This window comes from Varanus komodoensis, unplaced genomic scaffold, assembly GCF_004798865.1.
Source record: "Varanus komodoensis strain SLA01 unplaced genomic scaffold, ASM479886v1 scaffold2, whole genome shotgun sequence".
In the NCBI taxonomy this organism is placed as follows: domain Eukaryota; kingdom Metazoa; phylum Chordata; class Lepidosauria; order Squamata; family Varanidae; genus Varanus; species Varanus komodoensis.
In genome coordinates, this window is record NW_025335568.1 from 49,881,650 (window position 1) to 49,953,738 (window position 72,089).

General features: G+C 42.6%; 1 protein-coding gene across 1 annotated transcript; it reads right to left on the reverse strand.

The window, feature by feature from the left end:
- Positions 1 to 18,853: 18,853 nt before the first annotated feature.
- On the reverse strand, positions 18,854 to 48,200 carry SDHAF3 (succinate dehydrogenase complex assembly factor 3). Its single transcript, XM_044428870.1, has 3 exons — positions 48,095 to 48,200; positions 46,140 to 46,378; positions 18,854 to 19,157 (listed from the first exon to the last, which is right to left on the reverse strand). Exons 2-3 carry the CDS (start codon positions 46,320 to 46,322, stop codon positions 18,954 to 18,956), a joined length of 387 nt encoding a protein of 128 aa, XP_044284805.1. The 5' UTR covers positions 46,323 to 46,378; positions 48,095 to 48,200; the 3' UTR covers positions 18,854 to 18,953.
- Between the last annotated feature and the right edge of the window lie 23,889 nt (positions 48,201 to 72,089).

The following is a 72,089-nucleotide window of genomic DNA, read 5'->3' on the forward strand; positions in this document are numbered from 1 at the left end:
TCTAGTGTCATGCATGTATGGGACCCCCAGGCAAGATTGGTACTATGGTGCATGAGTAAGTGTGCTGCACCTTTCCATCCAGTCTCTTCCTTCTCTAAAATCATCCCTCCTCCTCTCTTTGTAGAGGAGCTAAAGGATGTCTATCCATTTATCTGCACACACTACGGGCATCTCTGAACTGGTTGAACATGATGCAATCAACCTGGATAACTAAAGTTCCAGATGCCCAAGGATACAGGTTTTTTTTTTAAGTATTGTTTCTGAGAACAAGATGAATTGAGTGCTGAGGTGAAAAATTTTCAGGCTGTGATCTTCTGAGCTGCCTGAATAAGGGGAACATTTGGCAATATGAACACTTGTCTTGGGCTCCACCACAAAATGGCTGTCGTGGGAAATGCAGCTAGTCATGAAGGTGGCCACTCCAAAGGACTGACCACAGACTGGAGGTAAAGGCTGAGTCCCAATGCACTGAACAACTCTTTTGAAGTGGCTTTTTCTTAGCAGAAGAGGAGCATTGGTCTGCAGCTTTGCACTGTCTTCATCCTCTAAGGATATGACCGAGCCTCACCATGTAGTCCAGAGGCATTCAAAGGATGGAGGCTAAAATAGGCAGAGGCTTGCCTTTGCTTAGAAGAAATCTCAGTTGTCGATCAGAAAAGATTTTTTCAACTAGTGAAAAACACAGGTGCCAAGAAAGGTGCCTGTGGGGCACCCTGGCCCCACTTTGCTACTCTTGACCTAAATCCTTTTCACATGTACCCCTTGCACATGGGCAGACTGAGCGTCCCATGCTTTGGGGGCAATGGATCTACTGAGCAGTGTACACATGCTTATGGCATGATCTCTTTCCCATGTCCCCAGCATGCCTGCACACGATGGATGATGGTTCACCAGTCCATCCATCTCTCTGTGCAGATGTAAAAATCCCCCTCTGATGGACCTTGCATTCAGGATATATCAGTGCATCCAAGCATCTCTAGACTGTCTTTAGATATGGTTTCACATTCTCTGGCAACAAATTATGACTCAAGTCTAAAGTTAGCAAAAGTAGTGATTAACCAGTAGAACAATCACTCCAACACTGTTTTTAATACACTTTTGTCTTCCATCAAAGAAGAAAATGAAACTTGCTATTATCAGATAATAATAGAGAATACGTTTGTTAAAAAGAGACAAATAATTTCATGTTACTTCTCCCCAAAATGGCAAAATGAACTGCCTCCAAGCATTAACTGACTTTCCTGTGCATGAGAGTACTCTGAATAATCATTACTTATCTTCAGGTAGTACAAGGAGTAATAAAATAATTGCAGCTTTCCATGATAGAATTTGAATAGATTTCACTCCATATAATCTTGAGTTTCTGATGATACCGTTGGAATGAATTCAGCATAACACTTCAGTGTGTTACATAAATGCTAATTTTATCGATCCTGATACATATGGTGAACAACATTGACTGTGCTCAGAAATTAAACTCCAGAATGAGCAGGGGCACCTTTTAAAGTTTTAAGTAATGGTCTAGAAAAACTCATTTTTTAAAAAAGAATACTTGGTTTCCTATTAAAAACAACATTATTCTAGCTTCTCTTTCTTGATTTCCATCTCACAGGACTGCTGAATCGCAGGCATGAAGACTATATCTGGCCAACCATCCACCTTCCAGGGTTACCCCAAATGAGCGACCCACTTGCCCCTGGTCCCATCCCTTCCCCGCAAGTACTGATCAATTGCAGATTTCTTCCCATTGCAAAAGGTTGCAATGCCTCTCCTAAGGCTTAAAGATGGGCAGTAAGCACTTTAAGTTAAACTATTTTGACATGTTTGGTATTTCCAGTATTTTGGGATTGGTTTCCTTTGCCTTTGCCCCCTGTACCACTGGAACACAGCTCTTGTAAACTTCTGTGAAACTGGTGTTGGCCCTGGGACCGAAAGAGGGTCAACACTCTTCCTAAAAAGAATTACAGGGACTTGTAGAAATTCTCAGTCTGATACAGAGGCTTGATACAAAGCATGCCTCCCATGTGCTCTGGGAGGAAACATGGTTCACTGGTTCCCATCTGCAACTGAGCTCCTGCCCTAGGCATACCGCGTGGAAACAGGTGCCCTTGTCACTGGTCTGCTTGCAAGTCATGCTCCTTAATCTCAGAGCTGCTCTCCTTTGTCATCAGCAATTTACTCCATTGCCTGCCACACCCTTGCTGCTATCTAATTTATGATTAGTGGACCTCAGGACACTAGTAAAAATAATGTAAATCCCACTGCCAGACATCTTGGAGCAGAAACTCTGGGCTAGATGGGGAAATAGGCTGACCTGGTATGAGGTGGCCATTTGTCCTACTGCAGACAGTCCTCGATATGAAAGCAGTGCTCCTCTTCAGCTTTCGCCCACAAGGTGCTCTCCAGATGTTTGACAGTAAAACTCCCATCTTTTCTGAGCATGAGCCTTGTTGGCTGGGCCTTAAGGAGTTGTAGTCCAAAGTCTCTACAGGGCATCAGGCTGAGAAATGTGGTTTGGTCCAGCCATGGCTAGTGGCTCCAAGGATAGTGGAGCACTGTATCCACTCTGGGTTTCAGTCTGAGTGATGATGGAATTATCTGAGGTGCTGAATCCCGAGTGTTTCATCCATTTTGGCTCAGCACTGTGGATAGCATCTACCCCATTGCCAGTGGAGGCAGTGGACTTCACTAGTAGACTAAGACCATCTTAAGGATAAAAAGCATGTGAAGGGAAAACGGGTCCTGGCGTTGCCCATCTACAGGTAGCACCCAGACAACCATCTAAGCATGTACACAGTCTTCTCCATTACAGTGAGATTGTTAATATTTCTGTTTTAACTAGAAACATTATTTCCAAATTTGCAATTATGAATGATAGCATGAAAAAAGTCATCATAAAAGCCATCACTATCTGATATATCTCAATTTTTCTCCTGACTGCTCTGATAGAGTAGGTGGTCCTGTTTATATCACAGATGGATGTTTGGTGGTTGCACATCCCATGTTCCAGAGCTGGGGTGCTACTGCAGAGAAGGCCCTTCTCTGAGTAGCCACTCTTCTGATTTCCTTCAAAAGGGTTTGAGTCTGATTTGTGAGACTCATTAGCTTTAGTTGATTAATTGAAGGAGAACAGGTTTGATTAATCATCCTGAAAGTCAAAGGCATTTGTTGAATTGTTAAGGCTATTTCAATTCTGGTATGGTATTGCAACGAGGAATGCAAAAGAAAACATTAAAGATGGCATTTCCTCCAACATACTGCAATATGACCGAACAGCTGCTTGTATTCAGAGTTTTAGGTATTTCCATTCAATCAATTAATTGGTTCAAAACAGAATTAAATTGAGTCAGAATCTCTTTAATCAGTGGATAAACTCATTCATTCATTCATTCATTCATGTCTATAGCCTGCTCCAGTCCTACGAATGAGCCTTAGTCCTGTCCTGGTCTCTCTATGTATATATGCAAAAATACACAAAGCTCGATACAGACTCAAAAGAGAACAAATGAAAGACAAGACTTGTAAACAAAAACCAAGCAGAATCCAATGAAAAGGACTGATGGGTTGATGATGAAGATGAAGATGAATCCTTATTCTTCATATTATTTTCTCCAGAGACCTCAGCATAATGGATTTTCCTTATTGATTGAGGAATGCTCTTTATTATCAATCCAAACTGCTTTTAATTCTGGAGAATTCAAGGGAGATGAAATTTAATTGTGCAACAGAAATGCTGCTGTCAACAGAAATGAATTATATGTAAATCTTACACTAATTTGTAAGTTGTATCCTTTGCAGAGTATATCAAATATGATTGATAGGATTTTACACATAAACAACATCTTGGGAGTTGCAATAAATCAGTACCAACTGAAAATCCTAGACAGTTCTTTTTAAAAAATTAATAATTTTATTTTAACAAAAATAAACCTCATAGTTTACAGAAATATAAACAATAAAATAATATATTCAAACAAATAATAAACATAATCAAACAGTGCAATAATAACAGTGCTACCTCCACCAGAACCAACAGATATATGCTACCTAGTGTAAAGTCATTTATTCATTCAGGTTACTCCACTCCCACTCCCCTTTCAGAACTGAATTGAATCATGTGATGGCTCACACCCCTTTCCCTTAATTAAAACATTTTCGATAAACATTCTCCAAATATTTTCAAAATTATTTTTACTTATCAAACCTTTTTTCCACTTACTATCACAAATTAACTAATCATTAATAGCTATATTCCAAACTTCTTTATACCAATAATTTATTTGATAATCACCTTTTACTTTCCAGTTCCTTGTTATTGTTAATCTTACTGCTGTTTATAAGTTTGTCATCAATTCTTTAATATTTTGTCCCACTTGTTCTCTAAATAAAGACAATAATGCTAGTCCATGGTCTACTTCTATGTTTAGATTCAATATTTTATTAATTTCTTTGAAAACCATTCCAAAAAACTTATTTATGCATTTGCACTCCCACTGCAGATGGAAATATGTACCCGCTTACTGGTTACATCTCCAACATACATTGGAATATTTATTATTCATATAATTCAATTTAACTGGAGTAAAGTACCATTCTCACACTAAATTATAAAAGTTTTCTCTAATTCTTATTGACATGCATTTTAAATTTATTTTATCCCACATATTATTTCATTCTTCATTACTAATACTTCTTTTAAAATCTATTTCCCAAAGCTCTTTAAAAGGATCATACTGGTCTTTGGTCCGTTGGTCTAATTGAAGAGTATTATACCAAATCACTTTACCCTTTCCTGATATTGCCAGTAGAAATTCCCAGACAGTTCTAAAACAAAACAACAAGCAAGTGGAGGCAGGCAAGGAAGGACAGCCATTTTGAATGCAGAGCATTGAGAAGCTAATTAGTTTACATCATTTTATTACAGTGCATCCATTATGAATAATCTCTGGCCCGAGAAAAGATGGCCCATAATGTTTTGACAGAGCTATTGAACAGAGCTCAAATGCTGCCTTGTTTGGTGGAAGGAGGAATGTGATAAAGGCTAAATTGAAAGTAGGCATTTGTAAATACCGCTTTCCTGTAAATCATAAATAAATGCTTCCATCAAATGACTTAAGTACAATCAAAACCACGGTTTTCTTCCTCGGTTAAAGATAATGGGGCGAGGTCTAGATAGAAATCCATCTTCAGAGATATTTGTTCAAACGATTTTGAAATCTGAATCTGCGGTTTGAATCCTAAAGAAATTGACTTAGATGAAACAACCACTTGGTACATTACATTTCAACTCTACCAACCACAGCCAGACTTGGCCAATGGACAAGAATTATGGGATTTGTGCTCCAAGATCACCGCAGACGGGGACTGCAGCCAAGAAATTAAAAGATGCTTGCTCCTTGGGAGGAAAGCTATAGCAAATCTAGACAGCATACTAAAAAGCAGAGACATCACCCTGCTGACAAAAGTGCATATAGTCAAGGCTATGGTTTTCCCAGTTGCAATGCAGTATGACTGGGAAAGCTGGACCATAAGGAAGGCCAAAGGATTGAGGCCTTTGAGTTGTGGTGCTGGAGGAGACTCCTGCGAGTCCCTTGGACCGCAAAGCGATCAAACTGGTCAGTCCTAGAGGAGATCAACCCTGACTGCTTGTTAGAAGGCCAGACACTGAAGATGAAACTCAAATACTTTGGCCACTAAATGAGAAGGAAGGACTCCCTGGAGAAGAGCTTAATGCTGGGAACAGTTGACAGCAAAAGACGAAGGAGACGGCAGAGAATGAGGTGGCTAGATGGAGTCACTGAAGCAGTCAGCGTGAGCTTAGGTGGACTCCCGGGGATGGTGGAGGACAGGAAGGCCTGGAGGAATGTTGTCCATGGGGTCGCGATGGGTCGGACATGACTTCGCAACTAGCAACAACAAGCAACAAAAATCCAAAACATCTAGTGAGCACCAAATTAGGGAAGCTGCTTTGCATGTGGTCTGTAGTATGGCTGGTCTTTGCCAGCAGGAGTGGCCAGGTGCCCTACTTTTCAGAAGACAGTCCTCTATTTACAGGGTTGTCAAGGGAGAATTCCCTGTTTCAAAGAGTCCTCTGCTCATAGTGCCATCCTGCCCAAGACTAGTTTAAAGATAAAGTGCCATAAGAGAGAAGAGCAGCTGGACCTTGAAGCTGCATCACTGATTGAGCATGAACAACTCAGTTACCTGATCACAAAGCTGCTGCTGCTGCTGCTGTTACAGTTCTACTCTCAGGGAGGGACTATTGTAGGATGTTCTGCCTCAGATATCCCAATAACCTGGTGGCCAGGTGACTGTCAGCCTTCATACATTCACTACATTTCTGTACTGCCCAAAAGTGAAAGTTTTCTAGGCTGTTCACAATTTTAAAAAACTTTGAATAATAATAGAAACATAGACTCGGGCATGGAGTCAACTGGGTGATTTTAGTAATGATGTAAAATAATTTCAAAAGTTAAAAACAATTAATAATAAACCTATCAAGACCCAAACTTAATCATGTGCCATTAAATGCCTGGAATTAGACAAAAATATTAACTGAAGGTATTACAGTGCTGGCACTCGGCAGAGTTCCCTGATGAGGGAATTCCATAATTGGGGGCCACCGCTAAAATGCTCTCTCTCTTGTTGCCATCCTTTGAACTGCCAAACATCTCTTTCCATCCTATGCACCTTGAATGGTATGTGTTTGCATGTGCCATTTCTTATTTTCCTTCATGCAGTAAAATGCTTGGGCCAGCTCTGCTGACCCATTGATTTGAGCTTCTGTAGGATTATGTTCCTGTCAGTGTTGGCTACCAGAAGTAGTTTACAAATGAGTGAACCTTAATTAATCATACTATACTCAATTTACCAATAAAAGATGTTATCAGGATTCATCAGATGTCATTTGTATATATACAAAAGGATGGTTTTCAATATTTTCTGGCAATTTAGGACAAGCTGACCTGGGACACAGTGAAATATGCCTTCAGAAATTAAAATAATAATTATTAATAATAATTTAGAATGCACCTAACGTTAGCTAAGTGCTGTACAAAGACCAAAAAACGAGACAGGCCTTGTCTGCAGGCATGTGATTGAACAGACATAATAAGGAAAAAGTGAGAGAAGAGCAAAACAAGTCACCTTGGACCCCATTTCTTAAAGTTGCAGAATTGTTTTTATGATGATGATCCAGTATGGGAACAATTCAGAGAAGGAAGGAGCAGCTGGTATCTTAGTCAAGCTGTCGGAGCAAGTGCCACTGTCCTATCTTTGCTGCAGCAAGGTGAACTGGCTTCTCACGGGTGACATTTTGGGAAAGGAGGGAGCCAAATGTCATTTCCAATGAGCCAATGAAGCGGGCCTTGCTGTCCACCTCAGCTACAGTCGGGTAGAATGGCTGCTGGCAGATGACACATCTGGGAGACGAAGACCCAAAGGGCACTTGAACCTGTCCTCCCAAGTCAGTCGTTCAAACTGCAGCAGCTTTGTGGAAACTACCCCTAATTAGACAGACTGGCTTCGGAGTGGCCTTTGATCAGACAAAGCAGAAATCTGGGATAATAGCCCAGGTCATGCTGACTCATTTTACTAAGGTGCTGCATTTGGCAATACTGCAATGGCACAGTGAAGGAGGACATTATATGTAGCAGAATGCCATAATTGCGTAAATTTATTTTAAAATAATTTGCAGACATTTTGAGATGGATATAGAAACATTTTCACAGCATGGTAATGGTTTTACAGAATATCTTTGTCTTTTCATGATTATTATTTTTTAATCCCATAGGTTTAAGATGAAACAGAGAGAAAGGGAGAGAAGACAAGCTTTTAAGAAAAGGCAATGAAGACAATGTGCGTGATAAAAATTCCTATTACATATTTTACATATTTAAAAACTTCTTGTTACCAGTTCAAAATTTCTCAGAGGAAAACAAAATATCAAGCATTTTTTCACTTGTTCTATAACTATTTGATATGCAGACAATTTTACTTGCATTTGAGCCTACTGTGGTCCCAGAAATTCAGTTCCGAAAATAGATCCAGTTGTTATTTTAGATGAGAGAAAGTTTCGTGATGCCACACCAGGTTTTAATTGTTTTTGTCTGAAGCCTTTAGGTTAGTCTTGGTATTGGTAAATGGGAAAATAATATACTCAGTGTGCATTAGACTGGAGTTAGCAAATGGATTAATTCTGAAAAGATTAACACCAGGGTATGAACCTGCATCCTAAATACATGGGGTTGGGTTCTGCTTGTTCACTGGTGAAGGGGACATGTTTGCACATCCAGAAGTAAAAGTTCCCCAGAGTTTCAGCCAGAATTTCCCCCAGCCTTCTATGGAGATGCTGAGGATGAAGTGTGAGCCCTTCTGTATGCAGGGCACCTGCCCTATCACGGAGCTACAGCAATCAGCCTATCAGGGAAGGTTAAGAACAAGTCTAAAAAATGAATACAAATCAGAGATTTCTGGCTTTTTTTAAAGCACTCATGCAGCAAAGTTAAAGTCATCAGGATCAAAGGCTCACCAACCCACACCTGTTCTTCATTTTCAGCACAGAGAGTGGGAGAGCCTTATCTGTCAATCTTAAGGATGTTTGATGAGAACCTTGATCTGATAGTACTTGATGACAGAATTGTCACTCTTGCTAAGTGCCATAAAAACAATAGAAGTGTTACATTCCCATACCACTAAAAGACATTGTCTGCATTAAGCAAAAAGGTAGAAGTCCTTTGTTTTTGCTTTCAGCAAAGAAAGGTTTGAAGAATGGTTACAAAATCAAAGCCCAATATATTAATAATGGCAAGGATCTGTTGTCTTGATCTAGTGTGGGTATCTGCTGCTGGACACAAGGACTCCTACCAAATGCATTGCTTTTCCTATCATCTCTAACAGTATCTTCTGTAGAATTGTCCCATCCAGAGAAGCATCATGTTATCCAGAGTGCAGAATATTAAGCTCTGAATAGGGCAACCCCACAACAGTTGAGTGACCCTAAAAGGAGGCCCACAGAATGCCTGCAAAAAAATAATAGCACACACTCATTCATTATACTGATACTGTGGAAAGGCCAAGAGAAGCAATGTAATTCCAGCCTCCAATCACGAACTGAGTAGTCCTATGGTCCCTGAGAAGCATCTAATGGTCCACCGGATTCTACTGATTTAATTATATTTAACTTTAGCATTTTTCTATTTATGTTTTCATCATATAAGTGTTTAATGTTGTAACCGACCTTGAGTCCCAGTAGAGGGGATAGGTGGACTATAAATGCTCGTAAATACAATCATAATAATCTGTACTCGCACTCTCCTTCTCCCTCTGCAGCTGGTGAAGGAATAACTGTGCTAGTTCCTTCTCCAAGGTTGGAAGAGCAGCTCCAAAGAATGGGTAAAGAGTGTATTCGGGGGGGGAGGGGGGCCAGCAGAATGCAACATATCCTGGTGATGTTTCTGCTTCCTCTCCTTCCCCTCCAAAGCATCACAGTTAGATGACCAAAATCAGGCACCAAGGGAATTTACAGGGCAGGAGAAGTGGGAGATGATCAACTCTGTGCTACTCCCTCCCACAGGGTACAATAGATTTAGAGGCTTACTGGATCCACATTCGATTGCTCTCTAAATCTACTGTATCGAGCTATTACCTGTCTTTTAGCTGAGATCATAGCCTTATGAAGGCGTCCAGTACCAGCTAGTTCCAAACATATGAAGGGGCTACTGAGAATAAGCAGCTTATCCTCTTCTCCTAGATACCAATGCATATGAGAGCCATGCCTCCTGCTCTGACACAGGACTGGCATCATTGGGAAGGTTAACTATGTGCATAGAGTTATGTCCACATTGATAGGAAGCCTGATTAACCAGAGTTCTTGGCTCCTCCTTCTCATGTACATCTATGCCCACTCAGGCCCCCTGCAGACTGAGGCCAATGACATGTCAGTCAGGGGCTATGGTTGGCATACACATCAACACTGAGGGTGTGTTTCTGTATTTAGAAGTTCAAACTGTGTTTCAAACTTAGGAGGCAGAATGTCTAGGCAAACTGTACGAAATGATTAGTACGAAATGTTGTCCTTTGCCACCATCTAGAAATAGCAAAACAGCATGCAGTGGTGTGTGAAAGTAATTAGTACCAAAATAATCAAGTAAACAGGTAATGAGTTTTGTAATTAGGGAAGAGACAAGATCAATACCAATGTTAGTGTCCATGATAGGAAATTTAAGTATAATTACTATGATTTGAAGGCTCACTATGCTAACATCTCAGCTGCTCAAGAAGATACTGATTAAATATGCTATAGGAAAAGGTTTAGGGTGTAATCCTAAAAAGTCCCACAGCTCCCAGCATTATTCAGCCAGCAATGATTCATTAATGAACAAATGTGTGTTCTCCTTGGGGAACCAGATGGAATAGAATATAGAACAGATTTGGGTTCATAAGGCAATTTCAGTTTTATGGATTGGAAGAATGGATTGACAAGAGTTGCTTCACTAAGAATGTAAATGAAGGGTTGTCACTTGTAGTGCGCAAGGATTCATTTTTAGAGGATGTTCCATCAGAGATCCAGACCCTAAGCCATTTACAGCTTTAGAGATAAAACCAACATCTTGATCTGACACCAGAAAACAACTGCTATCCAATGCAGATTTTTCAATAGATGCAGTGATGATGCTAACCACTAGTTAGCAGCTTAGCTGTCACATTTTGGACCTATAGAAGGTTCCAGATGCTTTTCAATGTACCCCAATATTGAGTGCTTTAGGGTACAATCCTATACACGCTTAGATAGCAATAAGTCCAAAAACACCCACCATCTTCTTAGCCATAGGACCTTTTTCTGTTTATACATGCATAAGATGACACCTAACTACCTAATCTTAACTAATTAGGAATAATTGTGTTACCTCTGGTGTTGCATACCTCCTCCCAGCCCCATTCAAGTCTGGGGATACCTCCTGCAGTGGAGGAGTCTTCCCACACAGTTAGAACACTAATTTCTCAGGAGACTCCAGGAATAGAAAAAAAAAAAGATAACAGGCTGTTACATTTATAACATGGTTTACTTTGAGTGCAACCTTTTAAATTCACAAATTGCTACAGTGCTGGTGATGCTCTGACCTAGATTAGGACTCTAGTATGGGAAATAAAAGGCTTGAACACCTTGCCCTGCACTTTGTTCCCAATTTGGATTAAAGGTCCTGCACCAGCAATTTGTCTTGGAGAAAGAAAGCTCCCATGCACTCCAGTGGCACCCTTTTCCCAAATGTGCAGCAAGATGGACAAAAGTTTGATTTCCCCTCTTCCCCATCCACATGCAATGTTCAAAGAAAACACTTGCACACAAAGGCAAACTATGTGATTCATAAGTAGGGTAGAATCCTGGATAAACTTTCCATGAGAAGAAGAGACCATCTGTGATCGGAACTGCTCTGCTCATAGGAGGTTCCTCCACCCAATTTTGTGGGATTCTCACACACACACCACTGCTCATCCCGTCTGGCAGGGTCTCCATGTGTAGCATTTCTAGTTGGCTGGAAGAGTTGCTGCACAAAGAACAGATTGGTAAGTCCACTTCTGCCAGCACAGTTGATCCATGTAACTCTGGATCCAGCCTATAATTTGACCCAGATTAGGAAGGGGAAAAAAGTGACACAGCTAGGCCAGACTATTCATTTCTGCAAGAAAAGATGTTGCATGCCATCCAATCCCATTTTGAAGACAGTTTCTAGGCAGAGAATGGAAATATTGGAGCCCTGGCATTCTTCGTATTTTTAAAGTAGCAAGCCAGAGATATGGAACATGGTTCCTGTAGGTGTAATGAGTTCTTGGACACCTTTCCTGGTGCCTCCCACACATTTTATTACCAGCAGCTAAACTTGCTGTGAAATAGATTTCCGCCAGTGCATTTGAAGGAGGTGGGTTGCTAGGGCTCAAATCCCACCTTTGACCTGTACTTATTATTTTGGAAAGCTTAGTTATCCTTTGCCACAGCTTCCATGTCAGCCATTTTGTATTTCCCTTCCCTGGTGTGAAGCAATATTTGGCTAGAATACCACTGGTGTTAAGCTGATGAAATTAAACAATATTATTTTGTTCAATTGTGTAGTTTTAGCATTTAGAGTATGTGCAAGAAACAATACCAATGTATTTGTGATATTTTTCACTGGCAATAACTACATCTTCCTCCGTACCTCCACTGGAAATGCCTATAATGGCCAACTAAAAAATGAGTGACAAGATTCACAGCAAAACTGGCCTCCTGCTTAATAATACTTTATGGTTGCCCAGCAACCAGCTGGAGAGATGCTAAGAGTTCAGTATGAGCACAGGTCTCTGGAATGGTATGGAAAGACTTTCTGCCAAAGGTCTCCAGGTTCCTTTTGTGGAGGCGGCAGTACACTTGTTTTTGCTTCACCCTCACCTGATGCGTGCTCAGATTTCCTTGACTTCTCAAAAGTACCTGCTTTGCTTCAAATGCAGAAAATAGCTAGGCCTACCGTTCCCCAATCTTTCCCATGATTTTCTTGATTAGAATTAGTTCCTGTGCACTTGCGCTTGCACTTTAGCACTGTGTTACCGTAAGGGCCTGCCCAATTCTGAGGGACTTCCTTTGAACAGCTTAAGGAGTCTTCTACTCAGCCGTCCCCATTTTAGCTCACTATAGTGATACAACCACAGTTTTGAATCGAGGCATTTCAGAATAGGAACTCCACGGACTAGGGACCTCTGCACTAATTAGGCCTGACCCAAGTCTCAGTAGAATCGAAGAGTGGCTCTGCCCCAACCCAAACCCTGCCTGCAGCTATAGTCACCCCATTCCTCTTTGGACTGAGGTTGCTTCCACATGAGGCTTTTAATCAGTGCTGGTTAAAACGCCCGCAATTGGTCCCTTTCTCAGTGAGTCTGCCTCCTCACTGCTGCGGTGTCCAGATTGCTGCTGCTCCTCCTCCTTGTGGCTATTTGACAGGCAGAGAGCAGGGGGCAAGCAGGCCATGGCATCAACTGCATCCGCTCCCCATCACTCTTGTCTGGACCAGAATGAGAGGCATGTGGACAAACAGGCTGCAATGTGAAGAAGGAGCAGGACCAGGTCACTGCAGTGGGTGGGCTGCTGCTGAGAAGTGGAGCTTTGCCAGAAGTCCAACCCTGTCAGCCCTTCACATCTGACCTTATCACATCCCCGGCACCGTGCCTTATTCACAGAATTCTGCAGAGGATCCAATAATGTCTTTGGCTTGGAACCTTCCTGAGATTTCCCACTGTGTCTTCCACTATTTTTCTTAGCACAGAAATCCTATTAAAGAGGGGGAAAAGATGGAATTGTTTTGTATTCCTCATCAGCAGTGACATTCCAGGGCTGTGGCTCATGGCATTAGTTTAAAAAGAATGAATCTGACAAACAGATGTATGAAAATCCACGTACAAGAAAATCTCTACTGAATCAGACTTTTGTCATGCATCTTCTTTCTCTGTAATGGCCAACCAGATGTTTCTGGGAAGCCCACAAACATAAGCACATAAGGAAAATATTGCCTTGTTTATGCATCACTCACACACACAAACACATACATACCCCTTGCCACCAGATCAGCAACCGGTATTCATTGGCACACTGTTTGTAAACATGGAAGTTCCATGTAGTAATGAGGTGCAGTCTCAGAGATTATCATCACAACTTGTGGAAGCAAAATTCCTAGGTTAATATTGTGTTTTGTGGAGAAGTGATTTGTTCTTCCAGAGTCAATTACCTATCAATATCACGGGGTTATTGTAAAATATTTGTGCATCAGAGATATTTGGTTTGGATTGACCTTGGTTACCTGTTGACTATGCTGTCATTAGTCAAGGAATGTTTGGCACAATTTGTGAAAAGCCCTCATAAAGTATTGACTGGGCCCTAATGAACTCACACAATCAAAATTCCACTGTTTTTGCAAAGGAAAACATGTGCAAAACTATTACACTATTTTTTGTGAGGCTAAAATATAACCCTCTAATTTTCAGCAGATGCTGTAAACAAATTAAATCTTAAGCAATGCTGTACTTCGCTGCACTAGATTTGTTCTCTTCCTTTCTATTCACAGTCCTTGGTTTCATTCCCTTCACACTGCCTTTTAATTCTACAGAATATGTTAACCCTCCATCTGATGCAATGGCATACAAATACTTGTAAACAAAGCACCTGTCAATTGACAAAGCCAACTGAATTAAGGGTACTTGGGGAAAAGCAGTAGCTAGGCAAACGGTAGAGCAGGAATGTTCAGGGTGAGGTATCCTTCTGCCCTGGCAATCTATTTGGTTACATACAATCTGCAAATTTTGAAGCCAATATAAAATTAGAGAGGGACAGGTTGCTCACCTGAAATGCTGGGTCTTTGAGTGGTCACCTGTGGATTCACACATATGGATGATGAACCTGTGCAGAGCAGTCAGTTGAAACATTCTAGCACTGAAAGACATTCTAAATGGACATGCACATGTTCCACTTATCTCTCAGTTTAGAGTCCACTGGAGTAGAGGAATACAAGAAAGTGGTTCATTAAAGTGATTTGGAGGGACAGGTAATCCTTTGATGTCTGATTTCAGCATCTTTGGCAACAGCAAGGAGCTTCAGCTGATTGAAGTGGAGGGTTCTTTCCACCTGGGACCACCATCCTGATTGTGAATGTGCAACAGTGGGCCCCCAGCTGAAAAGAGAGGTGTCCATATTAACCGGCAAGGATGGCTGAGGAATCCAGAAGCTGAACCTCCGCAGGAGGTGCTTTAAGACCATCCAGAGTGCATCAGACCAATTTGGGAAGAGGCCAGCCTGGGGGCTGTTTCTGTATTGAGGACTGGGGGGTCTCATTCAGAGGCATGTTACTTCAGAGCAGAGACCTTGAACCAGAGGAAGCACTGGATGATGTCTCTTCCACATGGCTGGGTGGTTTCCACATAAGGCTTCATAGGCTGCTTGCTGTGTCCAAGCTACTTAGGTGTGGTCTTCAGTATCTTTTACTGTTATTACATGCTGTCAAGTCATCTCTTGCCTTACGCTGATCTTATGAATGAATGTCCTCCAAGATGTCCTTGACAGCCCTGCTCAGCTCTGGTGAAGTCAGGACTGTCACTTTCTTAATACAATCAATCCTTGCCTTTGCATCACCCCAACACGCCACCCTGAAAAGCGACAACCCCATTCAGAGTCACCCCTCTGGGATTAGCCCCACTGCAGGCAGCCCCACTGCCCTCAGGTAATGTTGGCTTTTTATGAGTCTCTTCCCAGAGTTGGTCCAAGCAGAGATGAAGCTCTGCCCTATCCAGCCACAGTGCAGCACAGTCTGTACCTGCAAGCATTCAATAGCAAGTCACTCAAGTCAAACAAATCAGAGCAAGCAAACAAAGCCCAGAAGAGGAAAGCAAACAAAAAGGCAGTCCTGCTGGCAAGTATTTGCAGATAAGGCAGAGAGCAAGATGCTGCAGATGAAGCACAGAGCTAGATGTTGTCCACCTGCCAGTCAGCAGGGGGCATTCTTCTCAGCTGGCCTTTTGCATTGCTCTCATGGGGGCAGAGGGAGACATTTGTTCTGCCTGGACCAGGATGCTTCCACAAAGATGAGAATTTGATGCAGCGTTTTAAAGAGGAAGGAACGGTCCTCCTCCTAAACTCTGTATAGGTTTGCTGTCATCCTAGACATTGAGTAGGTTTTACTTGGAATAGATTGATTACACTGGAATGATCAGAACTGTAACCACTGGAAGTAAGCCTGGTTGTGCCTTTTAAACACCTGTCCATGTCTGGGAAGGACAGGATCTTAATCTCTCATCCTCAGCATTTTGCTATTCTGAGGATTTGTTCTGCATAGAGGATGTTCTGCATGTGGCCATCTGAAAGAAACAGAGGATTTTTATATCCTACACTCTGTTAGGCATTGGAGATGGTTGGGCAAGTTGCATGACTGCTTTATGGTACCTGTGTGGTAGCCAGTGGCTCTAAGAGTTTTGTCAGTGTTATGACCTGAAAAAATCAGCTGAAATATGGGAGCGGAGACCAAATAGTAAACTGGCAAAGCTTAGCACCACTGTAGTTTCCAATAACTGGGCACTGGATGATCTACGTATTGTGTGAAAAGGTGCTGGCCAGTGAGAAATCACCTCAGGTCCTTCTAGGAAGTGAGGGAAAGAAGAATGTTGGTGTGGTCCATGAAAAGAACTCGAGAGGCACGCAGAAGCCAAACTTGGAGCATATGCGGAGGAAGTAGGTGGGGCTCCTGCCTAGAACTCTGTTTACTTTGAGAATGACCTAAATGACTTCTAAACAGGCTCATAAGCCATATGCATGATTCACAGACCACAAATCAGAATATGCAGTGTAGACTTTAAGTGAGCCATTATCCCAATAACTTGCATTCCAAGGGAACAGAGAATTGAGCTTTCTTGTACTGGATGTGTAAATGCAGACAAGGTGTTTGGATCCTATCCACCCACTTGGTAAGCACACTGAAAATCTTCTACAAATAGCATTCTGAAAATGTCTTACTTAGGAAGGAGTGTTGTTTAGTTAACATACAAAGTTAAATTCAAAATGGAACGAATTATCTCAACTGATTCTCAGACACCTTGTACTTTTTGACATCTTAATGGAAATTTATTTTATATCCAACTACTTTTGTCAGCATCACTCATATATTAGTATCTTAATGAAGTTATTTCCATATGAAATCAGGTTTTAACCATGACTTTAGTGTGGAAATATATCTTTTCAACAAGGTCAAGATAATATGTTAAGGGCAGAGTGAGATGTGTTGAGACAAAAATACTTGAGGATAACTGATTTCATTAAAAAAATCTCTGGTGAAAAATAATGTATTTTTCATATACAAATGCTCTTAAAAAAGATTCAAAAGTTGAATGGAAGATGAGTTCAATTAAAACAGGGCATTTGAGTTTTAATTTGTTTTTTCCTGTGGACTGTATAATGTCTCCTGAGAACATGTAGCAGATGAACTGAATACGAAGATAGATTTCAAGGAAACAAACACCAGAAGAAAGGTATTGTTTCAACATGACACAATTCCTCCCACTAAGAAAATCCAACCATATCCTGGAACAGCTTTGACCGAATGGTAGGCTTATAGGAGCAAAAGTAAATGCAAAGTGGGGGCCCAGAAAGCAGAAATAATGATCTGCCGCACCCCATGAGCCATGCACTGGGATGAGCTGCATTTATATGAACTTCTGTATAGCCTGAAATGTCTGCTTCTGCCTAATCATGGAGGCTAAGCACAGTCAGGCCTGGTTGAAATCTGGATGGGTAACTTAAATGTTGTGAACTGCCCAGAGAGCTTTGGTTATGGATGGAATAGAAGTGTAAGTTATCAAAATATAAAACTGTGGCTCCACACATGAAAGTCAAGCTACATGTTATGTTTATTGCATAACACATAGTTCTATCCTTTCAAAATGACTTAATTACAGGCATGAAGGGGTGACGGACTGTTCTTACTTTGAATGTACCATGGGGAAGCTTATCTCATTCCCCAGTCTTGTTTCCATTGAAAATAGCTCATATGGCAGGGATAGGGAACCGTTTTCAGATTAAGAGCTGAACTCAGTTCTGAGGAAATTCTTTCTAGTACCTGATTGGGCCAAAAATCCACAGCAAGCTCAAAAGCAGCAGAGTTTAAGCTACAAGTTCGTAGCGCCAGTAGCTAATCCTTAGGAGTCAATGAGTCAACAGATGTGTACAGGGGTGGGCTAACAGGCACGGGCTGCATTCAGGCATAACACTGCAGGTGCAGTTCTTAACTGGGAGTAGACCCCACTGAACCTAATGGGGTTTATGTCGAAGTGGACATGCATAAGATTGTAAATTACACTTTAGCATTATTATGATGCTTCATGGGCTCTCAGCTTCATGGGCTCTCTTCTTTGCCTCTGATGCAGCTGTAAAGAAACTGGAAAGGTCAGCTTCCATTTTCAACTCACTGCCTTTTTTAAATGCATCTGAAATAAGAACTGTGACTAGTGTTAATTCTGAATTAGGGAAAGTTGCTAGTATCATAAACCATAGTTTCAGGCTGGCTTGATTCCCTAAACCATAGTTAACCTTAACTGCAGTTTGTTCAGGTTCAGCCATGACAAATAACTATGGTGAGCTGAATATAGAAATCAGGCACACTGGACAAGTGAGAAGGAGCAAATAAACCATAGTTTAGTGGTGCATGTCAACCAGGTTATGATGTGTTCAGACTTCTGAAGCACATTTTGCTAAGTCCATCATTCAAAGTCAATGGTTTCTGAGTAGCACATTTATTTTTTTTTTTTAGTAGACAATTCCTCTTATATAAATGGATTTTTAAAAAGTGGATGGTAGAAATATATGGACATCTTTCCAATAAAGAAGCAAGGAAGTTATGCAGCCTCCTAGGAACCCAGACTGGGGACAGTTCTATTGAATGGCCTTCATATATGATGCTGAGTTAGGAGCGGACAATGAGTCAGCCAACTTTGCACCAACACCATGTTATTCAGCACAGTGAACACTCAAACTATCTTCCAAATGGGGAATATGGTTCACAGCATGGCTAATGAAATTCCCTGTAAGTACCAATGCACCCTGAACTTCATATATGTGCTAAGGTGACCTGAACGTGCGAATATCCAGAAAATTTAGTCTTACCATAAAACATTCCATTTGGATCCCTGCCCCCTGTGTGTGTCAAACTGAACACAGTGAAAAATTTCAGAAATACCAAGTATTCAGCTATTCTAAGCAGTAGCGTGGGCCATAATTAATACAAATGGGGCTGTATCTATTTCTAAATATTCATCATTCATGTCCCCAGAGGATGAAATAAAACAGAAAGAATCTACATCAGCTTCGTTTATTCTTCAGAGTGAGTCTGTCTTCAAAAGTAATGCAAAAAGAAACTCCATAAAATTACTTAGAGCATTTTCAAAGTAATATGTTAGTGTTTCTTCTCTGTATCCTCCAAAATATTGAACTGTCTCTTGGGTTTGGTGGCCTCATGCATTAGTTCTTTTAGCTGTCCAACTTGCTCATCTGCAAGAGCATTAAGTTCCTTCTCTGAGAGGTGAGATCCAAAGTGAAGCTGGCCGGTTGAGCTCTGTACATTTCGGCTAGTTTGCTGATGCAGAAGCACTGCATAGTTCTAAGAAAAAAGAAAGAAGCAAAGAAAACTTCAGTGATTAAAATTTATAATTTGGAGCAGTCCACATTTAGTTCCTGGGAGCAGCCTCAAACCTTCCATTGAACTAATATGTCCATGCACTTCCAGAAGAATAATGAACACTTCCATTTTAGTGGCAACCAGTGTTAGGGAAGCTGTGTGCACGACGTACCACAGAGATGCAGCATTCGGCTGAATCCACCACCTGCAGTTTGGTCCTGTGATTCAGATGAAGCTTGTAAATTTGGTACTGGAACTTTTGAGTCCATACAACATTCTAGTTTTTAGCAACATTGTACATGTAAAGGCCCTGCTATATTTGGGACAAACTCCACCAACAGCCTGCTAAGAAAATCCTTTACTGCATTTACTTGGTATGCTAAAACTAGTCAGGAGTCTATTTAACTATATGGACGCCAGGGATAATGGATGATCTTTTGCATTCCTTGTTTATTCTGTACTTTTACCTTAAGACTCCACCCAAAATTAATCTGTTCAGCACAAGGAAATCTGAATTTTGTATATCAATTCTGTCTGTGTTTTGTGGATTGCCAGGCATCTTTTGTTCCATGAGTACACTCAGTGGTGGAACTGCTTGTTTCAATATTTGGTTCCTGTTTGGAAATGTGCACTTGCACATGTGTTTTATTTGCACAAAAGTACAATAGTGCAAGTGCACATTAGGAGCAATGCATATTCCACATCAATGCACATATTCATAATGCATATTCCACAGCTCCCTCAAAAGTAGAATTAGACAGCAGATCACAAGTCCACAGAATCCACGCAACTTGAAAAAGCTGAACTGCTGAAGAAACCACAGGTCAGAGTCATACAAAGCTGAACTCATTTGAATGTGTTGTGGACTTCTCCAGGATACGTACTTAGGTGGGTCCTCTTCTTTGTCAATATCACAAAAATTGCTTATCTTTTGATGATATATACATCCAATGTACATAGACAGTTGTGTATTTTGTTTCAGCAGCTTCTAGGATCAACGTTCATTAAGGAGAGTATAAAATAGTGACACTGAATGTCCATGATATGGTTGTAATGCCAACTATAGCTTGATCTCGTTTAGCATTTATCCTGTTTGTTGCTATGATAGCTAAGAAGTAAGTTAAGATCATGATTGACTTACTGTGATTAAGAATGAAGGATCTGCTAGTTGTTTTTACAGCTAATTTGTCCAAAGCTTATAAAGTTTCTATTGAAGATGTTTCACATATTAATAACAAATTGAGATTTCAGTTAATTAAGTATCCTGGCTGATTGGTAAATATCAATATTTGTGGATCCCTGCAGCAATCAGTTTGCCATCTGTTTCAAAATGCACTTTGGTGTATTCAGTTAATCTTTGACATTCTCATATCCAAAACCTTCTAGATCAGTGTTAAATCCCTAATCAGGATCCTATAATTTGTATTTACTGATAACTTCTACTCATGGATAAATCTAATTGGCAAATGCCATTGGCTTCCATGCAACTGTGCACATTTGCACTTTATAGCTTTAAGTGTTCATATGTTTCCATAGCATATAAGCAAGCAAAATTATGTCCTGAACTTTGGCTAGTGAAATGTACTTATATGGGAGTATGGGACTAAAAAAGAAGAGATCCTTTCTAAGAAATAATGGGCTTTTCTAGACAAGACTTGCAACCTGCCACTTTACTGCAGCTTTGACTTCCAGCCAATTTGTGAGATTAAGACTGGATCCACTACACTATTTTTTCTGTATGTAGGGGAGTTGCTTTCCCTGTTTTACTCTGTGTTCTACTATTTAACTTCCAGTGGTATAGTGCAACTACACTAGCATTTCACTCCACCATTCCCCAAGATAGTGGATTTTAACCATTGTACCCCCTTCCCACAGAAAATGTTTAGAAAGCATGGGAGAAGCGATGGAAGATGACAACATACAGCCACAAATGATAAAATCCACACTGAGGAAAGCAGAATAAACAGCTAAATCCAAATACTACAGTCTAAAGACTGCCAAGTCTAAGAATATGTCCATATTCTTAATTTTTAAGGATAGCAGCACTTTAGGATCTTCTTGGAACAGCATACAAGCAATGTAAATAAAAGTAAATCAATAAATCAACAAAGAATATGCCTTCTATAAACTCAGTCAGTGGTTTTCCAAATAGATGTGTGTGTGTTTAAGAAATTGGGGGTGATTTTATGATCATCTTCCTTTCCTGCAGAGTTAATTTTATTTCTTTTAAACTTAATCATATAATCTGTAACAGTGACTTTGAGGCACTTACTTTAAACAAAGTTATTACTCGGTAATCTCGAGAATCCCTTCATTTTCCCATGGTAATCTGAAAAGCTAACTGTAAGGGAATAACCCTATACCCTCCTGACATTATCTGGGGGCCAGGCGACTACCCAAGGTCCACCAACCATAGAGCTGGGACTCTGAATACAGCCAGTGTGAGAAACTGTGGAGGCTGCCTCTCTGAGACTGGCCACTGGCTTTGGAGTGGATGCTGAGGGGGTGGAGTGGAGAGGAGACTGGGGTTAATGGTTTACGCCATCTTCAAATGGCGCCCATGCCTCCTCCCTTCCTCCTCCACAGCACTCCATCTAGGCAACCAAAAATGGCCATCTGGATAAAATGTAGGGTATCAGGTGTGGGGCTGCAGAAATTATCACCCCCGCATTGGATACATGCATTGCATTGAACATAGGTCCACGTTCTAAAAAACAGGAACATGAAAACTCCGCAGTTCACCTGCTATCATAAAGTTTGTTTTTCACTTTGGCAATAGTTACAGCTCACAGCAATCTATATTCTGTAACCAATTTAAAAGAATGTATTAAAAGCCCAAATGAAACACTTTAGTAGATCAAATTATAGAATCAATGAAGAAATGTAATTTGAATGGACAAGATATTTTGCATTTTAATTTGATCTCATGTACCAAGTCTGCGGCGGCAATATTTATTAGGTTATTTCAAACTGCCTTGTTAGGAAAATGATTGTGTGAAACATCGTATCATTGCAGGGGAGGGGAATCCTGTTTTCATAGAGTGTTATGCTTTGCTGTCCATTTATTTACTTTGATTTTCTCTTAACATCAAATAAATGGGAATTGCACTCCAACCATTTATTATTATTTCTAGTGTGGAAATTTGCTGACCATCTTGCCTCATAGCATGGAGAGAGAGTCTATCAAACTGTCACAAGTGTCGTTATTGATCCAGTGGTCCTCGGCACCATCAATCTACACCATGTGGGAACTATGTGGATGGCAGAGATATATCTCATACAGTTGCCCACAAGGATTAACAATGAAGCAGGATGGGAAGGGAGAAATTGCTGCATGCCATTTTGTGCCTCTTTTATGCTGAATAGCAGAAAATGGCATGAAAACAATCAAAGAAGCAGTCTCCCCTTAGCGATTACCCACATCCCTTTGAAAATGCCTAACTCACACTTTGAGAAACACAGACATAGTGACAACCAGTGAAAATGGCAGGAGTTGCCCATAAGATGAGACAACATCTGTCACAGTATCATAAACTGCTGCTTGGTGAAGGAACTAAGAATATCGCACTAATGGGATGATGACATGCAATAACTGAGGGATTGGAGTGCACCTTGCATCCAAACTATGCGCAGCTACTACACATGTACACTTGGGGAAAGCAAAGAAAAACCCTCTCTTCCTCCATTTCCCTTCCTCTGCCCTTCTCCTCCTGCCCTGCCATTCCAGTAGTTCCTGAAACCACCCCCTGTACAGACCTAGCGGCAAAGCTCCTCGGCTGGCCTTGCCAGAGCCGGCTCCAGGCCTGAGGGGCCCTGGACAAGCTGACCTCTGCTGGACCCACTCTCTGGTTGATGGGTCCCCTTCAGCCCTACTTGGCAGTAACAACTGCAGTTCCAGTGTGCTTCTGCTATTCTAATTTCCCACAATCCCCTGAGTGTGCAGTGAAGTGTCACTCTGAAATACCGGGGAAATTAAAGCGGAAGCTCATAGACCCAGCTGCTTCACACACAGGATTAAGGCAGAGGCTAGTATCAATGGCCCCTGCTAGAGCACCGGGGCCCCAACAGCACCATGTCAGCTGCTGCTGCTGGGCCCGGTTCTGCTCTTGGGAGAGTCAGAAACCGATCTATAATTAACAGCCACTGCAAGGCAATCAGTTCTTATGGTTCTATATGTCATTGCAGAAGCCTTTTTCAGAATCCAGTATGGATAGTTTATGCTCCTCTGTCAAAACCCATGAGATATTTACATGCTGGACACCAAGTGCAAGATACATGGAGAGAACAGTGCAGAGATTACTTGTGCAAAATTCATAAACTATTTACTTGGATTCACGGATGACCATTTCAAAATTCATAAACAATAAGCCCAGCTCTACTAAATACCCGAGTCCTTTCATGCCCTTTCATATAAGGTAGTTTCCCCAAGACATATCAACATCATTGTCATCTCACTAATTTAAAATATGAGCATTCATTTTTGCATCCACAAGGTGGTAGGAAAAGGGCCATAACTTCACTTACCGGCACCTAAGTATTCCATTGCTTGTTGGGCCCTTTCAGACCCTTCACCAGACTCTTGCCTGAGTGAAAACAGCAAATATCAGTACATCCTGGGTAGCAGGGAAGTGTTGCCTGAATCCAACTGATCCTCCAAAGAAAGTCAGGTGGAGAAACTGGCGCATATACTCAGAGACTAAAGTGCCAAACCACTTCTCATGCTCCAACAATTCCAGCTCCTTTCAAAATGTGATTGTCCAAAGGTTGCCGGTACCTAAAGTTGTGCATTTAGCTTCTTGCCTTCCATTGTTATGCCACCAAAATGAATGAGAAAAATCTTAAACTTCTTCAAGGAAATGTAGCGCTCGGCTTTCTACAGTTTTAAAGTAAAGAGGGCATGTATGAAACTCCTAGCTTAAGCAACCAGAACAGCATGCATGTTGACTAGTATTTTCAAAGAAGCCAAAGAGGAATCAGGAGCTTCGGGTCCATTGAAAAAACATGAATCTAGCACTAGGCTAATTTGGAAATACTTTTAGGAATTCCATTGATAAAAAGACATGTGTGGTTCAAAGACATCTGGTCCTTTGAAAAGGATCCCCTTCTGCACTCCAAATATTTCAAAGTATTCCTCATTTTACCACAAAAAAACCCACAGTAACAGAGTTGATATTGTGAAGTGTTAAGCAAGTCAGACAGAAAACCCATTCTAAGTGTTCACCTAAACGAACAAGCATATGCTTAAGAACATTCCCAAGTTAGGTTAGAATAATTGCACTGGGGCATAATAGATTAACATTATATGTGAATCAGGCCATTTAGAAGCCACAATATATATTTAACTTTCATTCAAGGTGCTCAAGGAAGCATGGAAGGCTTTCTCCCTGCACACTATATCCTTACAACCAGTGCTTTCTGGCTCTGTGGCCTGAAGCTCCCTGAAGAACAGTCTGCCACTATCTGCTAATCTCTGTAATATTCACTCCCCAAGAGAATCTAACACCTACACTATAAGCCAATGGGCATTTCTGGTTATCAGTGCCCAGTAATAGTGAGATAGCCTCACAAGCTACAAGTGGGCTACCTTTGGCCCACAGAAAGAGGCTTCTGGTCCTTCAAGAGCCAGATGCTGCAGCACATGAATTTCTAGAAGGCCTCTCCTGCCCTGACTGTGAATCCCTAACAGCAGGACAACCACCCACCAAATCTTTGGGGCTAGCAGTGGCCAGCAAAAGTTTATGAACATTATGCAACTTGCACAACCTGAAGCCCTTGCTTGGGCCAAATGCAGCGTGGAAGTGCTTTTCCTGGTGTTGTCGGAAAGATACATAAAAACTATCGCAAGAACAGAGTAACTGACAAAGGTTTCAGGAATATATCTATTTCAATATGTTTTTCGATGGACAAAGAACATGTCTAAGCCAACATCAGAAGCTTCCCAGTTGCAAGATCCAAAAGATAAATATTATTAATTCCAGACAACACTTTCAAGTCATATATTCCATGCATTTGTTTGACATTGTATTCAGGGTCTCTCTTCAGGAACAAATCTTTATTTCCATGGAGGATTCACTTCTGCTTTTACTGTCATAAAGATTCATTGCAGGGAGAGAACAAATACATGAGAAATGGTCACAGCAAAAGGTATCTAATCAACATGCAATACTGACATCTTATTTTTAAAAGATGAAAAAAGAAAACCTGCTTCCTATGGAAACTTGGCATGTGCCATTTATTCTCACCTTATATTAAAAAAAGAAAACAGATTCTAAGCATTTCCCCATTATGCATAAGAGCTTTTTTAAAAAAAATCAGATATACAAATATCTAATATATGCATGCACACACACTAATAGCAGTCTCTGTTCTTCAGTTATGTTGTTGTGTAGCCCAAATTGTACCATCCACACACAAAAAAAGGAGGTATTAGTACAGTAGGCCTGGAGAAATATATATGTGTATAAACTGTGGTTCCTTCCCACATACAAAGATGAAAAGATAATGCCCAGAGAATGCGCAGTGGCCATAGAATGCTGTCTGAATGCTGTAGGAGGGCATGAAATGGAATATCTTGGAAGATAATTGGGTTCTATCCATTCAGCCATGAGAAGAATCAACAGTTTGTCGCAGTTCCTACTTGTTCAACCTACGGGTTGCTACCTGATGTGCAGGGCGGGCTCCTCGAAGAAAGTTCTGATCACTTGGCCTGATTTAGAAACAAACATGTCTGCTTGTTGTGGGCAGGGAGAGTAAAAGGTGTGAAAGCACCAGTGCATAAGGGGTTGGTCCCATGAGCGCAACAGACCCATCAGAGGCAGTGGAGCCTCGTTGGGTACTGCCCACAATTCGCATTTCCTGTCTGACTCCCCAAAACTTTGTACAGAGGTAGTTGGGTGCAGCAGAGCTTTGCTCTGGCAACCTCTGTAAAATGCTTTCATGCAAAGGGGCATGTTAATCCCCTTTCTGCTGCTGCCTGATAAGAGAAATGGGATGTGAGTGAGAACTGACCCGGCTTGGGAGGAGAGAAATAGCAGGGCAGTGAAAGCAAGCCAAATGTGCCCATGCCTCTGAATATGACTGATTTCAAATAAACAGAAAATATAGTTTTACTTCCATAATGATTACCCTTGTGAAGAAGGACAAAAACAATCAAAGGGATAAAATGTTATGTAAATGTTAGTTCATTTGTATGCAGAATGCCATTTGCCTTATATGAACTTATTGCAAAATTGTAAGTTTAAGCCTCCCCCTCTTTTTGTTTTTAAGGAAAACCTTTCAAATCCTCTTTAAATTCTTCATTGAGATCAAACCATATGCTAACACTGCCTTCTTATAAGCCATGTTGCACTGGTAGTCAGAAATAAAGGAGTGCTTAAAATGAATACACCTTCTTAGAAATAAAAATTAAATCTTAACTTCTTTCTTTTCTGCCTTTGCTGCCATAGCAACATTTTTTTCCAGGAAACTAATGTATTCTGTACCTTTGTGGCCCTGAATTAAGAAAAGTTAAGTGCAGCAAGTGGTACTAATGAGTTTCAATTCAGATAGAAGTGTGAACGTTTGTGATTCCCTACAGCTTGTCTCTACCTGCAGATATGTGCAGATGGCTATTGGACAGTTCCAACACAACGTACCAGGTATATCCAAAGTGTCTTTGGACTTGCATCCCTCCAATAGCCCCCATCCTCTTCTGCCCCTCCACAGTGCATGGTAAACTGCTTTCGAAACTGAAAGGAGACTCCAAAGCTATTCATGTTTTGGTACGGAGCTGTGACAGTCAAAGGAACAGTGCAGAGAAGAAAGCTTTTAAAATGCAGAGAAACAGAATATTATTCAGCCCAGTGTGTTGTCAACAGCAAGGCAGCTAGGTAACTTTAATAACCTGGATGCAATAGTCTTATGGGGCAGGCAGGCGAGGACCTTCAGTTGTGAAGCACACCATTACTCTATTTCTCCTCCCTCTCCCCACATTCCCTGCTTTACAACTGCTTCTACATTCCGCTGTTAGAGCAAGCCACAACTATCGAGCGTGTTATCCTGTGCAATTTTGCAATTTAAATTCATTTCAACCATAGCACCATTGTGACAACCATCATAAAATGAAACTTGCTTATGGAGCCCTGAAGCTAAACCTGAGAATAAGCATTGTTTGGATGATATATTTTTAAAGCAGAAATAATAAGATGAGTATCTGCAACTGTGGGCATGATCAAACAGCCACTGCTTGGCTATAAAACACTTCCATAAATAAGGCGAAAGGATGCTGCAGGAGGTCCTTGCCAGCCCAGTGCTGAGGTGCTGTGCTTATTTTTCACTGCCCTCTCCTTTGTCAGTCTCTGGCAGGTACATGGGGAGCACTAGCAAAACAAAGAAACAGGCTGTTTCTTATGTGCTTGAGCATTTTATCCATGCTCCTGATGAAGAGCATTCAAAGCCTGTTGTGCTGAACCAACTGAACTTGTGGCCCAGAGGCTCTCCTCTCTCATTCTTACACTGCTTCCTTCACTCATTTTCTTCTTTTGAAGAAAAATGTCAGAAATATCACTGGGTCTGTACACATTCTTGGGTTAGGGTTTGTTTGTTTGTTCAGCTGAAATCACGGCCTTCTTTTATGATGTCATGCTTAAAATAATTAAGCTGAAGAAAGATTTTTTTAAAATGCCATCACCCAGATTCTTTCCCCTTGGGGGAAGAGCACAGAGTCCCTGATTAAGGCATCAAAAAAGATGCAGCTGTCCTTTATTGGTAGCCTTCCTCTTCCCTTTGAAAATTTCACAGCTATAATCCATGATCCAGAGTTACTGCCACAAAAAGGAGCCTTCCAGATACAGGATACCTTCAAACAAAGGATTGTGTTCTACAAAGACAAGGCACATGCCACCCCTTCTTTTACAGCACGTGAATGTGGTTCCGGCATGGAGGAAGAGAGCAGAGAGAACCATCAAAACGGGGTCTCTCCAGGAAAGTCGAAGCAATTTTCTCTTCTAGTTTCTGAGGGGCTAATAAATGCTTGCATCCACTTGTCCAGAGAGGAAAGAGGACTTAGGGTGGGGCCAAGATTTAGTTTAAAAAAAACAAAACCTTTCTCGTATTTTTTTTAAAAGCTTCTTTTTCAAACTGCTCTAGAATTACTGGAGAATTTCACTCTTCCTGGAGACTATTCTGTGAAAGGACCTCCCCTGTTTTGCCAACTGTGAATAAAAGGTTGGTGGATTAGGGACACACTTGTGGGTCCTGAAAGAAGTGATCTATTTCCTTCAACTCGTCATCTCTTAGTTAATTGCTTTTGTTCACTGGTATGAAATAATAATTAAAGGGAAACAGAAATGACTTTTTAGTTGTAGTGAATCGCAAAAAAACTCACATTTCTACTGCTTCTGAAATGGAGTCCATTGAGATAACAACTTGAAGCATGAAATCCACAATCTACCTGTTGAGGTCTACAATTATTCAAAATGTCAAACCAAACTGATGGCATGTACTACAGAGAGAGAAGATTAAAAAGTGCTGGAAAATGACACATGTAGTCTCACTCCAAACTGCAGCTTGGCTTATATAAGCAGTCCCCGAATGTCCAATGTCCAAGTTACGAACAACTGGTACTTACAAATGAATGGCCATAACACCTAATTCTTTTTAAAAAATTACTGAAAAAAATAGTCATTACCATGGAGAGAGAGGAAGCAAAAGGGGGCAGATGGAGGGATTCCAAAGCATCACCATAGAGAGAGGAGTGACAGGGGAGAGAGGGAGGCCTCCAAAGCATGGCTTCCTGCCCCACCCATCCAAAGAGGGAAATCTCTCTGGCATTTCCATGCGAGGCACTGGTCAGTTTGGGCAGGGAGGGGGTCTAGAGATATTTGTGGCTCTGCCACTTTCATGGGGGTTCTGTGCCTCTAACTCCCACAAATGTGGAGGGCCATCTATAAACAATCTGACTTACAGATTTGACTAAAGGACAAATTTCCATTTTCTCAGGAACAAAATTTGTAACCTGGGGACTGTCAGTGATGTGCATCATTCTGGCTTGCTGAAAAGGTGTGCCTTTTATTAGTCTAGTGAGCAGTTCGGAAGTTATTGAGGATTTTCTGCCCCATGAAACCTATAGCCACAACTCATGGCAAAATTACATTAGACACTCAGCTTCACGTCAAAACTAGAATTTTGTCAGTACTGCAGAGGAATTGTATTGAATTCTACCAGTTGTTGCCTCCAGTGTCACTGAGGTAGTGTATCCATTCTGGGTTTTGCTTCTAAGGAATTGTCCTTGCTGTTGAACCCTACCCTAAAGAGGTTCAGGACCATGGATAGAGCCTTTGCAGCTCAGACTAAAACCAGGAGCAGATACACTGATGTTGGCGCCACCTGTCACAACCCCTATTATCTCCCTCTGACAATCACAAGCATTGAGCGGCTTCTTTTGCATAACTCTCTTTATTGATTCTACCTATAAATCCTCTAGCCAAGTCCCTGAGCATGCACAAAGCAGTTTGCTAACCCCAATCTAGTGATTACTATCCAAAGTTCCCCTTACGAGCCCTTTGTGCGCATCATGAGAAGGCAAAATTCCCTGGAGAAGACTAGGGAAATTGAAGGAAGAGGAAGGAAAGAGGTACCAAATTTGAGCTGGATTGACTCCAGTAGGGAAGCCACAGACTTGAATTTGAAGAGCTGAGAAGGGCTGTCACGGACAAGACATTTTGGATGGCTTTCATTCACAGAGTCACTATAAACCAAAGATGATTTGATGGCACATAACAACAGAAGCAACAACAACAATCTCACAAGTAATCAAATGACCAACTTTGGGGAGTGGATAGAAAACCAAACCCTGTAATGTAAAGTTTTCTTTTAAAAAAAAATAGGAAAAAATGATTTAAAAACTAACTGTAGAGAGTAAAGGTTATCTTGGGAAACAGGAAGCTGAGATTTAACACAATGGTGGTGAACCAATGGCAAGCATGCCAAAGCGAGCAAGCAGAGCCCTCTCTGTCGGCAGGCGAGCCAAGTCGCCCCATCATCACCTCAGCAGGAGAGCGTCAGATAACAGTGCACACAGAGGCCATGCACATGCTCGGAAAGGAGTGGTGGGGCCAAGCGATGTCACAAGCCGCAATACATTAGCCGTGACTCGTCCAAGTTTCGCATGGCCGAGCAGTGCGCTGCCAAGGATATATATAAACACTTGGACTGGCTATGAGTTATTTTTTCTAAACTAAAACCTCAGTTTTCAGGTTTCATTTTAGTATTGGCATTTGTGAAAAATAAGCAGGATTTGGGTTGCAGTTTGGGCACTGGGTCTCTAAAAGGTTCACCAGCATTTGGTTCAGCTTAGAAAAACGAAGTGTCCTGGCATGATTTTGATGGTTGGAATGTGTTTTGAATGGGCAGAAATGTTGAGCTGTGCAAAAAAGCTATTCAAGGAAGGCTTTTTCAAAATCGCCCTCTTTTCAATGGAACTTTTGCCCTGTATTAGGGTTAGGGGTGTGCACCAGGGTAGGGTTAGGGTTAGAAAAACAAGGTTTCCTGGTACAATTTTGATAGTTAGAATGTTTTTAAAATGGGCAGAAATGATGAACTGTGCAAAAAACATTACTCAAGGAAGACTTTTTCAAAATCGTCCCATTTTCAATGGAACTTTTGCGCTCTTTTAGGGTTAGGGGTGTGCACCAGGGTAGGGTTGGGTTAGAAAAAGGAGGTGTCCTGGCATGATTTTGATGGTTGGAATGTGTTTAGAAAGGGCAGAAATGATGAGCTGCACAGAAAAAGCTACTCAAGGAAGACTTTTTCAAAATCACCCTCTTCTCAATGGAACTTTTGCCCTCTGTTAGGGTTAGGTGTGTGCACCAGGGTAGGGTTAGGGTTACATAAACGAGGTGTCCCGGCATGGTTTTGCTGGTTGGAATGTGTTTAGAATGGGCAGAAATATTGAGCTGTACAGAAAAAGCTACTCAAGGAAGGATTTTTCAAAATCGCCCTCTTTTCCATGGTATTTTACCCCTATATTACCGTTAGGGGAATGCACCATGGTAGGGTTAGGCCAATGGTGGTGAACCTATGGCATATATGCCACAGCAGGCAAGCAGAGACTTTTCTGTTGGCATGCGAGCCAAGTAGCCCCAGCATCACCCCAGCAGCCAAACATCGGGATGCGCATGCTCAGAAAGGAGTAGCAGTGCCAGGCAATGATGTCACAAGTCGCAACTCATTAGGCGCGACTCGTCCGAGCTTTCGCCTGGCTGGTCAGTGTGCTGCCACGGATATATATATATTTGCTTGGACTGGTGGTGAGGTATTTTTTCTAAACTGAAACCTCAGTTTTCTGGTTTTATTGTAGTGGAACTTTGCAAAAAGTAAGTGGGTTTTGGGTTGCAGGTTGGGCACTCGGTCTCTACAAGGTCTGCCATAAGTGCCTCAACAGATATGCCCTGTGATCAGGGATCGCATTGTGCAATGCCACGAATCATACTTGCATACCTGGATCAACTCACAGGAGGATTTCTCTATAATATATTAAAGCTCTGGTGCTTTATAAAGTAGTACAGGATCAGAGCGGTTTTGAAAGTATAGCCCATTACAGTCAATGCAGCCTGCTTTCAAGCAAATATATTCAGTGGACAGTTGTATTTTTGAACAGGTAAAATGAAAAATTTTAGAATGCTCTATTCTTTTCAGTTCCTTCTGCTAGTACAAATAACTGGCTATTTTTATTTTTATTTTGTTTTCCGTGAACAAAAAAAGACGAAAGGAAGAAAAATCCTGTAAATGCATGCTAATACAGAAAATGTATTGTGCTGATGTTCATGCACACTAACAGAAGCATTAAAAGCCCTACTAAAATGATTGGTGCTTTTTCTTGAGCACTACATGTACAGAACAATTTTTATCTGCAAAACAAGTGTCATGAATTGGGAATACCTTCTGTGGGAAACGTTTGCCACTACTGCTTTCAAACTTACTTCTTGGATTTCAATTTCTGTACAACTGTTTTCTGCGTAAGTACTATCCACATAGAAATGTGCACAATAAATATGTATAGTATCATTTTCATGAACAGGAGGACCACGTGCATTTAAGGATGTTGGCAGGCATAGCAATGCATCCTATTCTCTTGATGACTTTAATTAACAGATAGAAAGTACCAATTAGGATGAGGGCATCAGCACTACATCAACACAGCAGACTCTGAACACGTTTGCTTGTACAAAAGAACAAAAACACAAAGCAGACAACCAAACCAAATTCCAAGTACCTATTCACAGTGCAATTAAACCCATTACGTGCTATTATGTGCCTTCCATTGGCCTGTTGATTAAGCCCAGGTAGTTCGGGTTGGTTATTCATTCTGAGCTAATGGACTACATAATCCACATCTACAAAAATTTACCAACGATTGTGTGTCCACATTTGAAGCATTCCACAGGATGCTGCAAAAAATGTTTGCCAGTCCCACAGAGCTCTAATACAGTGGTGGGGAGCCCTGATGGGGCCAGGGGCTTTATGTGCTGTGCGGTGTGTGGCCTGGGACCACAGGCATGCATCAAGCACACACACAAATGCCCTGCTCCAGAATGGTGGGTAGGAAAAAGGCCCCTACCTGAGCAAAACTGTGTCGGCTCAACGGAATGTGTGGTTAAGGTTAAAGCCTCCCACCCATCATTGTGATGTTGCTTCAGATCACTGGACTTAGGAGAGGTTTAGCCCTGTCCCAATCCTAGTGCTGGAGTAAGATTGGTGGGATGGGGGCAAAGTTAAAGTCTCCCACCCCTCATCACATCAGTTCTCAGCACAGTAGTGATGACTCTCCTTGCCCACCCTCTGTTGCAGGGTCCTCAACACGAGGGGAGCTTTGTGGGTTAGGGCAAGCCACCTGTGGCTGCAGTTTTTCATTTCTGTCCTATTATGCATACAAGTAAGATAAGAATGCAGATGCCTCGCTGGACTGGGCAAAAGAGTGATGTGCTTGAACCTTCTGTCCCTAGAGTGGCCAGCCAGGTGCCCATGAGAAGCCAATGAGCAGGACAGGAGGGCAGCAGCACCCTCCTATTTGTGTTGCCCAGCTTCTGATAAAGAGGGCAGGAAGAAGCTCCCAATGGTACAGCCTCCAATAATACAGCCATTACTGGAAGAAGCCACTGATGGCCTCATCCTCTATGAACTGGTCAAATGCTGTGTTATACAAAGCTTGTCTAGGACATCTCTCTCTGTGGGTTGCATGAGGATGCCAGCTTACCATCTCAGCCTGAAGCAATACTTTCCTTTTAGTAGTCTGAGTAATAAAGGTAATTGACTGGAAATACAACTTAATTGCTTAACTTCAAAGGAAGTCAGTGGTCGGGCACCTCAACACTATCCTAAGAAATGTGGTAAGGACTGGATCTAGGATGTTCTGTATTAAGAATTATACTTTGGTCTGTTTTATCCCCTAGGAATGGCAGGACATGATCTGAAGGTACCTAATGCAGCCACCTTACTGAGTCAAACACAGATCTGAATCTGGTCTGCACCTGGAAGGGAGACCACCCAGGAATTGCAAGTATATATGATGAGAGAAATGCAGGATGAAACAGCAACCAATTCTTGAAAAATTGTTTCTAGCTTTTAGGATATAAAGGTAATCTTGAAAGTATGAGGGCAAAATAACAAAAGCAACCAGGGAAATTTCAGAATCAGAAAAGTAGGCTATCTGGGAGATCTAATAATGTGTTGCCATCATGAATATCAGATGAATATCAGAACATATGCAAGACCATGTGCAAATAAAGGCAGACTTGCAGATCCACTCTGTAGATGCCAAACAGAGAAGTGAAGCTACTCTTTTAAGAACATAAATGTGAGAACTCTTTTAGATCTCACATTCTTACATGTTGCGACCTGCTCAGACTGCTTCAGCTATTGGACAATGCAGAAATGAAATAAGTAATAAGTGAAATTCTACAGTTTGCACTTAAAAATGCCTTACCAGTACAGAGGAAAGCTGCAATACTATGGGAAAAGAAGACCCAAATCTCTTGAAAATTGAAATTGAGACACATTTATTAATATATTTTGTCTTTATAGTATAGTCTAGAGTTATTCTCTCTGTAATAGCAGGACTGCCTTGCTCAGAGATCTCCATTTGCTAAGGTAATGGTTTGAAGGGCTACTGCTCTAATAGATAGGAAACAGGCTGATACCAGAGAATGAAGTTCAGAAAAGGTATCTATTAAAGTGTTGACAACTGCACTGAGATTCCACAGAGAGCACCCCCTAATCTGAAGATGGCTACATAAGACTGACAGCTCCTGAGAACTTAATAGCATGAGGCAGGAAGAGACTAGATCACAGCATCTGACAAAATGGCATACAGAACTGACTATTAAACTCATTTCATCACTGAAGCCCAGTTGCACTACAGACTACAGAACGTCCAATTTCATTATAGTGACTGCCTTTGAATCATAAGTGCTTGCATATTACTAGGCATCTACTATGGACATGAACACTGAAATATTCTCATAAACATGTCCCAGTTAAACAATTTCAGCAATATTCTTCTTGTAATGTTCATGCAAAGAAATCTTTGGCTCTCACAAGGCTGCCGTGATCGATGCCGTGAATCATGCTCATTAGCTACTTCTTTGCTTCTAAAGCAGCCCTGCCCAGCCTGGCTTCATCCAGATGTGTTAGGCTGCACCTCCAACATCTTCAGCTAGGCTGGCCACTGGAGGGCTCCAGTCAGGGAAGGCTGTTCTAAAGGAAAGGTTGCCTTAATTTCCACAATCGCACCCCTTATTTCCTTAACATGGACCAGAAAAGAAGTCTTGGGCTTTCTTTACTTATTGTGCATTATACAAAGGAACTTTGTACTGGCAGTTCCATCATGTCCACTAGGAAAAAACAATTGCTTTTCAAGTCTACTCACTTAGTCAAATAGGAATGTTTGAAAACAAAAATAATATACCTGAATCATGGAACAATTTTCTTAGGCTATATGTAAAGTAACAGAACCCTGCTATATAACTTCAATTCTTAAAATATGATTTAGTTCCACGTGTTTCTGTAGGAAAAAGTTAGCAGTGATGTATCATGGGTTATATACAATATGGCACTTGGGCAGATTTTTTAAATAATATTTTAAGGGTTTTTAATGACATGAGAAAAATGCCAACATTACATTAGGACACAATCATATGTATGTTTAGACAGGAAAAAATCCTGTAACATCAAGCATTTCCCAGCTGGTCTGTCCAACTGGAGAATTCTGAGAGTTGTTGGAGCTGCTTTTGCCTTAAACATGCATAGGATTTCACTCAAAAGGTACAATTCAGAGCCCTTCATGCTCAATACATGTATATTTCCAAACTTGGAGGATTATGGGCATCCAATGAATGGCACAAGACCCCTGTACTTCATTGAGGCATCTGTTTCCAACTCTCCAGATTAAGCAAATGGAGGGGGAGGCAAGGAGACTGGAGCACCATTTGGAGATGATGTAAGCCATCAGTCCCAGAATCCTCCCTGCCTGCCTCCAGACATCTCCTTTCCTCCTCTTCCAGACTGATTTCTGAGCTTGGAGAAGCAGCTGGTGTGTTTCTTTGCAGGCAGGCTGCAAGAGGGCAGGGCAGGGGCCCCACCTTCCGAGCCCCAGCTCTGAGGACAGAGGACTTTGGAGCTGGGGCTCTGAGTAGCTCCATGTCCTCCCACTGACCCCCAGGACTCACTTCAGATGTAACTACCCTTTTCACATAAATATTCTCTTTTCAGAAAATATTTATTTGTATTAACAGGCCTTTCACACAACCTCTTTTTAGAATCAATCTATACTAGAAATGGGGACAGTTTCTCCAAGAAATCATCCTTGAGATGTCCCACTACTAAAAGTTCAGGCTGGCAAATACAGAAGATGTGGTTTTTTTCCTTTAGCCTTTTCTCCACCATGGAACTCCCCAATAAGGGTGGTCCAACTGACTGCATCCTATTGAGTTTTAGACAGTCAGTAAAAACTTACTCTCCACAGACTTGTAAAACTGTATTTAAAAGAATGCTTTTAAAGAATGTTCTGATTTTGTTTTGATCTTGTGATACTATTGGCTTTTGTTGTTCATTGGGTGAGAGCCCTGGTGGGCAGAAAAGCCATATATAAATACTTTCAAGTAATATGTATATTAAAAGATATGTAAATACTTTAAAGTAATAATTTTAAGTAATACATATTCATTCTCTTTGTGTATTTAGAACATTCTCTTTTTATCTAGCTCACCAGTGTCAGAACTCTTGGCAAAGTGTCAGTAAGTTATAAAATTGCACTCTTATATGCTTGTCTTGGTGGAAACACCTGAACACATCAGTACCTCCAGGAGCCTTTCCTCTTTTTCTGAGGTTCAGAAGTGAGTGCTGTTCCTTATGCACCCAGCAAGGCAGGACCCACACACAAGATGGAAGTATCAGCACATTTAGAGGAACCCCAAGGTGTGCAGAAACACCCACAATTCTCAGGAAGAAAGCAGAAACTTAAATGGCAGAAAAACAAATGAGCAAAGAAGTCTGACTGAGTTCAGTGAGCATGGAACGGTGAATGACTCCTGGGGAATTGCAGGGGAGGAGTGACAAAAAACTGGTGTGAGGAATGGAATGAATTATCCCATAGGAGGGCAATGATGACTGGAGAACTGGGCAAGATGCCTTCAGCATGGAAATATTGTGTTGCAGATCTCACTTGTCTGGATTATTTGCCGTGTTTCTTGTGTGGCAATGCCATCTCTGACAGAGGCACCAAACTGCAAGAAGCCTTCCACTTGCATGTTCACAAGACAGCACAAATCCATTTTCTTCTACGATTCATCAATCTTTGGGTCCAAGCCACAATTTAGAATGAGATTCCCAGAATGTGCTTTCCTGCACTGGTTCAAGCTCACCAAGGGACCTCAGGGAGGGCCACTGGGGTCTGACTCAGCGGAATGAAGAGGACTCCCACCCACACACCCTGACACAACACATCTGGTTTACCAAATTTTGAAGTAAGTGGAATAAAACTCATTACCATTTAATAGGAGTGGGGAACAAGACAATGCAGTCCAGAGGTTATTTTGGGAGGGAGGGCTTTTATTCTCAGATAGAGTGTACTCTTTTTTTATGTGGCAAACCATTAACATCCATATGCAATGGACGGGCAAAAGTATCACTTCCTTACCCTTTAGGAACAGCCTGAAGAGTAAGAGAAAGAGCCCTCCAAAAGCCCCAAAAGCAGTCTACAGTGCTTCGAATATGCCTGGTGTGTGTGTGAGGTGGGGAAGGCATCAGAAGCAGCAATACAGCTAAAGCTAGAATCAACAGATGGTTTTGGTCCCAGGAAACCAGCTCCATAAAGTATGAAGACATTGTAAATTAAAAGTGCCAGATGAATACATTATTAAGTATGTGCACCTGTATTTTCCTCTGAATTCATTATCTACAACATGGGCCTGCCTGATCAATTTAAATCAAATAAGACGTTTTCTTCCATACATTGTGATAACACAAGCCTGACTCAAAATCAATTTAAAACAAACAAACTTATTTTGGACAGGCTAGCTTGGCTCATTATTTGAATAATGACAACTTGGTGGAGATGAGGATGTACAAAGGCAATTAATGACGTTTAAAAAAGAAGTAGTTGAAATAAATCAACAGTCCATGTACACGTTCTCACGGTGTTTTAAACACTTGCTGCTAGGAGCTAAGAGCAGATTTTCCAACACAGTGAAACACTAATGAGACTTTTCCATGACGTCTTATGGTATTGTTATACTTAGATGTTTTTGGAGCATTTCCCTGTTTTGGAAGCAAAGGAAAGCACTCCTGGCTTCCACTCTCTTCCACTGGATACTTGTAATCCTCCAAGTTTGGAGGGCTACAGAAAGCCACACTGGGTGTTGTCCTTAATAAGTAATACTAAAGTCCAAGGCATCGCCAATTCAGAAGAATTCCAGGTAGTGCAGGAAGCCTTACTGCAGGCCATGGAGAATCACTGCCAGTTGAAAAGACTCTCTTGAACTAGAAGGCCAGACTCAGTAGACAAATTTTGCCATCGCACTGCACCAGGTTCCTCGCATCTAGGGCCCTCTCGATGTGTTGAATGTCCAATCCCTGCATGCCCCACCCAGCTTGTTTGGAAAGTGGCTTGTCTGAAAGAGGGATCATTTAAACTAACCACAGATGGTTCCAGTTTGAATGAAACAACCAAACATAGCCAGTGTGGCCCAGTGGGTACAAAGTTGGGCTGGGACTCAGGAGATCTGGATCTAGTCTCCACTCAGCCATGATGCACACTGGTGACTTTGCTCCAAGCACTGACTCTCAGCCTAAACTGACTGGATTGTTATAAAGATATGATGGAGAAAGGAAGGAGGATTAGGTAGGTCACCCCGAGTTCCTTGCAAGAAAAAGAGAGGACAGATTTATTAAAAAAATAAAACACACGCAGAGATAAACAAACTGGGAAAGACTTGGTGCCTACAAGCCTGGAAAGCTGCTGTCAGTTTGTGTGATGCGCATGTCATGAGGATGCACACCTGTGCCTGCTTTCTGAGTCCAAGCAGCTGTGCCACAGATGGCAATGACAGGCCAGTGCAGCTGCTGCCATGACCCTCTTGACCACTTTGGTACCTGTGCAGCCTCGCATTAAAGAGTACAGAAGTGTGACATGGGTCTCTGGTGCCATCATGTGGGGAGCCCAGAAAATGCAATGATATAAACAGGCTACAACAAGAATTGCTATAAAATACCCATCTCTTGATTTTTACAATGAAATACAGCAAACTTAAGTGGGTAAAACCTACTCTCCCATTGTTTTGCAGCTGGGTTTTTAATTTCTTGGGCCCTATCCCCTAAGTCCTAAGGATCTTAGTAAATATACGACCCTTCTTTTAGTTTCTTTGGTCCCCTGGGAAACAGAAAGAAACCACACCAGGACCACCACTTTCACTGTTCCCAGCAGAAAGACAAAGCTTTCCAGCCCTGCCTTGACCGGCTGAAGCATCTAAAGGACCAGTCTTCAATAGGACACCCTGGAACCTTATGGCCATACAGGAAGAGGAGGAGGTTGTCTCCCAATGCATGTTTGGGTTAAAGGTGGACTGAGAAGGCTGGAGGGTAGCTTTTTAAAGCAAGATGACTGTATATCTCAAGGTTTAGTTCTTTTCCTCTGTCAGACACTCACCTGCTGATTGAACATCTCTTTATCTGGTATCCTTAGGAGAGTCTCTTGGCTCAGCAATAACCTTGCAGTGGGTGAACTATCCTCACTCCAGTTGCATGCTTAAGAATTAATTGGTTCAGAGTTCCTGTGGCCAAGTTATCTAGCCTAGACATCCAGATAGAAGCATGGCTTCCAGTCATACCGCGAAACACATAAATATGGTCTCCTCCGACACAAGGAAATTGTGCCATGACCCTGGACTAGGAATCTTTGAACGCAGAGTCCTCATGCAACTACAGTCCCAAAGAGGAAACAAGTCCACTCCTTGGCTGTTCCTGTCTGAATTCTCTAGCAATAGCACTTGCAATCTTGATCTTGGGCACCCTGTTGATTAGACCAGGGACTCTTCAGAAATCAGTACAATCAGCACTCTCTTCTACATCACACCCATTTGACTAAACTCCCTCTTTCCTGGAAAAGCTATACAAATAAATAAATAATCTCTTTTCATATCACCGTAAATCCCACAAAGACATGGAATGGTGGACTTGACAGATTCAAGTGGACAGAGATCACTATAGCAACAAAAGTTAAACTTTTCTTTTGAACTGTGAAATGTTAATACAGCTGCTCCTCTCCTCTGTTGGCCTGTAATCATAAGCATATTTACCAGAGTGTAAATCACATTGATCTACATGGGATTTTCTTCTAAGCAAACATTTATAGGATTGCACATTTCCTTTTTCATCATGAAAAAAACTGGCTTGGCTGGCAGGAGGGGCCATTTAATCTACTGTTAACTGATAAAGGGAGGATAAACAAAGTTTTTCACTATTGATATAGATTCCAAAGTGCAGACTTCAGAAGCAGCCAACAAACCTAGAACAGAGTATTGTCCTCTAAGTATTCCTTTTCTTTAAAGTTTTGTGCACCCTCCACATAAGAATCAGTATCAAAATGCTATGCCACATTTTGACATAGCAAATAATCAACATACAACAAGGATTTTGGAAATAACACAATTGGCTATTACACCCATTTATGCAAAATTAACTTTGTTTTAATTGCATTAAACTGGAACTGATACATTACCACATTAAATCTGAAGCAAACTGCCAGGTAAACAAACGATGGGTGCAGCTGCTAGCACAAGATGTACATGGCAGGAGTGAGGGGTGAGAAGTGTCCAAAGAGATGCCATTTCATGAAAACTCTGTGGCTTTCAAGCTGGCAGGACTGGGTGACTGGGTGAGGTTCTGCCCACTGAAGGGACAGGCATAAGTTCATTTGTGCAGCCCTGCCTCTGGAACAAGAAGGAGGAATAAACCACTCCTGGTTAAGCTCTATCAAAGAAGGAGGAATGTTTAATATTTAACTTAATATTACAGAATAAAATATGAACCATCAAAGATAACCCAGTAATAAATTCACTGAATATATTTGGCTTCTGCTCCAGAGATGCTCATGTGCAAAAAGATAATTTAGTGCTAGTCATATCTTGCTGAGGGGTTAGCACAGCTGTCACTATCCGGTGTGCCCAGTAGGAATGTCTCATCAAAGACATGGATCAAAGGGACGTCTTCAGCCATACTGGGCAGGACATATTGGACACATCGCATTAGCAACGCTGATGCCCAAGAATATGCATGCATGCCACAATTCAACTCTCAGGCATGAGTTGCATCAACATTCCACACCCAGGTAGCAATTTTCTGAACTTGACAGAATTCCTTACAACAGGATACAATGGATATTTATTTAAATGGAGCAGCTCTTGCCCAGCATGTCATGAGGCCCTCTAAATATTCTGGCTTACAAAGCCCATCAGTCCCTGCCAGCATAGTCTGTGGGGAACAACATGGTGAGAATTACAGGCCAAAATGACTGGAGGGCCACGAGTAATTGCTGGATAAGCAAGATGTGTTTATCAAGAACCAACAGGAAGCAGTCTGAGGCACTGAAATTTCAGCCCAGAGGCTGGGCAGTAATGGCTTTTTCTACCTTACTGAGGGCCTACAGTGCAGTGCGAGAACCATCATTCACATGAACAGGGGCCTAGGTTCAGTCCTCTCTACACCCATCTTGTTCCAAGGTTGGAAATCACAATTTCTTGGTTCAGAGAAAACAGAAAACTATCATTAATTGAGGGTTTCCTAGACTTCAAATTGCAAAAGGAGGAGTGAAAGGGGTTAAGTATGGAAGCAAAAGATTTATGCATGTGTCAGTTAAATAAATGTTGCCAGCAGTACAGATAATACCTTGTGATCCCTACAAAGGGTTCCAGATCAGGCTCACTGACTACCTTGAACAATGCCTTTTTAGAATACTGCTCCTCCACTACATCAGGGAAAGCACAAGTGTAGCAATGTTTCTTACAATATCAAGTATTATACAAGTTACTGGGGGACAAAACAGATTGGATTTTAATGCTGCAATCCCTTGTGTGGGATTGGGACAAAATCCCAAGAAATACAACTGGGCCCACTTCCAAGCAGAATCCCCCTGAGCATCACTGGATTTATTCCGAATGCGTGTGCTCTAGGTTGAGTACTTTGTTCAAAGCCAGCTCAGGGGCTTTGAGGGCTCTTTGGAAGGATGCCTGCAATAGGTCCCATCCCCATTAAATCTGTCTGTCTGCCTGTCTGTCTGTCTGTCTGTCTGTCTATCTATCTATCTAGGGAACTTCTATGCCACTCCATTCACCGAAGCCTCGGGGAGGCTCACAATCATAAATAAATAACATAATATAAAACAATATAATTTAACAGTATAAATTAAGTCGCCCTGGCCAAAGAATAAAATAAATAAATAATATTAACAATTAAAATAACGTTTGAATAAAAAGGTCTTTGCCTGGTGCCGAAAAACAAATAACGACGGCGCCAGGCGGACCTCTCTGGGGAGTGCATTCCATAGATTGGGCGCCACCGCAGAGAAAGCCCTCCTCCGAGTACTTACCCTCCTAATTTCCTTCACAGAGGGTTCCCGGAGAAGGGCCTCTCCCGCTGAACTCAAGCGGCGGGCAGGCATATATGGATGTAAGCGCTCCTTCAGGTAACCAGAACCCAAGCCGTTAAGGGCTTTAAAGGTCATAACCAACACCTTGAATTGGGCCCAGACTTCAATGGGGAGCCAGTGAAGCTGACGGAGGACTGGAGTCATGTGAACATAACGCCCAGTCCCCGTCAGCAGCCTGACAGCATTATTTTGAACCAATTGAAGTATCCAGACCATCTTCAAGGGCAGTCCCACGTAGAACGCGTTACAGAAGTCAAGTCGGGAAGTCACCAACGCGTGTGTCACTGTCGCCAGGCAGTCGTTCTCCAGGTAGGGGCGCAGCTGATGGATCAGCCGAAGCTGAAAGAAAGCGCTCCTCGCCACCGCTGTCACCTGAGCTTTCAGTGAAAGCTCTGGGTCGAGGAGCACTCCCAAGCTGCGGACCTTGTCCCTAAGAGGGAGTGCAACCCCATTCAGGACTAGGTTCAATTCACCTTCCCCGAAGCCCGATCCGCCAACCAAGAGGACCTCCGTCTTGTCTGGACTGAGCTTCAGTTTATTGGCCCTCATCCAGCCCATTACCTCGGCCAGGCACCGGTTCAGCACAGCCGCTGCCTCACCTTGATTGGTGGAGAACGAGAGGTAGAGCTGGGTATCATCAGCATACTGATGATTCCGCAGCCCACACCTCCTGATGACCTCTCCCAGCAGTTTCATGTAGACGTTAAACAGCAAAGGGGACAAAATGGATCCCTGCAGTACTCCATGGCATAGCTGCCATGGCGCAGAGCCATAGTCCCCCAGCACCACCTTCTGGAACCGGCCATTGAGATAGGAGCGGAACCACTGCAAAGCAGTGCCTCCGACCCCCAATCCCGCTAGCCTATCCAGAAGGATACCATGGTCGATGGTATCAAAAGCCGCTAAGAGGTCCAGAAGAACCAACAGGGACGCACTCCCCCTGTCCTTCTCCCTGCACAGGTCATCGTACAGGGCAACCAAGGCAGATTCAGTACCGTACCCGGGTCTGAAGCCGGACTGAAATGGGTCCAGATAATCAGTTTCATCCAAGAGTGCTTGGAGTTGTCCCACCACCACCTGCTCCAACACCTTGCCCAGAAACGGGATGTTGGCCACTGGTCTATAATTAGTGGCCATCTCTGGATCCTGTGACGCTTTCTTCAGGACCGGTCGGACTACCGCCTCCTTTAAAGGGGCAGGCACCCGACCCTCCCTCAGAGAAGCGTTAACCACTTCCAAGATCCAGGTCCCAATCCCGTGCTTGGCGTTGTTAATCTGCCCTCTTGCTGCCCTTGTCACAAACTGCAATTGCTCCGTGTTCTCTTCTGCATCCTTGCCAAGGCTTGCTTGCTCAACAGGCAGAGAGACAGCTAGCAAGAGGGTGTCTAGTGCACCTCTTTCGCCCACCACCAGCCCTGACCAGGCGAGGGTAAGAGGAGCCTCCAGAGATGAAGAGGAGGAACAATTCCAGGGACTCTGATCAATGATGGAGTGTGGGCATGTGCCCCACAATGCCTCCCTTTGATGCTGGCCCAGACTACATTTAATTATCATTATTAGTTTCTAAACAATGCACAGTCATTACTAGATATAGAAAATTAAATATTATGTTTAATCATTATTATTGGTTTCTAAACAATGCACAGTCATTACTGCGAAGAGCCTTTTTTTAAATGGCTGGATTAAATGACTTTGCAGCATTACCTCAATAATGCTCCTAAGTAACAACCATGATCAAGCCATTCATAACAACTGCCTCTTCTTAAAGAGCACCAATTATTTTAATTAAAAAAGTAAACATTTATTATATTGGAAAAGGCATGTGTTAATAATTGATATAGCTGATTAGATCTACCTGAAGAGCAGCACTTCCTCATAAACAAAGCTTGTTTTGTTTATAGACCTCCCTCCAGCACAAACACTTCCCTGTGGCTTTTGAGACAGAACATTAATCTGAGAGCAAAATACAGGAATAAGCATGCAAAGCAAGGCACTCTGCTTTTTATTTCTTTTAGACTCTTACATGCATTCTCTTATTCCCAGGTGCCTATTTGAAAAGCAAAGCAAAAAAAAAGCGGGGGGTGGGGAGGAAACAAAGGGAATGAAGCACACATATATAGAAGGCATGAAACGTTCTATCTATGCCTTCTATACACATACACACAGTTAAACAAAGTCCACTACATACAGAGGGAAATACAGTGCAGCAGATATTGTGTTTGTTCTTTCTGGATGGGGCCTATCATATTTGTTCTCAGTTTTTTCCCTCTTCAATTTACAACCGGGGTCCCCAAACATTTTGGGCCAGCAGGCAAATTTGGAATTTTGAAAAAGCTGTGAGTAGATATATGAAGGCCCAGGGGGGAAACACTGGAAAAAAATCAGAAAAGGGGGTTTTTTGCTTGGGTTTTGTGGTCCCAGAAAAAATAAGAATACACAAATTTTCAGGTTTTTTCCCACAAATTTTGTTTGTTTTTCTCCTGATGCTCTCATGTTTCTAGTGGTGAGCAGTCTCATACAATTGGTTGCCATGGAAGCTGGTTTACTCATTCATAAAATGGCTGTCATGGTGGCATGGCTGTTCACAAAACATTAATTTCCCAGAAAGCAACTGGTGGGACTAACACACACACACACACACACACACACACACACACACACGCATGTAAATGTCTGCTTAGCCCAAGAATCCAAGACAAGGCAGAAGTGGGGGCTGAGCTCTGACACACAAAACTGCTCTTACAACCCAAATACATACAGCACCAGAAAACAGGAATTCGCTTTGCAACATTTCAATTTTAAGAAATCTTAAGAAAGAAAATAAAAAATTGGGAGGGGCAGGGGGTGCATGCTTAGGGAAGTGTCTAGGGCATGTTAATGTCCAAAGGCATCTTTCTGGAGTTCCCACAATCACAACAGATATGGGCTTTGTTATTTTATGTGGTTCCATATACAACATGTGAGAAGAAGGGTGGGAAACCCACCAGTGGTCCAGTGTGATGGGAATCATCATCTGGTAACAAAAGGAAAGCCAGGGTCTCCTTGCCTTTTCAGGAGATAAGCCATGCTTCCATGGCAGGAGAGAATACTAATATTTTTCCCCAGGTTCATGCTCCAGAGTGCACAGTTGCATCGGACCAGGACAGAAGCAGCAAGAGTGGCACTTTCTTTCATGTCCCTGCTCTCTGTTCAGTAGAGCAGCAAGGGCTGAGCTCCAGGTCCTGCTGGGTCTTCTCATGTATCAGGAATGTAGACGCAATTATAAAGCACAGAAGGGAGGGACAGGATGGGTAACAGAAATGCATGAAAAGATGCTGGAATCATAAGGCCTGTGAATACAGTTTCTATAAGAGGACCTTTAAAAGAAGCCAAGTAAAGCGAGAGCAGGGCAAGGAACATGGCACTCGAATAATGCACGTGCATGGTAAGAGCTATCCATGTCACTTTAAACCTAAGAAAGAATAATGGGCTTGGTGATTACAATCCAAAGCTCACTAACTTACCCACAACCTTCCTAGCAGACCTGGCTAAGTTAAGAAGGTCTAGCAGGGGCTGTCAATAAAACAAGTAAGGATTGTGAAACCTGCAGCACATTTAAAAGTGCTAGAGCGCTTCATGTTTATTAATTCAACAAACAAACCCAGCCATCACAGAATGTACTTCTAATGCAGGAGTACCAGAAAGACCAGCAAACAATATATTGATAATGCAGACTCAATGCCACCCAAAACTAAAGCAAGAAACTAGACACGTGATGGAAAACAAAGCGATGTTTCTAAGACACTTGCCTCCCATTCCTGGAGGAAGCGCTGGGCCTCTTCTGGGCCAACTGATTTGTGTCTCCTGAATTCATCCTTCATGTACTGATCTCCCAGGGCTTTCAGCTCCAGTGGTAATGCTCGATGCAGCTGCAGGATCTTCCTGTAGAGTGTCCTTACCCGGGACACATGGTGCTTTATGCTACCAGGCATGACCCTCAAGAGTCACCACAGCAGTATACAGGTTGTCTTCTCTATCAGGATTTGCACTGGGGAAACAATTTCAAGGACAAGTGAATTGGAGAGAAGGAGCAGCCACTGAGGTGCTTGGGTAAAAGTGGGATAGGTACAGGAGGGGGCATATGAATGGAGCTTTGGGGTTATTGGCAATCAACATATTGCATCTCTGTTTTCTTTATAGGAAAAAAGATTGATTGGCTAAAATGCGTGGTTCAATTGTTTCAGTGAGCAGCACAAAGGCTCCTACATACCCAAATTAACAGCATAGCCAAAGAAAGCTTGTGGGGTACAGGGTTGTGTGTGACAAGCATTAGTTTGCACATGACAGGACTGCGAGCACATTTGGTACTGAAAATAGTCTGAAGCTGAGCATGTGCCCAGAGAGACCTGGTCCTTAATGTGAAGTGTATGCTTAAGCCCTGACCACCATTTTGCCTGATTCAGATTGAAGCAAAGCTTCCAAAAGGAAGCATGCAAACTGGCTGAAAATAGTACTGAAACCTCAGAGCATCAGTGCCCATGTGGCTGAGCAGTGTCTCCCTCTGAGGCTTCCTTTGGCAAGAATGCTGGATGCAAATTTCCCCGATGTTACTATCATATGGGAGAAGGTTCTAGTACTAGAGTTTTAGAAGCATGAGAACCAAGATGGGCCTGGGGGAAGGAGAAACCACAAAATACAGCTAAGTGCCACATTGGCAGTGGTCCTCCAGAAAGACGAGCAGCGTTTGCTCCCTCAGGTCATCCCTGTGGCCACAGAGGTAGAGCGCAGCTGCGCAGTGGGTGGCATCCACCCTTGACAGCTCAGCCCAAGACTTGTTTACTCAGAAGGCATCTTGCGTTCACTTCATTTTTTACATTTCTGTACCACCCATTGGGCAAAGCTTTGTGGGCACTTTACAAAGATTTAAAAGCACACTACTACGCTCAATACCAAAGGCTTGGCTAAAATGCCTATGCAAAGCAGACGCACATTATTTGGGCTTCCTCCCAGGTAAGTACACACAGGGTTGAAGTCTGAGCCTCAAATCATCCTAGTAAGTGCAATTGAGGTGCCATCCCAGGGCAACCTAAAGCAGAGAAAAGCCGTTGCTTAAGGAAGCTAATGTGGGGTGTCTTGAAAAGGCAGGACTGCTTAATGTATTGATATTAACTATTTTATGGCCAAGGATGTGGAGAGATACCCCTTGTTGTTGTTCATCATGCAGCAAAATCGCCCAGGCGACCCTGAAATAGGAAGAGACTACGATGTAGGATGACATATTGGTGCTAGTATTTGGGAACATTCCCCCGTGACCCTCTTCAGATTCTCTAGGGCAGCAGACAGAGGGGCAGCCTTGTTCCCTCCAGGGTCCCCTGCGCGGCCTGTGCTGCATGTGAATTCTTGCGATGTGAGAACCTCATAAAGACTAGCCTGGGACTTAAATCCCGCACAAAGCTGCAATGCTACCGAGGTTTAAGTCCCATTGAATGCAGTGGGGCTTCCTTCCGAGTAAATGAGCAGAACGGCCGTGAACAGGAGACTCCCCCACAGGGGCACACAAAGCGCGACGATGATTCCGGATCAATCCCTGCCATTTACACGTGAGACACAAACTATGTCGGAACGCGCACTGGCCAGAGAGCGCCACCGCTCGGCGCGCCTCGCACAGGACGGAGGAAGGTGAGCACGTTTGCGCGGGCGGGGAGGTCCCTGGGAAGCAGCCTGGGGACAAATCGGGGGATCCCGGGGAGCGCTATTTAGTTACCGGCCGGATAGAGAGGGGTGACTTTCCAAGGGCAGCTCGGAAACGCAGCAGCAGCAGCTCCCCGCGACTCGTTAGCCGGGAAGAGTTCATAGCCGGAGCATTGAGCCAGGAGCACCGGAGGGTGGCCTCCTGCTGCTCTCTCCGCCCCCGGCTGGGCTGGGCGAGAGGCGGGCGCCTCCTCCTCTCTGTTGTGGCCTTGCGGCTGTAAAGTGAGGGAGACGCTTCCGATACACGATCCCGTGGACCCCTTAGGAGTAATGCCTTGAGGGATCCATTCTATCTGTGTCTAGCCAGAAAAAAGCACTCAACTCAGAATTTTCTCTGCTTAAACGCGCGTATGTGCTGGCCTGTTATTAGGAATGGGCTGCAGTCGCCTACATTTCTTCTGCCCGCGCCCACAAAGTTGTTATGAACAAATAATTAGAAAACACCGTACAGCACTGTTGGCCTCGAAGGGCTTGCAAAACAGGTGACTTCCGCACCCGTTTGGTCTCCCCAGCCCCGAACTTCTTTAAGCTGCCTGTGGACTTCATAAGATTGTACCCTTAGGAGAAACCTGCGCCCACAACTCTTGCTCAGGCTGGAGGCGTGGGATTTGCCTGCTTTTTCTTCTTGCGTGCTCCTGTGCTGTTTCTCTTTGCCAGACCCGCCTTGCTGATCCACGTTTCCATTTCCTATCGGTATCGAGCAGGGTGCTTCGGAGGGAGGACAGCATGAAGACACCCCGCTGCTGTCTTTCTCTCCCGACCCCCAGCACTTGGTGTCCCGTGGCAGGATGCTTCCGAACTTCAGGTTTCGTTAGCATGGCTGGTAGACCCCATCCTCCCTAAATTGCTGTTGGATCACAGCTTTTCCCAAATATTTTGGACTTCAGTTCCAGTACTGGTGAATATTTAGGAATTCGACATGTATTCCAAAATATCTGGAAGGCACCGGTTGAGGAAATCTGTTTTGTGATATTATGTTCCCTGACATGAATTAATATGATAAAGTCCAAGAAGGGCAGATAATCATTTTGTTTTATACAGATACATATAACACACACAACTGGAAAATGAAAGTTCAGGATTCAATAATAACTATATTTATTATTAAAAGCTATTTGACTGGTGTGTGTTTGATTAGAACTATACTTTGTTAATATTTGTATTTATAAATGGGTGTAAGAATTTTTTTAATAAATGGAATCCCTTGTTAATGCCAGCTAGGATACAATCCTATGCAATTTTAAACAAACAAACAAACAGGCCTACAGCTCTCAGCATGCTGGTTTGTCCTTATGTGAACAGAGTGCTGGACTGGAAGGGGCATCTGCTTGATCCAGGATGGCTTTTCTTGTGTATTTACATCCTAGTGAATGTCTTCCTGTCAATCTATCCTTTCAATCCATAAAATTGAAATTGCCTTATGGATTCAAACTGTTCCATGTTCTGACTTGTCTAGTTCCCCGATTAGAACACACATTTGTTAATTAATGAACCAAGTGTGCAGTCCTAGGCATGTTTAGACAGAAAAAAAGTCTTGTAATTCCCATGGCTAGTTGGGGCATGTTGGGAATTGTAGTGGTTTTTTTTGTCTAGACATGCATGGGTCTGAGCCTTGAATTATGCATTATACAAAGAAGTACTCCTATGTCCTCCACCCCCATCATTTCCTGGTGCTTTTCCTTCCTTTCTCCAAAAATAGGAATTGTTAGTTATTTGAATTACATGTTTAGCTCTTTAATGTCTGTGTGTTCCTCTCATCCCAACATTGCAGTGCTGAACTACCTTGTATAGGTGGGTGAGGTGGGGAGGGGTGGGGTGGGGTGGGGAGGGACAAGAGGAGAAGAAAGTTGCGTTGCTTCCAGATTTAGTCATATTTAGAATGAATCCATCAAAACCAATGGGGCATTCCTTAGTCCTGGCTGATTTCTGCCCCATCGGTTTCAGTGAGTCTGCTCTTAGATATCATGAGATCCAGAATGAATCCCATGTCTGTTTCTGTCAACATCCTTTGACAGCACAAGGTAAATCAACAATTATCTGCAGATGGTATGGAAGGCTTCCCATGTAGGGCTGAATATGCTGCTCTCATGAGGGATGACAAAATGTTTGCCCAAATGGAGAAGTGGAAATGCAAGCACTGAACTCAGATATTTGTAATTTCTGATGCTCGTGTTTTAGCCTGCTTCACCCATTTTTCCTTTTAATGTGCAATTTTAACTACCTATTTAGGTAATATTTGTTGCAGACACACATAAGTGGGTGAAAAGTGTGGAGAGCTGCCAGCAGACACATCTGTGTGACCTTGGCCACCCCATTAGACACCCAGTGTGACACTTGGAGTGAAAAAGGCTGTGCACCCTGATATTTATTGCATTTTTGCATATTTAGTGCAATATTATTAGTATTAGTATTGTTGTTACTGTGCACTTCCCCCAAGTCCATGTGTTAGCCACCAAAATAAATAGCATTTATTGATTTGATCTACCAAGAAAATGGCACTGAAGGCAATTTACAATCCTAGAAACTCTAAACAAATGGAAACTTCCTTTCTGATTTTATAGGAATCTGCCTCTTACAAAATCAGAGCCTCGGTCCATCTAACACAGTCTGTCAATCAACCCTGCTTGGCAGCAGCTCTCAAAGGTTTCAGGCAGGCTTTACTTGGCAATGCCTGGAACTGAACCTGGGATTTTCTGTATGCAAAGCATGTGTCCTACCCATTGAACCACCTCCCTGCCCCACTAGAAGGCATATCCTGAATTTACATTTTCAGTACAGCAAATGCCTTTGCTGGAGCTCTTTGTACGGCTGAGCATAACGGCTTTGGGTGCGCAGAACAATAAATAGGCTAGTCTGCGATGCATTAATTGTGTGCTTCAGCCACTAGGGGGCAGTAGGATGTCTTGGCCCTGTCTTGCCTAAACCAAGCACAAGAAGACGTCATTTGGAAACCCACTTCTGGTACTTTCAAGCTGATTCCATCCCCCCTCCTTTCTTCCATAGATCTTTCCATCCAACAGCTGTCCAGTTTCTATACTGATCGGTAAAATGTCAGAAGGCACCGTTATGATACGGTTTTAAATCTTTTAGAACCAGTAACAAGAACAGTGCTGTGACATCAGGACAATATGAAATGCTGGCATTGAATATGCACACAACTGACACTTTTATATTTGCGTTTCATTTATTTACCTTTTGGGGTCAGTGGAAAGCTGGCCCAGAGCTATTTCAGACCACCACATTGCCGCTACAGAGCTTTGCTTTCTGCTTACCTCCCACAGATAGCCCTGGCTTGAACTCTCCTGCTCCCAACTCTGTGAATTCACATTGCATCCAGCCTGCACACACTTTCAGAAGTCCACAGCCATGGATAGGAAATAAAAATTCACACCACACCCATTGTAATGAGGGTCATGCCTACCACTTGGCTATTCTCAGGCACACGTTGTTCTGAAGGTAAGACCGAGTCCTGTGCTTGTGCAACGGTTGATCATCCCAGGCCAGAAATGGTTCTTCTCAGCCTTCTCTGCCTCTTCTCCCCTTTTGAGCCGAAGTTTTGTTGGTTCCCAGCCTTGTAGCGCCAGGATGCTACATCCGGTCTGTCCCATGGGAGCACTTTGATGCAGTCATTTTGCTATAGTCCATGCAGTGCATGGAGCAGAGTTTTCCCTAAGATCCAGGTAGCAACCTTTTCATATAATTGGGTTTTATCTGGAAACAGCCACCACTGGAAACCAGATAAGGTAGTCTCCATGTGGCAGCTTTGCTGAGCCTTTTCAAATGAGTTAAGAGTAATTTCCCAGAAAGTTCTGTTCTATTTGTATCTCATGGTTGGCATGCAGTGCTTCTTCAGGAGCTTGGGGCTGGCCTCACCATTAGGCAGGGTCAGACAGTTGCCCTGGCAAGGAGAGAAATAAGAGAGTTGTGTGGGCTGCCAGACCTGGCCTGCTCCCACTAAGCGAACCTGGAAGACACTGTCCCACCCGTAGCACTGAAGTTAACATCAACTGCCATTGTGTCAATATCTGTACATGGAATTTGGGGAGATAGAGTGCCATGCGCCTTTTCACCTCAGCCAGCAAAATGTCCTGGGCTGACCCTGGAGAGTGGATATGGATCCTACCCTTCATTTAACTCCTTCCCTCCATGCACACAACACACTTACAGTGGAGCCTAGGCTGAGAGACAGTAGCTTGGCCAAAGTCTCCCAGTGTGTTTCATGGTTATGGATGAGAGGATAGGTTTCCCTTGTCTATATCCATCTGCTAAATGTCACCATTCAAGAGCATTGCAGTGCCACTCTTTAATCTGCAGCATTGAGCAGGAAAAAGCAAAGCAAGGAAGGAAAATAAATAAATAAATAAAACCCCACCCAGGCTCTCCATGAGCTAAATGAAAGTTTCCTTTGGAGGTTTCCTTTGGAGAGTGGGAATACAGTGTCACTTCCTGTACAAACAAAACTGGAAACAAATGCAACAGAGAAAGATGTATAAAAGAGGGCATACGGAGAGAAAAGTAACTCCTGCATGTGAGCTTGTATGGTCTTAATATGGGACGATTACCATTTTGTTCTCCTGTTTATTTCATTGTCTTCCATTTTCATAGACTCCCCCCCCCCCGCATGTTTCCAATGCAACAAGATATGACCTATGCCAACAAAATTTTAAGTGGTGCCTATACCAGTTTTCAACAGAAGATCAGACTGATTAACAGATTTATGAAGGAAATGGCTTTAATGCAACTGTTAAAGTAGAACCTGGTTATGCCGTATAGAACCCTTTGTCTTGAAGGTACTGCAAGGCTTTTGACTGATTTTGAGATCAAATGCCAATTTAGCAATGTTGTGTCTAGCAGTGTAGGATACAAATGCTCAAGAGTAAACAAACAAAAACAAACAAAACAAGAGAAAAAAACAAATCAACTTGGAAGACAATTGGAATAATATCTTCAGTGCGGGGGGGGGGGGAGCAGAGCTGCATTCTTTCTCTACAATGTACATGTTGCCCTCTAATGGACAATGTATTACATTAGCACAGGGGAGTATTCTGATGTTATCTGAAACGACTAAGAATCCACTCACAATTGTGTGTGTGTGGGAGGAAGAGGAGGCGCCTTATGCTAAAGCAGTCTTACCTGACCTGGAGTCATCCAAATATTTTTGACTACAGCCCCCAGCAGTCCTCACCATTAGCCATCCGGGTTAGGGCTGATGGGATTTGAGTTCCAAAGCAACTGGAGGGCACCTGATTGAGGTAAGCTACAGTAAGACAACTCCAGCAGGAAATATGGTGTGTTTTTCTCTCAGTAGTAGATGGGCTCAACCTCAAGCAGAAAAATGCTTGGTGGGCCCTGCTATATGTAAGTACTGATAATGAATACATGTCTTTGTGCAGTCGAAACAGCCACAACTATAAGCAAGAGGAAAGATCAGCAGTAGACCCATGGAAGATCCAAAGGCTGTCAAATGGATTTTATGGTAGAAGATCCTCCAAACGGCCCAGTGAACCCTGGCCTTGTTCCATGGGAACTGAATGCTGATGGGCACTGAGCTTAATTGCAACTCCTGATCTAAGACAGGACATCCATATTATGGAGAGAATGGGAGAGGACAGGTTTTTGGAAGGGAGTCTTGAGTCCATTTCTCTTTTGAACAGTAGTAAGCAAATGTGCTACTTCTGAGCATTAGCCATAAATATAGAAAGTCTTTTTGTTTGCCCCAGCAGTCCATCGGATCAGATATAAATCTATTGGACTGATCAGATATAAACTTATTACACAAAACGGGAGTCCTTTGGCCATGCTGTTGACTGGGGATAATGGGACATTATCTAGCACATCTAGAGGGAACCAGGCTGAAGAAGGCTGCCCTGTGCATTATTTAATTCTGGGTCAGTGTTCATAGCCTTGTTGCAGCTACAACTGGTGATGCTTGCAGAGTTTTAAGCTGCAAGTTCAGCTTTATGTTACTGCAAAAGGAAATTAAACCCAACAGTAATGTGCATTTAAGAAAATTAAAAGAACGCTCTTTGCTCAGGCTCTTGTTCTAATTAAACACTGTTCTGTGAGACATGCATAAGTGCAAGTTCTGTGGTTTCCTTGGCAGGGTAGCTGCACTGAGTAAATATACTATAATATTATTTTGTTTACTTTTCCCCCTTTCTAGATTTTATATTTTCCTTACCACTCTGTGTGGCTGCTTCAGTTTTGGCAACCAGACTTACAGCAAAGGGGGTTGAAAAAGTTCAAGTTCAAGCTCTAGCTCTCCCTTCTTTTTAAAGTCATCTAATTAATGTCAAGTCATAATCTTTATTACTTTATCAACCAGGAAAAATACATGAATGAGAAAGCACCCAATTATGCAGTGCAAACCTTATTAAATGGTTTCAGAGGCCTTCACTGGTGTATCCTTTTAGCCACTTCAGAATTTGGTAGCCACTTTTGCGAAAAAGAGGACACCAATTTGCACAGAATTTGTGTATGCTGGTGTGTGTGTGTGTGTGTGCATGCGTGCAGATGTGTAAACAATGGCTATCATTTAATAATGCATACCATCATGCACTGTGGAAAAGATAGTGGCCAAGTATGTACTTTCTCAGTCTGCTGCCCAGGGTAAATCTTGATGGGCAACTTCAAGGTACCTGCTTGACCTTGAGTCACATAGGCCACCCTCCAAACAGACGGTGCCATAAACAGAGGGCTGGCCTTTGTAAAGCAGGGCACATGCACAGCCCACTTCAGAAAGAAAAGGTTCTGTACATGCTCCAGGTGGAAACAACAGCCGTCCAACCTGAACTGAGCAAGCCTCAAACCCACTTGGCGCAGTGCCATACTGAACAGCATTTCAGACTGAGGTACAGTTGCCACTGGACTTCGATTCTCCAGAATTGGCTACTGTCCAGTTTGCATTGGATGCTGAGAAGGAGTTCTCAGATGCTGCAATAAGGTTTAAAAATACAGTAGATGTGAAAGATAAAGGTCCCACCTTAAGGCCGTGCTTGGTCATATTTGGCAAAGGCAGTCATGTTCCTGTGCCCCCCTTCACTCTTTTCCTGATGCCTGTGTCTGTGCTTTTTTGTACACAAAGTGATCCAGCACCGCTGCTGGCATGACCGCCAGGGGAGCCTGTTTTCATTTGGCTGAGGTAGAGGTTGAGCGTTTCTTGCATTCTGTTTCTTGCACAGTCCTGCCAATTAAAAATTGTTGCATCGTGTGGTTATAGTGCTGGATTGGGGAGATTTGGGCTCTACTCCCTACTCAGGCCACGAAGCTCACCAGCTAATTTTGGGTCAGTCACTAACTCTCAGACCAACCTACCTTTCAGGGTGGTTGTTGTGAGGATAAAATGGAAAGGTGAAGGACTGTGTAAGCTTGGGTTCCTCACAAAAGAAAAAAAATGATAAATGCAGAAGTGGTGGTGGTGGTGATGATAGCAAGGACTAATAGCCTTATCCTATATGAAATTAATCCCTTTTTAAAGCCATGCAAGTTGATGGCCATCATTATGTCTCGCAGCAGTGAATTCCAAATTTTCTGGGCTATCTTCCCTTGTGCATGTCGAGGGCAGCTGGTCTCTTGTCATTTCACAAGAAAAGAAGTGTTAATGTTTAAGGTGATTTGAAAAGGGTGTGTGGGGGAGCCAGCATGGGCACCTCTGTTTGTCCCCGGCTCTGACTACGGTATGTGATAAAGGCAAGATGAAAATAGTCATTAGAAATAATTGCATTTTACTGTGATTTGCCCCTCACTCTTTAGTAATTAGAAAAAGACTTCTGGCCCTTTAATTCAAAGTTTGCATAGGGTCTGTACTGAGTCACTGAGTTTCTTTATTGGCATTTACTGACATGCCACCCACCTTGAACTCCAAAAGCGGATCCAAAGATTGCTGAGCTGTGAACACGGTATTTGTATAACTCTGCCAGTATTGTAACCGCCCATATAACCTCAGGAGAATCAAAGCAAAACCATGCTGAAATGGTCAAAAATAGCTTGAACACCATCATTGAATAAGAGGATGTTCACTGACTCCTGAATCCAGGCCTTTAGAAACTTATTTCCGAGAGGCCAGGAACATTTTCTGTGCCTGGACAGAACGGAAGATTCAGCAGGGCTTTTGGGGTCTATGTCACAAAAGAAAAAAGTCTTGACCATCCCTCCCAGAAAACCAACTTTTGTCCATAGCTTTTCTTAGTATAAATTAGGACATGAAAACGAATCCCTGTGGCAAAGGAAACTATGTTATGTTTTCAGAGCATAGGATAAAGAGAGACTGACAAGGTTTCTGTGATTCTGCAAAAAAATTGAATTGGACTGTATCAGGCAAACATACTGGAGAATTTCATTTGGTCCACACTTTTAAGGGAACCAATTTAAAGCAAGCTAATTTCCTAGTCTGATTTTCATATAGGAGCACAATTGTCTTTTGCAACAGGGGTTCAAACTTCCAGCACTATGAGTCAGATTTGGCCTTTCAGAAGGTCCCAGTCCAGCCACCTGGAGTCTATGGGAAAACCATGCCTTTCCTTGGTTTTTCCCATTTGGTGGTTTCCTGGCTTTTATGTGTTTTCTTCCCATTCTAAATGGCTGCAATTCCTTTCCATGACCCGAGCTGCAGTCAATACACATTTTATGCCACAGCATTTGGGGCGCTGGGCCCTCCCCTTTGCCTTTAGTGCTGCCCTGCTCTGGCTTCAGTCCCATCCACCACTGGAATGCAATCTTTGGGGATTTCTCCAAAGCTGAATTTGGCCACCAGGTTGAAAGAGGTCCCGCACCCCTACTTTGGATTTGCAGGCTCCTGAATTTTGAGGAACAATTCTCAGCACAATTAGAGAAAAATCTATTAAAAATATTAGCTGATATTAGGGAAAATACTGCATAAAAGGGGGATGTTTGAAAATCGCAGAATAAAGCAGACACTGGACAGAATTTGCATATGAAGGGGACACAAACCAGAACTGGGCTGATTTATGCATCCCTATTATGAGGAGCTTTGATGGGTACAGGTTGCCCCCAGGACTGTCCCTAAGATTGCTGGGATAAGGAAACAAGGAAACAATCTTGATCCCCCATTTTTGAAAATCTAAAATCTAGCTGTTACTTGGAACTGTCTCCAGCCTTAGTCAAAACACATAGATTCCTTCATAGTTGGAAAACAGAAGCAACAAGAAACTTAGACAACGATGCTGGAGATAATTTTAGACAGTGTACTAGGCATTTAAAAAATTTCTTCCCAAAAAGGAGAATTTACCTAGTAGTTGGAGAGGAAATAGTGACAATTCAGATGCTGTTATGTTTCCCCACTACATCACCTGTCACTTGATTGATATTCCCAAGGCCACCCAGTGAGTTTCATAGCTGAAATAAAAATTACTCCTTAGTCTTCCACATCCCACTGGGCAGTAGATACACACAATTAGCACTGGACGGTATGTGTCCTGTTATGGCACATCAAGTAAGATGCAAGATGCCATTTTATTTAGAATTTCCCCATGCCTTCTCTACTTAATGGGCTGTCACTTGTGGGTGGTAGAGAAACGTTGAATTTGATGACCTGATGCATCTTGCTAGAGTAACAGCCACCATACATCCTTTGAAAAATCTGTTTTGGTCCTCATCCTCAGAGGTGCTAAGAAACTCATGGAAACAAGGCCCCAACTTTAGGTATAACATTCTGTGCTTTCAGCTACAAGCAGCTGCCATGGGGAAGAAAAGGAAGTGTACTATTAGTTGATGGAGGTAACTTGTCCATATCTCATGCTGCTCAGTAGTGTATGGAATGATGCTTTCTATACAGCTAGATAATTGTACATGCTTATTTTTAAAATCTGTACAAGACTTGGGACCTTGGTTGGCTGAAGATGCTCATCTTCCTACTTATGCCTGCCCTTGCACTGGGAACTTTATCGGTTGCCCTTCCTTGGCTGCTCCATCCTTAATAAGTAAGGCTGATGGTGGCTAGGGATAAATGACCCATGATCTAGCTTCAGGATTAAGTGTCATCCCATGGATCCTGCCTACATCAGTCCGCACCCCTCTGAGCTTCTTTGGTGACTGCCACATGCACTTTGGAAGCTAAAATTTAGTAGTTCCCACACCATCCCATGGCTCCCTGTGCATTGCTCCAGAATACTGTGGGAATATTTAAATGGCAGCTTTCCAGAACATGATTCAGTGCAAGACTGGGGGAGAGGTAAAGGGCAGGCCATGCTTGATTGAAGCTGGCCTGACAGTCTTTTCAGCTGTGGTTCCCCATCCCTGGATACTCTCTCCAGGAAGGTTGACTTGGTGCCAATGTTGTTATCATCTGGGGGGTAGGCAAAGCCCTTTGTGTTTCCTGCCCCTTGAAACATCAGCTGATGTTCTTTGAACTTCATCACACTGCTGCCATGCTGTTTGATTGAATGACCACCATCACCATCTCTATATTTTCAGATCTTGTTGTTGCTAACTAGTCTGAAAGTAGCGCTGGTGCTGAGGAGCAGAAACACAAGTGTGCTAAATAAATAAGCTCTGTGTACTGAGAACTCCCGAGCTAAACCTTGGCTTCTGAGGACCTCTGAGCCATTGTACCAAGTGATGACCACCTACAGTGGCGAGCTGGAATCTTCCCTAGGCTGCAAAAAGTTCCCAGACTCCAGAATGGCCCTTCATCCTGCCCAGCCTACAGGCGGGCTGCTGGTTAGTCCTGGCCTGGGAAGTCTAGAAAGGCTTCTTGGTCAACCTGGGCAAAATGGCACTTGCAGCAGTGCTGGCTAAGGCTCAGCACTGGTGCTTGGACTAAGGGAGGCACTGTGAAACACGCTGGCTTCTTTTAACAGCACAATGAATGGTGTCCATTTCTCCCTAGAGATCCAGGTTTCAAAACCTTTGACCCTGAACAGTAACTCACCCTCTGAGATGTGTCTCCAGCTATGAACTTGGGGGAGATAGAGTGATTTGGTGCATTCTAGTGGTCTAACTTGAATTTTGAAAACTAAACTATTTTCCCCAAAACTCAGAAAAAGGGGCACTTTATTCCAACCCAAAACAAGGTTCAATTTTACTCCAAACCCTACATCCTCACCACCATCCCCACTACCATCAATGACCCAACCTCCATACACACCACCAACAATCTAAATACAGAGAAGGATTTCTCAGGGCAAAGAGAGCCATAGTTCTTGGTGCCATCACTGAAAAGGCCATATGTTACTTTTTAAAAAAAATCTGATATTGTAAAACTTATGTGTTCCTGCATTTAGCATGAAATTTCATATCCCAAATATTTTGAACAACTTCTCCATTTTCATTAATATGACAATTATTTTCCAGGTCGTGCAGACTTTTCTTTCATTCTTCAAGATACAATGCAGCACAATGCAACTATTCAATACTAAAATATGAAGAGCTCAGCACACATATGCACACAATCCTGCTTTGTCCCTTAGATTTCAGAACTGTCTAAGAAAGGAATCAGAATGTAACCAGCTTTGAAGGAGCTCTTTGGTTCACATTCTCATGTGGCTGCAGCTACAAAGAAGATCTAAAATGAAATTCCTGGCCTGAGGCAAGTGCAAGGAGAAGGCAACTCATATATTGTGCTAGGATTCTCTCTAGCATTTCCAACATCATGATTGTTCATTACTTTTTATTATTTCTATATTGATAAACTTTACATCTCAAAAATAACCATATAAAGCACCTGTGTTTGTCCTGTTTCCTTTTCCATTCTTTTTCTTCCACCCAAGCCTCTATCTTTTTCTCTTCCCATTATTAAGAGCAGTCACATTGTTGGGTGCCGTAATCATGAGATCAGGCATGGTTCCTCATCTCCGTGCCTTCAGGCATGGAAGGAATGCAAGAGGGGACAGAGCAGGATTTTCAGCAGGATTTAAGAGTCCATTCATCAGTACATTCAAGATTAAAAACAGCATAGTTGTGCGTGGATAGTGTCATTATACAGTCCAGTCACTAGGTGGCACTCTGCTCAATTGTATCTGGGAAAGTCGGATGTTTCCTGTTGCTGTTCTGCTTTGTATGGATGAATTATTATTATTATTATTATTATTATTATTATTATTATTATTATGCATGAGTGGTGTGTCCTCTATGCCTCCCATGACATGGTGTAAGAAGCTGAGCTTTTAACCAACACTAAGGGCTGGCCCAAGATGTTTTATGGCCTGAGGCAAAGGCTAAGATGCTAGCATGGCCATGTGTACTCCTTTACACAGGAGAATCCTCTGTTTGAAGGGCTGCTGGAGGACCATCTTCTCTTTGGAAACATCCTTGATCTGAAGGGCTTCCTGCCCAACTACAGTTTAAAGGTAAAGAACCAGAGGAATGGCTTCTAGTGACCACTTAGGGCTTGGATAGCATGCCAAGGAAGCAGACTCACAGGTCACCTGGCCAAAGTCTTTGGCACTATGAGAGGTTGACTATTTCAATTAATTGTTTGTAAATGTACATCCGTACATTTAGATTAGCATGTGTACAATTTATGCAAATATGTGCCTTTTTATAGTGATGTATTCCTCCTTTTCAGCAACTCAGAAGTGGCCACTAGGAATCACAGAGAAATGAATTCAAATGATTTCAGATGTCTATGAATCCAGGTCAGTGTTTTAAGAAAGAAACTTTGGGGAGGATGTGCACTTGCACATTCACACCTGTGTGTGCTCTCATGGGAGCTGCAGTCCAGTGCCTCTGGAGGGGGTTAGGAAGGGAAAGCTGCTCACAGTTATTTGGCATTCAGAACTGGATCCGGTGCCTGCTTTCTGTGCGGAATAGATCTTCCATGAGAGAAAGGGCTCTGTTTGCAGAATGTCCCTCAACTTAGATCCCTCCCACCCACATGCACCACAGCTCATTCCATTTATCAGGGTCCCGGGACTCTGTAGGGAAGGGTGGGCACTCTGCTTCCATCAGCACCGTTGAACTAATGGAAACATCTACCTCTTTTTTACCATTCTGGGAGCACTCTACCTGCACACTTTCTGCAAAGAGGCAGTTGTTCATTACACAGCACTTCAGCAGACATATCTAAGCAAATCAGATGAACAAAGCAGTCTGGAACCTCCTCACTGATGCATCTCTGCATCAGCACAAGTCCCAAGGTTGTAGGCAACTTTATTCCAACATCAAATCCCTGACTATTGTCATGCTTGCTGAAGATGATGAGCATTGTAGTCCAAATATCTGCAGGACACCACACGGATGAAGGCTAGGCTAGGCTATAACAGATATTTATTTGTTAAAGGCCCTTCACCTGTATGGTGAGCAAAGTTGGATTGGCCTCTTGAGTCAGCAAAGGGCAAAAATTATGAGGAATCCTGGAAGTTTTATTGTATCTGTGGTGGAAGCTCTGTTTAGTTCAAATGCAGTCAAATCCTGCTGGAAGTCTGACTGAGAGCAACTCAAGCATCAGTAGCACCCCAAGGCCAGACAGGAGCTGTTTAATGCAATTCACTTACTAGTTGCATAGATGTGGAAATCAGGCACTTACCTGTTTTTTAAAAAGACCTGTCTGTCTCTCCAAGGACTGGACTGGTTTTTTATTTCTTCACAGATCTTTTAACTTCTTGGTGCTGGTGTTGAGAAGTTGGCTTACAATTCACATGATAACTTCCCAAACTTTTTGATACTTTCTTAAGCTCAGCTTCTCCAGGTAGGCCAGTCTCAGCTTAAAGTTCATCTGTGGGCTAGAACTTGAGAGACTTAACCATCCATATTCAACACATTGGCAATGCTCATAGGTCCATGTTTTCCCAGGACACAGTTCACTGATAAGGGATGGTTCTCCCTACGTGGAGAGTTGAAAGAACACAGTTGATCCCTTCCACTGAAGGGGATGAGGAAGCTCTTCAAGTGGAAGAGTGCCTTGCATCTCCCACATACATATGGAGCCCCCAGTTACAAGTATGTTCCACTGAACATAGTACAAGAGCGTCAGACTTCTTCAAGACCAAGATCAGAATTTAATTTTGGAGAAGTTCTTGGGGCCACATTCCAGTGGGAGGTAGGACTAAAGGCAAAAAGGGTATCTTGACACTCCTACTGCTAGTAATGAAAATTAGGAGAGGTGTGTCATCCTTTGCAATGGGCAAAGAACTATATAAAAGCCAAGGGACAACCAAACCATCAGTGATCAGGGAAAGGGAAGAAGCCATGGTAATCAGGAGAAACTCAACAAAGTGTTTCACTTCTCTATCCTAGTCCCCATGTAGAAAGAATCTCAGGCATTGCATGCTTATCATCAAGCAGAAGTTACTCCTAGCTAGAGATAAGGTATCCATGTTTGGCTGGTTTCTTCCTCCTCCTGGTCTCAATTTCTCTGGTCTACAACTGAGGTGTGCTGGAATTGAGCCAAAATTTCTCCAAAAACCCGGAGGGTCACCTCACCTTTTGGAGCCAGGGAGATGTGGCTGAGTGGTAGTGAGTGGGAATCATTAATTATAAAGGTGATGGTTTTAGCTGTTTCAGACTTTATGTATCACAGGGGTCATAGCTGATTTGATGGTGATGTGGAATGCATGTGATGGTCACCCTGAGAGGATGGAGGCCAGATCTGCAGGCTTGGGGTTGCTTGTAGGTGGAAAGCAGGGTTTGACAACTCCTGAGAGTTGGTGGCTGTATTGTCCCCCTACACTGTATGAAGGGGACATTTCTACCTCCTCCATAGCCCTGCTACTAATTTTCCACCAAGACTTGGTGGCATAGTGGTGACAGAAGGTGAATTTCCTTTTAAGCAGAACATGCAAGAAGCTTGTGCCTTGTTCAGAAACAAAATTGAACCTCCAGCATTCCCTGGGCGTTCATTTCTGTTTCCAACATGGCACTTGCAAACTGTGTGTTTTCTTTTAATGAAAATCACCCCTGTATTGCCACTACGGCAATGAATTCAGCAATGTCTATTGCAGGACAGGAGTGTCACAAAAACGGCAGTGAAGGGAACATGCAGCTTGCATGTTGCCCACACCTAATTTAAAGAAATAGAGACTGGAATAGCAGATCTGTGCCACAATGACATGTGATTTCTTACTATTGTATGGGTCTGCGCATAATAATCCTGGGCTGTCAGTGCCAGTGGTTTGGTCAAGTCAGCTAGCAGGAAGGCTCTGCTGAAGACATTGGATGCAAAGCCTTTCATCGTCATTCGAATTCCATGCTCTGGAGCCTTTATGAAATATAGGTTAATGAAACATGATGAGGGTTATCATCACCCCAGATTCAGTCCCTGGCAGCTCCAGCTAGGGGTAAGAGAAGATTCTGCCTGAAAGCCCAGAATGTCTGTTTGGGTCCGCTCGGTGACCAAGGGTCTGACAACTTGCTGTATTTCTGAGTCGTTTGGAACATGAATGTGGATAATTTCCACATTTGTAAAAAAGAGAGAGAGAGAGAGTGCAAAGAAGCTTCTGAGTTACCCAAACTACTTGAGAAAACTGAGCATTTGGTAACCATTAATTTCAACAAGATTTTGTTCTATACTCGTGATTGCCTATTTGTTCAACTGATGCTTTCTGTATTATCATCACAACACACTCCTGGAGTTCTCAGTGCCAAACAATTTGAGGTAATATAATGATGTCAAGATGAGATGCTGTCAGTGCCTAGCTATAAAGATGACATCAGGTTGTCAGGAAATGAAAGGGAATTATATCAATATGTGCTCTGCAGCCACTCTGCACCCAGTAACAAGAGGGAAGGCTCCACAATTTAGGGCACTGTTTTGTTATGACAGAAATGCTCAAACATTTTTTAAAAAGAGAAGCTGACATTTTTCAGCAGTCGAATAGCTCTTTTATCCAATAAATCTATCAAGATCATTGGTTCATATCCCAAATGGGTATCTTTTTGCACAGGACCTACAGTTTGTTTGTTTGTTTTTAAATTTAAAAAGAGCCCTTCAATTTTCAACGAGTCACATCTTCTTTTGTTTCTTCCTTTATGACGTCCATCATTCATTTTAAAATAATGGTCACTTCTCCTTCAGGGATATGAAAAGCTGTACAAAGCAAAGCTCACCACACTGAGCTTACTATAAAAGGCACAGAAATTCCCTTTCAGATGAAATGACACTGCAGCCCGAGCAAAAGACTATATTGGCTTTGTTGGGGTGATCAATCTCTGCCTGTCATCCTTCTAATGTTCTCCTTATGGGGTGTTCACAAATACTCAGAAAAGCTGACACCCTTTAAGGGGGAAGAAAAAAAAATCTCTTAGTGCTTCAATCACCCAATTATAGATTTCTGCACAATGCTGAACATCAGAGATGATCAGTATTGTTCAGCAACAGAAAAGAATTTGACAGGAGGATTTATAAATATGGAGCCCTCAACCTTCCAAGCATATTTAAATGGTCTAACTCCTTGGAAACATGCTAAAATGAATAAAATTATTGTCTCTTCCACAATCTTTAAAAGGTGTGTGTGAGAAAGATGGGAGGCAGGGGAGTATCCTAGCTTTCAGTCTTTAAGAGCAATTGCCTTTGAGAAGTTACTGAAAACTTACTGATTGATCAGCATCAGTCGCATGGCTCAGCTTTCGTTTCCCCACTTAGGGATTCCTGCTGACCAAAATACTAATGCTTAGAAAGTGCTGTGTAAGCATAATAGCTTGCTTATATGCCTGTACCTTGCAGAGGTGGATGAAGGCCAAAAACTTGAAGTTGAGTTTCAAAGAGACAGTAATACTATTGGTGAGTGGTTTGCAGGGTAGCCATGTGGCCTCCTTTAGAGAAGGCAGTCCTATGTTTCAAGGGCTGACAGCAGACAGCTGTTAGAGCTTCAGCATAGACTGAAGAAAAGCAAACCAGAAATTATTATTAAGAATACGGCACTCAAGGGTGTCAACATATTACATGTGTAAGGCAGAACACCTTGGAACTGCACAGCACACAATCAGAACAAAGCTGACACAGCATGGTTTATATAACCCTTACCCTAACTTGGAATTTCACCATAACACTAAATAGGGGCTCTGCTATCCGTGGCACACATGCTTTGCCAAAATGCCATTTTTCGGTAATTTTTCTCTAACTGCCCCCTATCGAGACAGTCCTCACCATGACCTTCACAGTGACAAAAGTTTTTCTAAACCTAACCTGGAATTTCACCCTAGCCCAAATGTGGGGCTGACCAAAGCAGGACTGGCATGGATTTCCAAAATGCCAGCTTAGGCAAGTTTATGGCATAGCTAAATCTGTCTGCCCCTCCTGAACTCACACCAAGTCCTGAATGCGTCACACAGATTTAACCTGGAATTTTACCCTAACCCTAATATACAGTGTACTGATGCATGGCTGACACGGATTTCCAAAACACCAAATTTCAGAAAAATTTCTGCACTGCTTACACTTTCAGGCCCTTCTGAACATGATTCAACTAATTCATGTTTCACAGGGACCATGGTATTTCTGAACCTAACCATGATTTGGAATGTCACCATAACCCTCAAATGGGGCAGACCTATGCATGACTCAAATGGATTTTAAAAATGCCAGATTTCAGTAAGTTTATTACAAAGCATACTCTCTCTGCCCCTGCTGAACACATTCCATGTTCTCAATGCTTCCCAAGGACCAGGCTTTTCATAACCCAAACCCTAACCTGGAATTTCACCCGAACCCTAGTATGGGCCAAGCAGTGAGTAGCTCAAACTAATTTCCAAATTGCCATCTTGACAAGTTTTCTGCACAGCTCACTCTCTGAAGCCCTGCTAAACATGTTTCAAGAAATTCATTCTTAACAAGGCCCATGGTTTCTCAAACCCTAACCCTATATAGGAAATTCGCCCTAACCCTAAGATACGGTTGAGCAATGCATGGCTGACACGGATTTCCAAAACACTACCTCTTGGAAAATTTTGAGCACAGCTCACGCTTTTGGGCCCATGTGAACATGGTTCAAGCCATGTATGCGTCAAAGGGCCAATAGGATGTTCAACCCTAACCCTACTTCAGCCTAACACTAATATACAGCTGACGTATGCATGGCTGACACGGATTTCCAGAACTCCAGCATTCAGCAGGTTTCTTGTGCAGCTGATTCTGTCTCCACCTCCTGAACACGTTCTAAGCACAGAACCGTCCACCTGGACCATGTTTTTCATAACTCGAACCTAACCTGGAATTTTACCCTAACCCTAATATAGGGCTCACCCATGCATGACCATGAAAACCATGAAAAACATGGTCCACTCATATGTAAACCGTATATTAGGGGTAGGGTAAAATTCCAGGGTAGGGTGGGGTTGTGAAAAACACAGTATAGATGGAGGGCTAAGTGCTTGGAAGGTGTTGAGGAGGGGGAGAAAGAATTAGCTGTACAATGTTCTTGCCTAAAGTTGGCGTTCTGGAAATCCATGTCAGCCATGAACAGGTCAGCCCTATATTAGGGTTAGGGTAATATTCCAGGTTAGGGTTCTGGAAAACATGGTCCGGGTGCGGGGCTCAGTGCTTGGAATGTGTTGTGGGGGGGGATGAATTAGCTATGCAATAAACTTCCATAAAGCTGGCGTTCTGGAAATCCATGTCAGCTATGCATAGGTCAGTCCTATATTAGAGCCAGTGTTAGGGTTTGGTTAGGGTTAGGGTTTCAGTTAGGGTTGGGGTTAGAATTATCCTAAACATAGGTTTTCCAGAACTCCAGCTTTCAAAAGATTTTTTGCACAGCTCATTCTTTCTGGCCACTCTGAATAGGTTCCAAGCTTTGAATCCTTCACAGGGACCATGGCTTTTCTAACCCAATCCCTATCCTGGAATTTCATCCTAACACTAAGATTGGTCTAAGTTAGGTGCAGCTCCTCCAGATTTCCAAAATGCCCACTTTCAGCAATTTTCCTCCACACCTCACTCTCTCAGGACCTTCCACACAGTTTGAAAGTCTTTCATGCTTCATAAGGACAGAGCAATACAGAGCAAATCATTCCAAAATCGCAGCTTTTGTCGATTTTTTTGACACAGCTCACTCTTCCAGGGCATTCTGCACACTATCCAAGTCTTGAAAGATTCAGAGGGACCCTGTTTTTCTAACCCTACCCTTAAACTGAAATTTTACCCTAACGCTACTATAGGACCGAGCAGTGCATGGCTCACACAGATTTCCAAAACTCCAGCTTTAGACAAGTTTATTGCACAGCTCCCTCTTTCAGACCCTTCTGAACACTTTCCATGGCTCAGTTCTCTGAGTTTGCTCTACCTCCCGGAATTCTTTCAGGGAAGGACCAGGTGCCTTGATTTGGGCTGTTGTGGTTTTCTGCATCCCTGGAAGTTCTGCCTCTGAAGAGGAAGATTTCTACAGCAGGGGCAGGGCTGCTCGTGTGTAGAGGACATGCCAGTGCCTGTACACGCATGTGTTTGTACACCTTGCAGTCCCCATCTAGCACCACCATTTAGCCTTTGGTGCCAAAATGAGAGCCCAACCTGGCCTATACTGCCAGGCCTGCAGTTTCCAAGGTTTCAGACAGGAAACAAACTTCCTCAGAAGACTGAACTTGGAGCATTTTGTTTATTTATTTCATTCCCCTTTTCCCAGCAACAAACCCAAGACAGCTTAGATCATCTTTCTCCTCCTTTTCATTTTACCCTCACAACAAGCCTTTGAGGTAGTTTAGGCTGAGTCAGTGACGGGCCCCAGATCACCCATTGGGCTGAGTAGGGATTAGAATGGAAATCTCCCAAATCCCAGTACAACACTCTAACCATTATGACACACTGGCTCTCTACCTTACACCAGTGTATGGCCTTTTCCCAGGATGAGCTTCTTCAGTTCTATTCCACAGGGAATCAAACATGCAACCAACTTCTGACTGGAAGGCAGAAAGGGACTGATTGCAAACCACAAAAGATGCTACTTAATCTTTACAGGGATAGATTAAAACAACCAAGCCTCAATGAATCCCTCATGTTGATTAATAATCAGTTTCACTAACTGATCTGTTTCCCTTACCTTTTCTTTGCAGAATAGTTTCATTAAAACCAGTGAAGAGATCACTCTGTAGAAAATGAGCTTTGGGTTGTAGATAAATATAGATTTTCTGTTAAAATACACATCTTTAGTTTTAATTGGGTTATTGCCATTTTCAGCCATGAAGGAGAACAGCATGTGTTGTTTTCATTGCAAATTAAAAAATATGATTTTTGGGGTTCCCATTACAGAAACTGAAGAATACTGTTTTGTCAAAAATTTCTTCCCTTTAGGATGATAACATAATTAGTCAATTGTGAAAAGCCACATTGGATTACATTCAAGAATAGATAATGGAGCTTGTTTCATTTCTGTCCGCTTGACTAAAGTTGTACTTTCTCCAGGTCAGCCAGAAATAAGGCAGTTTATTCATTCAGTGTCTGTTGTAAGAATCTGCAGATACCGTATACACTCACTATAGTTCTTTCCTAAGCAACTCAAGGCAGACTTCTTCACCCTTTCCTTCCCAAGCCAGACCCTAAAAATGCTAGAGAGAGAGTCAGGTAGCCTTGCTGAATGGGGTGAGCTGTGGTGTGCGAGGAACTCCGAAAAGTGCAGGGAGGGACCTTCATAAGTGGGGCCCTTTTTCTTAAGGCAGGTAGATGCAGGATCCAACCCTAGACTCCTTCTGAGGTTCAGTTTTAAAGTAATTACTGTCTGCATAAGAATGTGTAGCACAAACCTATACATCCTCCATGGTGTGCAGTGGGGCTTACTCCCAGGCAGAGGTGCAATGATACGTACATTTGGAAGTGCAGGCACTCATGGTGACAATTCCCACTGCTGACCACCCCACAAGCAGAATCCAAAAATGCAGGCTGTAAGACCGAGTCAGGCCAAGAAACCATTTCTAGCAGTTTTCACCTTCCTCTGAAGCAGGTTGCTGGCAAAGCTGATGGAACTTAACTGTCCGTCCATAAGCAAGTCTCCATGAAATACTTTGCCTTACAACAGGGAACAACAGACTGTTGCCAGGAACTGTTGATTTTGCCCCAGCCGTGGCAAGAACTGCATCCGGACTGAGGGAACGGGGCATTCTCAGGTGGTGAGTGGTGAGGCCAGGAAGAGGGGCAATGGCCGTGTACCTGCTAATAGAAAGTACTGGTTCAGCATCCCTGCAAACGCTGGGTGTGCTGCACCGCTGTGCCCTGGGGAGCGTGCATAGACCTGAGTGCTGGTTTCCCAATTAGGCGCGTCCACCAAGTCATGTCCTAATCTGGCAAAGCACAGCAGCATTGGAATGGGTTTTCTAACAGATATACTAATGTATAAACTTCACTGAATGTCAGAATGTGCGTGGCCTTAACTATTTAAACGCTTGTGTGGGGATGCACAATTGCAGCAGAATCCTTTATATGTGTGCTCAGAAGGATGTTCCACTGAGTTTGGTGGTGTTTATTCCCAGTAGTGAGTACAGGATTGCAGATTTATATTATATTATATTATATTATATTATATTATATTATATTATTACAAATAAATGCAGCTTGTTGCACTGCCCAGTCAGGCTCAAACTGGCATACAGAGATCTATAGTTCCCTCAGGTGACTTTAAGGTGAAAACCATGATGTAACATGGATATTTGCAGGATTAAGCGCCTGACAGTTTATTTATTTATTTATTAAAACATTTTTATGCTGCCCCATTTGCCGAAGCCTCGGGGCGGCTTACAACAATAGATAAAACCAATAAGTTAAAATATACATATAAAATAATCATAATAATTTAAAACACACATTATAAAATAAGCTGCCATGGCCAGATTCAGTTGTATTAGCATTTAAAATGTTGCTTAAATAAAAAGGTCTTTGCCTGGCGCCGAAAAACAAATAACGACGGTGCCAGGCAGACCTCTCTGGGGAGCGCATTCCATAACTTAGGCGCCACCACTGAGAAAGCCCTTCTCCGAGTAGCCACCTTCCTAATTTCTCTCATGGAGGGCTCCCGGAGAAGGGCCTCTCCCGCCGATCTCAGGGGGCGACTGGGCAAATATGGATGTAAGCGCTCCTTCAGGTAACCAGTTGAGTGAGTGCAGGATGATTGCTGCCAATCCATCCAGACAAGCCATCTGGGAACCACAGCTTCCTCTTCCTACCCAGCTTCCTACCATGATATCCCAAGACTTCCTGATGCCTGCATCCTGACTTTGTTTCTTATTGCTTCAAGAGTAGCTGATCTTCGCCTCATCCGTGCTTGATCCTAACAAAGAAGTCCAAGGGAAAAGGCACAAAGGGACTCCTGGCCCATTTACAATGCATTCACCCACTCACCCGTTTTGTGTGCCAAGGAATGAGTTACGTGGACCCTTGTTCCAGCAGGGTTCTGTGTAATATTGCTGAATGGAGTGGTGTGCTTGTCTCATGTGCAGCCCAATCCAATGCATATTTATTATCAACAGGACTGCTTACATGTCTGGGCCTTAAAAGACAATCCTTGACATGCCTGCACAGATAGAAGGGAGACTTGTGGCTAATGGGGTGAGCTAAAAATCTAATAAATACATCCCAGTGGATTCTCAGCCAGATGCAATCCAGTAGACGTAGACTTGTGGCCTCGATTAGCTGTTTTCCCTCTCCAAGTTTTCTGCATCCCAAAGGCCCTCTACAGCCTGATGGGGATGATGGGAGTTGTAGTCAAACACATCTGGAGGACACCCAGTTGCAGAAGGCTAGCCTTATGGAACTCCTGTGCTGTGCTCTCTGATCTTTGAAATTTCTGCACTCTGAAATGAGACTGAAACCCCCACACACAAATCCTTGCTTGTGCCCCAAGCAATTTTCCTTCAAAGGGGGTCAGCTTTAAATCAAGAAGAAATCTTATTTATGCAGGCAGAGTTTGTTTTGTTTTGTTTTTTAAAGAATTTTAAGTAAGATCTGTTCCTAACCCATCTAGAATTCCAGTGAGAGATGAGCATGTAATTTGTTAGAGGCTTCTGAAAATTTTAGCCTGAACCACCAAGGAATAAAAACAAGCTGCAGAAAAGATTTGTGTTCCTCTCAAATGAGAGAATAAGAAACAGGCTTTAAAAGGCATTTATGTCTTTCTTTTTTCCTTGTTGGGGAAATTATTCTATGGAAATTTGTTCTTCCTTCACCTCAAGATCAAAACATCAGTAGGTAAGGAAGTAAGCCCCATTGAACTTAATGGTGCTTACTTCTGAGGTAGGCATGCCTCAAATTGCACTGTAAGCTTCTTTTATTGAAACTGGTTTTAAAATATTGGGGTGAGGCGTCTTCAGTAAAATCAGAGCCTACCATTTTTCTTGTGCACAGAAGTTTTTTTAATAAACACAAAATATTCAAAATGTCAATGTTATGACAACGTACTTCTTCAGCTGAATTATATGGTGCCTTTAGTCATCAACTTTCTGAATGCCAAATTCACACACAAAGGAACAACAAAGGCTTACATTATTATTCAGGTCACGGATGTATTAAGAAACAGATGTGATTTCTTTAAAGTGCTGATCGCCCATTTCTTTATTTCCTGTACAATCAAGGCTTCTTCTGAAAACAAACACTTCAAGATCTTACATACACTTTGATAACTTAAAAAAATCCAGAAAAGTGAGTCTCTCGCCCACTCAGCTGGCCCTTGCTGGGGAAGCTACTGATTGTCCCAGCCTTGCGACTTCTGTGTTCTGCTGGACTGAAGCGTACACCAGGTGTGCCCTAGGTGTGCAGCTGATTACGCAGAATTACCCAGCAGGGAAACCTCTTCTCTCAAGATGATTGCCCTGCTTTTGTGCATGTGGGTGAGGGGCTGAGGGTACACATGACAACACACATGTAAGCTAGTAAATACAGCTGTAGAAGATGAAGGTGATGACGACGGTGATGCAGATTTTCATTCTTGTTTCATCTTTATACACCTATCTAAATGGAGTCTGGAGGGATGAGGGAAGATCACAAAATACAAACACGTTCATATTGGATACATTTGTATAATAGGCCGAATTCCAATTTAGTCACACCTAGGGTACACCCATTGAAAGCAACGGCCCTTCTGTTGTCCAGAGCTAGCTAGCTTGTCCCATTTATTTCAGTGGGTGTGTGGGAAGTCTGT

What these genes read in the sequence shown, in the direction of transcription:
- SDHAF3 (XM_044428870.1), bottom strand. Translation starts at nt 46,322, where the DNA reads ATGCCTGGTAGCATAAAGCACCATGTGTCCCGGGTAAGGACACTCTAC. An exon ending in GCTTCCTCCAGGAATGGGAG is followed by an intron (nt 19,158 to 46,139) that starts GCAAGTGTCTTA and finishes CTTTTTTCTTAG; the next exon opens with AACTATGCAGTGCTTCTGCA.